At 41.1% G+C, this 59,706-nt stretch overlaps 4 protein-coding genes across 7 annotated transcripts; 2 read left to right on the top strand and 2 right to left on the bottom strand.

Annotated features, from left to right (window-relative positions):
• The first annotated feature begins 1,921 nt into the window (after window positions 1–1,921).
• On the top strand, window positions 1,922–6,314 carry tomm20b (translocase of outer mitochondrial membrane 20b). The gene is made up of 5 exons (XM_067259460.1): window positions 1,922–2,175; window positions 3,114–3,160; window positions 4,469–4,550; window positions 5,046–5,188; window positions 5,707–6,314. Exons 1-5 carry the CDS (start codon window positions 2,052–2,054, stop codon window positions 5,749–5,751), a joined length of 441 nt encoding a protein of 146 aa, XP_067115561.1. The 5' UTR covers window positions 1,922–2,051; the 3' UTR covers window positions 5,752–6,314.
• Window positions 6,315–6,332: 18 nt separating this feature from the next.
• On the bottom strand, window positions 6,333–9,772 carry rbm34 (RNA binding motif protein 34). The gene is made up of 11 exons (XM_067259458.1): window positions 9,536–9,772; window positions 9,093–9,252; window positions 8,883–9,001; window positions 8,492–8,702; window positions 8,039–8,098; window positions 7,900–7,943; window positions 7,631–7,714; window positions 7,439–7,502; window positions 7,260–7,302; window positions 7,060–7,178; window positions 6,333–6,948 (listed from the first exon to the last, which is right to left on the bottom strand). The coding sequence occupies exons 1-11, from the start codon at window positions 9,580–9,582 to the stop codon at window positions 6,538–6,540; spliced, it is 1,362 nt and encodes a 453-aa protein (XP_067115559.1). The 5' UTR covers window positions 9,583–9,772; the 3' UTR covers window positions 6,333–6,537.
• Window positions 9,773–10,529: 757 nt separating this feature from the next.
• On the bottom strand, window positions 10,530–14,933 carry npl (N-acetylneuraminate pyruvate lyase (dihydrodipicolinate synthase)). The gene is made up of 12 exons (XM_067259323.1): window positions 14,818–14,933; window positions 14,578–14,647; window positions 14,076–14,149; window positions 13,728–13,815; window positions 13,538–13,595; window positions 12,816–12,891; window positions 12,624–12,716; window positions 12,276–12,421; window positions 11,787–11,833; window positions 11,346–11,430; window positions 11,148–11,187; window positions 10,530–11,046 (listed from the first exon to the last, which is right to left on the bottom strand). Exons 2-12 carry the CDS (start codon window positions 14,643–14,645, stop codon window positions 10,877–10,879), a joined length of 945 nt encoding a protein of 314 aa, XP_067115424.1. The 5' UTR covers window positions 14,646–14,647; window positions 14,818–14,933; the 3' UTR covers window positions 10,530–10,876.
• A 4,801-nt stretch (window positions 14,934–19,734) lies between these two features.
• Window positions 19,735–56,975, top strand: tbce (tubulin folding cofactor E). 4 transcript variants are annotated; one of them, XM_067259660.1, is made up of 18 exons: window positions 19,735–19,815; window positions 20,141–20,287; window positions 20,439–20,523; window positions 20,806–20,979; window positions 21,138–21,223; window positions 21,688–21,787; window positions 22,162–22,264; window positions 22,573–22,649; window positions 22,743–22,838; window positions 22,941–23,005; window positions 23,087–23,151; window positions 23,374–23,526; window positions 23,782–23,935; window positions 24,189–24,257; window positions 24,521–24,580; window positions 24,831–24,922; window positions 36,663–36,749; window positions 56,443–56,975. In XM_067259660.1, the coding sequence occupies exons 2-18, from the start codon at window positions 20,188–20,190 to the stop codon at window positions 56,536–56,538; spliced, it is 1,662 nt and encodes a 553-aa protein (XP_067115761.1). In that variant the 5' UTR covers window positions 19,735–19,815; window positions 20,141–20,187; the 3' UTR covers window positions 56,539–56,975. The 4 variants fall into 4 exon arrangements, with proteins under 4 accessions (XP_067115761.1, XP_067115758.1, XP_067115762.1 ...); XM_067259657.1 differs by having other exon boundaries at window positions 19,751–19,815; window positions 20,085–20,287; XM_067259659.1 differs by having other exon boundaries at window positions 19,805–19,820; window positions 20,085–20,287.
• The last annotated feature ends 2,731 nt before the right edge of the window (window positions 56,976–59,706 follow it).

Here is a 59,706-nt window from a genome sequence, read left to right on the forward strand (position 1 = left end):
AGGAGAGCCTAACCTGTCAGCTGTGTTGTTGATGCCTCGAGAGAAAAAAGGAAGTGACCAGAGCTTGCCGTAATGCAGCATCTCTTGCTGTACTATGTGTATGACGTCATCAACATTTTAAAAGGCTTTTTAGAACAGAAGGCAAATTTAAAAAAATCTAAAACCCAGCAGTGTGTATTTTTTTGCCTCCCCTTTCGAATTCAGCATTCAAATTACTATACAAAAAATGATATCCTGAGAAAAGTGGATTTTGAGGGGTATAGCTCCATAGACCTCCATTCATTCTGCACTCGACCGTTAGCGCCCTAATAACGAACTAGAGTGGAACTGCAACCAGTTATGAACCTGGCAGTTTCCCGAAAGTTCTCCCCATATTAGACATTCTCTGGCTATACTTTTTTTGACACAATTGTTTTAAATAGCTCGTTGCATATAAATCCATATTCGCGACTGGTTGTCGCAAAGTATGACGTGTACAGCTAGTTGCAAGCGTGCACGAGTCGCAGAGCTAGGAAAAAAGCGTAGACATATATTAATAGACACAGCTACTTCTGTCTTCCAACATGGCATCCCCATTCATGTCTATGAAAAGTGCTCAGTGGCGCAGTGAGGCAAGCGAGAGCGCGAAATGGACCGCGCCATCTTTCCAGTTCCGGCTCTTCCGGTCTTGCGTTAAACAGTGGCTCGCTTTTTTCCTAGCTCCGAGACTTGTGCATGCTTGCAACTAGCTGTACACGTCATACTTTGCGACAACCAGTCACGAGCATAGATTTATATGGTCGCGAGCGTGTGAGCTAAGGCATTGCAGTGGCAGGAGAAGTGTGTCTAAAATATATTTTATAGAACATTTGCCTTTGAAAGTGGCATATTAACAGACCTATATAGAAGACGTTTCCATCAGATATAAGTGGGGGTGAAACATAGTCACTGAGAATGGACCTTCATTGTCCCACAAAAGCAGTCTGGCTTGATGACACGATAAAAAAAAAAGAATAATGGGTGTGTTTAACAAAGGCTTCTGAGGGCAAGATTAATATTATTTAAATATATATAATTTCCTATTGTGGTTATCAGTTAAAGTATTAATCTTCGTCTTTGCTCCAGATAGACATGTCAACAACCTATGCTCACGCCTTAACATAATACAATATTTGCCATCATGTCATGAACGTAAAAACGTTAATGACAGAAAAATCAAATCTGTTTTAAAATAACGGGAATAAACTATATTAACAACATTTCATGTATGTGTGACAACCATTTGCTAAACCTGCTACAAAAGGGCAGGCAACTCAAGCCATTTCTCCCTGAGTTCATTCAATACAAGTCTATGGCTCATTCAGCTTCAGGTAAATCGGCAATTGGTCAATGTGCACTTTTGTTCTCGTGCCCTGTTCGTATCCGCAAGCACATCTGCAGGCAACTTTTATTGACTTAAGCAAATAAATGGGGTGCTACTTTACCCATTTCGGATTGGTTTCAAACTTAGCAAAAATCTGGAAAAGTTCTGCTGTGAAAAAGCTTGTAGTATGAGCCAGGTTCGAGAATCGAACAAAAAATATTGGGGGAGATAGTTTTGTAAATGTTGACTGGAGTTAATAGAATAAAAACGACCGGAAGAGCCGGATGTCTAGCAAGAAATGCAATACCACCTACATCCACCGGGGCATTTGCTTTCAAGCCGAGGGGCGAGGGGTGGGGGTCTGGCCTCACTGCGCCACTGAGCACTTTTCATAGACATTAATGGGGACGCCATCTTGAAAGAGCAGGCTTGCTCTTTCAACTATTATCAACGATAATAGTTTATTCCAGGCTTTAAATGATAAAAATGAGGTGCAATTACTCAAACCTGCCGACAAAATTAAAATCACGAGTTTAATCATTTGCAATCAGGCGTTCAGTAGTGACACCCCATTGGTCAAGCTATTGAGGGGTCCTGTACTGTAGGTTTTTTCGCACAAGGCTGCGCCAGTGGGGTCATGAGAGATCTCTGAAACTTAGCCCTCTATTCACATTCAAATATCGAAAAACAATTAGTCGTTATTTAAGTTATGATGGGCGGTAGATCGAGCACGATAGCCGCCGGTGTTTGCGGTGCTCTTTTTGTTGGCTATTGCATTTACTTCGACAGGAAAAGACGGAGTGACCCCAACTTCAAGAACAGGCTCCGAGAACGTGAGTGTTGACCTACCGACCGTGTACACCCGGTTTAGGAAACAAATTCAGGTGATGTTCTGAATCCAATGCCAAAGCAATACTGTTAACGTTAAACTATTTCGTATTCCGAGGTATGGTTTAGACGGGTAGCTCGACTGTAGTTGTTTTTTTTCTGAATAATTGATTGAACACTGCACTTGCACTTAATTGTGGGGTAGCTGGCTGTTGGCTAGATCTAGCTCTAGCGATCCAACATCTTCTCACATGGTTTAGTTGCTAATTAGACTGATAATAGCAAGCGAATTGGCTAGCTAACCCGAGACTAGTTTACTTAACAAAACATTTTAGTGTCTCCCAGTACGAAGAAATCAAATCACTGTTCTAACTGGACTACAGTGTGATAGCCATCAAACTAGCTTGCCAGCTAGCCGACCATGATTCATTGATATAATACGCGGCTAACGTTAGCTAACTAGTTAAAGCTTGCTTACACAGAACCTGTCATGCAACATACTGCAAATCATCTTCCTATCAACCCTAACCCTAGTTTGACAAATATGATGAGCAGCTCTTTAGGTAATCAGCCCACGACGAGTCTAATGAAAGGAACAAACCTGCTTGCTCTGTTTTGCTGCTGATAAAGGCTCTACAATCTTACTTTTATGCTTGACAACGCATGTCAATAATGCCATTTGTATTAGTTTGTATTTACATCAATGTCATGTCAGCCTCTGGCTAGTGTGATGCCATTATTTACGATGTATCTTGGTTGGTAAATTCCCCAAACGAAGTGGGTAGAGCTTGTGGATAATCTTAGAGCAGAGGTTCAAACGTGATAAAATCGGATTCCGATAAGTCAATCATGAATGTCTGTCTAACTTTTAAATCCTTTTGTAAAAAATATGCAGAAAAATGCAATGCAACATATTTAAAATGTGTTTATAATTCACCTCTAGGGAGGAGAAAGCAGAAGGTGGCACAGGACAGGTCCGGACTGTCAAAGGTAAGGGTTGCTCTACATTTACATTTGCAGGGACATTCCCCCGAGGCAAGTAGGGTGAAGTGCCTTTCCCAAGGACACAACGTCATTTTCAAGGCCGGGAATCGAACCGGCAACCTTCTAAATAATAGCTTGATTCCCTAACCGCACGGCCATCTGACTCCTTAAAATTTACGCTTTAAAATGATTATTGATTTGATTACAACAGACCAGGAGAGTTTAATAGGGAGTCAGGTGGCTGAGCGGTGAGGGAATCGGGCTAGTAATCCGAAGGTTGCCAGTTCGATTCCCGGTCATGCCAACTGACGTTGTTTCCTTGGGCAAGGCACTTCACCCTACTTGCCTCGGGGGAATGTCCCTGTACTTACTGTAAGTCGCTCTGGATAAGAGCGTCTGCTAAATGACTAAAAATGACTAAATGTAATAGACCTGATACTGGGGCTAAAAACATTTTCACAACAGGAACATACGGACAATAGATATATTACATTTAGCAGACGCTCTTATCCAGAGTGACTGACAGTAAGTACAGGAAATTGTCCCTGAGGCAAGTAGGGTGAAGTGGCTTGCCCAAGGACAAAACATCATTTGCATGGCTTGGAATCGAACCGGCAACCTTCTGATTAATAGCCCGATTCTGTAACCGCTCAGCCATCTGACTCCCTGTATATAGCAATCCAATATTGTAACATAATGGAAACTCAATATTATTTCATGACAGAATCACTTTATAGATTTTGTAGTTAAACTGCACTGTATATATTGGGGTAAGTAAAGCCCTAAGCGTCTGAATACTAATCAAGAGGTGGGGGGTTAAATTCCCCTCCTTTACAGCACAAATCCACAACATATAGTTGTGTAAATATCGTAGTCCTTAGCATGCCCATGCAGCCAGTCAGGGAATGCATTGGAGAGAATGGCCGCTGTCAACTGACCAGAAGTGGTCAGTTGACAGCATCAATGCAAAATCCCAATGAAAAAAGTGGAACTGATTACTTGTGAATTTATGTCATGATCAATAATGTAGATCCACACTACAGCTAACATGATGCTGACGTGATTGGAGCAGAACTATTAAGTGTCTCCAGTTATTAATGTTGTTCACTCCGAAAAGGGATTTACAGAAAATATTTTAAGTTGGGTTTATATCTATGAGAAGTTTAGCTATTACATTGTCACATGCTCAATTCATAAAGTTGCATGACAAATGCCCCCATGTCCACTAAAGAATATCTTAGGTTCAGACAGGTGGTTCAGTCTTGTATCTGCTTTGGATTATGAACTATGTCATCGGGTGCCTTGGTCTTTCAGCTCCCCGACTTGAAGGATGCAGAGGCTGTCCAGAAGTTCTTCTTGGAGGAGATCCAGTTGGGAGAAGAGCTGTTGGCCCAGGGTAAAAAAAAAGGATGATATTCTATAGCGGTGGAAGTCCTGTTCTTTAAATTGCATTGGTTCCAACTGAATTTACCAGAAAAAGCTTCAGTCTTAGTTCCCATTCTTAGTTAGGTCACAACAGCGCTCCTCCATCACATCCTCCTTGGTGTGTTACTAATCACTGACCTGGATTGATTTAAGCAATATGACATATATCTTCTATATCGGCCATCCAGCAGATTTAAATCAGTGATACGTTAAAGCTACAGAGTGGGAACATATTCCTAAGTAGCGAACTTTGATGATGGCTAATAACAGTAACCTGTTCTCCCTGATTCAAGCAGTGATTAGGCTATGCTACATAGTCAGCCCCATAGGAGTTGGACAACAGTTGACTGGTCTGAGATTTCCCTGCTTAAATAAAATGAATGACTTTTGAGCAATTGTTAATTTGTGTAGGAAGTCACCATCCATTCAGATACCTCTCTCTTTATGGGCCTGGTGGTCGCTACAGGAGATTATGAAAATGGTGTGGACCACCTGACTAACGCCATTGCCGTGTGTGGCCAGCCCCAGCAGCTGCTGCAGGTCCTACAACAGACCCTGCCGCCGCCCGTGTTCCAGATGCTGCTCACCAAATTACCCACCATCAGCCAGGTACCAGGCCTGCTTACCCAGTATCATTGCCCATTTAGTACTGCCAGTCCGCCTTGGTGGAGCTGTATGAAGACTATCTTTGGCAGCTTGCGTAATCGTGCACAAGTCAGAATTTAAGGCACCCAGTGAAGGCTTAAGATTAGTTTGTTTTTAACCCTTGTGCTGCCTTCGGGTCACATGACCCAAAGGTTCATAACAAACCATCGTTGTGTTTACCCAATACAAAAACAAATAAAAATAATTTTATTTTAACCTTCGCAATGTGGGGGGGTCTGAGACAGCCCAAGAGTTAAAAGAAAATGCTTCACTTTGTTTTTGTATGCGGTTAAGTTGTCGCAATACGATGGTGGGTCACAATGACTGATGGGTCAGAATGACCCGAAGATAACACAAGGGTTAAACTGATAAAAGTTTTGGATACAAGTGAGTGACTTGCTGGTAAAACATCTTGTTTCCTGAGCTTTTGTAAATAGTTGAGGTAGAAGATGAGGTAACGGTTTTCCCTCTCATCTCAACAGCGTATTGTGAGCGCACAGAGCTTGAGCGAAGACGACATAGAATAAGAAGAGGGCCTTGGACTAAATTCCTCTGCTTGAAAATACTCCTATCCTGTGGCGACCAACTTCAACATCAAAAAAACAGTTCTATGAAAGAATGTTGTGTTACCTGGTTCACATCATCATTCTCATTTAAAACAATGCCTCGAGGGTTGAATCTGTCCTTGCAGCGTCCTGTATGTCTAAATGAAAATAGCAACATTTGCCTGTACAGTTCCCTCCCATTGTTTTCATTGATCACATTGTCATGCTGTTCACTTCTTCAGAAATGAAGTTGATTGTATCAGGTGTCAAGTTGGCAAAACTCTCCCTAACCCTTAACAGTGTAGCTAAGACAAAATATACTGTATGCAGAGGGAAAGTTACCCCATCATTCACAGTCCACTAAACTGGTTTATTGTTTGTGTTAAATGTCTTTGTACGAAACGGTGTTAGGTTATAAAATATTGGGGGGTCTTGAGAAAACAAAATGGTCTGACAAAATACTTTTACTGTGATGTAATGTTAAGCTTTTTCTTTTGAAGAGGCCATCCCTCTTTGTAAGAAATGAAAATAAAAGGTGGATGAAACACTGAAATCAAGTTATTGAATGTTTCCCCATCGTCTAACCCATTTTAATAGGCAAAAAAAGAAGTACATTCTCTAAAATATTGGTAAGGAAGTTGAAAGCCCACATGTATAACACACACATCCAGCCTTACAATACAACCTCAGTGGTATTTCTGGCCAAAACTCCGAACCACATCTGAATGGGCAGGATATCAGATACATTTACAGTTAAATACAGATTATTCAAATGTGGACAGTCTTCTGGCTCCTCCTGGGTCTGAGCTTCTTTTTCAGCCCTTTCTTTTTAGGTTTCTTGGTAGGGTCGCTCATCTCACCTTTGAAGGACTCGGAGGATGTGTTTTGGTATTTGTTTGGACTCTTAATGAACGTCTTTCCCATGGATTTGTTTTGAGGTCCCTGCCGTGGTCTTCTCTTGAACTCTTGAACCTTATCGGTACCTTTGTCCTTCACCCTGACCATTGTTTCTCTTCCTTCTGTCTCTTTGTTAGGACCCATGTCTCTCCTCCCTCTAGGTCCTTTCTTAGAAGCCATTCTGATGGCCTTGTCCTTTGGGACAGACCTCTTCACACGAATGCTCCTGTCCTGGAGTTTGGAACCATTGAGCTTCAGAGCCAGCTGGACAGAATCTGCACTCTGTTAACAGGAGCAGAAATTATATTAGCAGATTATATTAACAAGTGATTACAATAATTTATCAATAAAGATTAACAGTAGTGATTAACAGTGTGTATTTTTGTGTCCCACCTCAAACAAAACGTAGCCAAATCCCTTGCCCATCCCGGAGTTCACGTCCCGCACCAAACGCACCCCCTCCACTGTACCACACTCCTCGAAGTGCTGCCGTAAAGGCAACTCATTTATTTCTGAAAGGAAACATGCATTAAAGAAGAAAACAGTGCACTGTTTTTACAAACATCTAATGCAGTACTAGAAAAGATACTCACCAAATGGGAGATTTCCAACAAAAATTGATCTCTTGTGGTCATGCTAAAAATCAAGATTGTTTTAGGCATTAGCATTTATTTTATTTTTTTACTGAGGAAACTCAGGAAATTTGTCACATGATGTGCAGGTTTTGCTTCAATATTTTAAAGTCAGTACAATTCAATAAAAGGATACTTACAAGGGAATTTTGGGAAACCTTGTCAACTCTTATATGAAAGTCTTTTTCAATCTCCATGCCATTCCTGCAATCATAGGGGCCATGGATACCTTGATGAGCCAAGTCTTTCATAATGCACAAGATTTTCATCCCAATATCTAAATGACTTGTTTTCAGGTAGCACATAATGTAACTCACTGAAGTTTACCCTACCTTTCCAGTGCCTGTACAGCTCCCTCCTCATCTTTGAATACCACATATGCATTGATACTTGTTCTTTGAGAATGAACTTTGCGTCTATAGGAGGAAAACACATAACTATAACTTAACCTTTCCCTTTTCTTTTTCCTTCACCTTCCAAATAAACCCTACATCATCAGATTGGAAATTATTTATTAAAAAAAAATATTATTAAAATTAAGAAAATGTGTCAAATTGTTTATTATACTAGATACTGTTAAAATTCCACAATAGTTACTTACTGAATGGTAGCACACTTCCGTGACATGCCAGGATCCTCCCTCACCTGTGGAGAAAAAGTGTTTTACCAGTCACAGATCATTGTGTCTAACTTGGTAGATAGACAATTCACATCTGTAAAAAGTTGAGTTGAGCCTTTACCAGTGATCGGAAACGAATAGATTCAATAAGCCCTTTGTCCTTGAAGATTATTTTCAGGGTCTGTAAAAGTTAAATTAGCAAATGATTTCCTTGTTATATAAAATGTTAAAACATTGTGTGAAACTGTATACACACCATTTGACAAGTGTATTTTCTTCACAATTGTATGACTCAACCTAAATTTTCAGTACGATGACCGTATACTTAAAGTGGGCCTAAAATATGGCACCAACACTGCTAGCTTCCGAAATGGGTGTTTTTGTAAGAGTAATTTCTATGAAAATACTCCAATACTTTTAGGATGTATTAATTTACATGACAAACCAAAGTTTGAAATAAATATTAAATTCCCTGACTATAAATATTCCATCCCATGACAGTGGAATCCCTGTGTACCAAGCATCATTGCACGGCCAATGCTGGTAAAAATGAAAAAATAGTTTTTAGGTTTACTTTTTTTGTACAACTGACAGGCAAGTTGCCAACAAACACTGTCCTCTTCAGCTTTATCCTCTCCTCCACTCTTTCAGTCTTCTGTCTTTTTGTTGGCCTCTTCTCCTCCTCCATAGCGCCCTCCTGTTTCACATCTAAAACTTTCCTCTTCACCTTCTTGGGTGTCTTTGTGACATTCTCATCTGCATCGGCATTCTGGAGCGCACTCTCTCTGAATAAGAGTGTGTGTGAGAGACATTTGCATTACGTATCTAGCTGCATTGTAACAAAAGTATATCTAGCAAAAAGATAAAGCAACACCCATGTAATACAGAATGCAAACAATTATGTATTTCATAAGAAATGTAAATAGTCTTTAATTGTATTCTGTTTCCTTTCATTTTAGACACACCTGTTTTCCACCTTCTGGTCAGCAGCAGATTTTCTCTTTGTAGCCTTCTTTTGTTGCTGGTTGCTTGGGCCTTTTACTACTGCATCTCCCTTATCCTCCTGCTTGCTCTTCGGAGCAGGCTATGTACGTAAGGCATAAAAAAAAGAGGACTGACTTTTTTGTGTCATTACTAACACACAAAAAGGTAACACTACTCCAAACACTGCTTACCTTCGGTGCAGGGACATAAATGAGGGCCTTGGCTGGAGGTGCAGATGAGAATAAAGCTGCCAGCGATCTAGAGCTGGATGAAGCTTCCTTTAGAAACAAGCTGCCTGATACTGATCCAACCATATAGTCAGATTGGCTGTTGGTAGCTTGCGCCCCCCTACTGAAAAAAAACGTGATGCTCGACAATTAGTTTGAACACATGCATTTCCCTGGGAAGTTATGGTTCCCATACAGCTGTTCAAAGTAGTTACGGTTCATGTTTTTATGAACGTTGGCTGCATTCTCAATGATTAAGAATTTTTGTCCCATCTGAATTTGACAAAAGTAAATTTTATTTTAAAGTAAATGTATGCCAGATATACTTTTACCATAGGTGGGGCATTCCAGTCGTTGAAGTTATTCGTACTAGTACTAGTAAAGAACATTTAAAAATAATTACAAACCTCTCCCCGTGAAGTGTTTTCTTCATGGTCACTTCATGGTTCTTCATGGTTCACTTCACCAGCTCCGTTACAGATTTTTGCTCCAACTTTACTATTGACAGTTTTATAATTCAATTCACTTACAGCTAATAGTGTTGGAAATTTGCCGTTAAATAACAAGTTCTAGGTTGAACTTTAAACTGTATTACATCAAATTATCTACTCGTTTCGAAGCCCTTCCCCTCACGTTTTCCATCCAGTGGAAAAAAGTCCGTCACCTCAATATTTCCTACCGCCACTACAGATTTAGTACCAAAGGTTCCTACGTAAGCGAGAGTCACCGCGGTAACACAAAACATAATGTTCATATCTTTGAAGTAGTTGATCAAATAATGTAGCCTACATGGTATATCATCTCCGTATATCATCCGATCATTCAATGATTCCATTCAATCTGGTAGAAGTGATAACTGATACTGTATATCACTTTTGGCCTTGTTCGAACACACTCTGGAGCCCCAAACATGACAACAAATGTATAGGCCTACATTTAATAATGATCAAAAATAACCGTATAAAAAGGTATCAATTTATTAAGACATTGGCAAGTGTGTTTACAAAGTTGAGAATGTACATAATTCCCTTTTTAGTCTGGACTAATATATATTTTAAAGGTACAGTTTCCCAGACATGGATTAAGCTTAGTCCTAAAGTAAGATAAAAAATTCAATGAAGATCTCCATCATCCAAAATGTTTTTTGGCTAGGACTAGGCTTAATCCATGTCTGGGGAAACTGGGCCAAAAAGTATGTTGGACTAGTCTTAATACAGTTTGTTGTTGTAGTGATGTAGGCCTAGTTAATGTAGTGCAATGTCCTCCATTGCAATAAAGTACAGTAATATTCAAATAATGAGGCTGTCAATGGACATTGACAGCACATCAACTAAGAGGTGGCAAATTAACTGAAAGTCTGGAGTGTTTCTCTGGCTGCTGAAAACATGACAGTAAACACCATTTTGTCTCTGTGTTATTATTGCTTGACAGGAATAAGGAAGTCAGAACCCGTTTCCATAGCGATCTGGAGTCGACACATGGACAAGTAAACTGACGGAGTGTGGAGCACATTTCTATATTAACCCCAACATCAGGACTGGCCCACAGGAATGTACTGTACTGCATTCATTTCATTCTTACAGCTGATCTCACCACTCTAGTGAAACCTAAAGGCACCATATTGAAAATAATAATGCAATGCATTCATTTAGCAGATGCTTTTATCCAAATCGACACATGGGGATCTCTTGATCAAGTGTTTGACTGCAGATCACTGGGCTGACACCCCCCCATCCAAGAACGGTGACCTATGACTTCTGCCCCGATGAGCTGTCCAGGGTGTGGTGGAGCCGCTGCAGGGAGACAGCGCTGGTGGCGATGGGGAGGGGGTCGCAGGGTTGGAGGGGCAGGCGGGGGGGGCCCAAGTTAATACCTGACACCTCACTCATCAGCTGCTTGTTCATGGGCAGGTCAAAACCTGCACAGATACACACACGCACACCAAGACACAGGTCAAACCCAGACAACTAAGGCAAAGCCAAAGCATCACGGACAAGTAAGCAGCGGGCATCCACTCACCTAGCTTGAAGAGGTCAGACATGACAGCCTGGATCTTGAACTGTAGGGAGAAACCAGCATCATAAAACACCACTCCTGTTTTAATCATGTCAGCAAGCTCCTTAAGGAGCATTTGAATTGACTTATAATTGGGACCCGATGGGACTGATTGTGGTATAAATCAAATGTGTGACAGCCAGACAGGTCTGACTGGCCTACCTCTATCTCCCTGGCTGTGGTAAGGTCACCTCCTTCAAACAAAGCCAGCATCTTGTTGTTAATCAAGCCTATGTAATTGTACGTGCTGGAGGGAGGAAGGGGAGGGTGAGGAGAAGAGAGTGAGGAGGAGGAAGGCAGAAGGTCAGTCAGATGTTGGGTTTACAGACACACAAATGTACATCCAAAATCAAAATCAATCCCATCCACTTAGAGGAAGGTTGTCATGGGAGCATCAACAATTTGGAAAAGTCAGATTAGAATATGATGAAGAGGGAGGAGGATGAAGAGAAGGGAGAGAAAGAGGTGGTGGGGGAGGTGGAAGAAGGACGAGGGAGGGACGGGAGGAAAAGGGAGAGACAGGTGGAGGGGGGAGGGAGAGACAGGGGGAGGAGGGGGGGTCATAAGAAAGAGGGACAGGAGAAAGAGGAGACGGAGACCCACCTGCCCACGGCTCCACAGGCACCCATGGCCAGACCTCCCAGCAGTTGCTGATGAAACACAAGAAGACCACACAGCACTTCTTCACACAATGTAAACAGTCAAACAAAAAAGTTTGTTTTAGAGAGAGCTAAAGAAGAATAGAGTGAGTGAGACAGAGAGAGGGAATTGGAAAGGGATAGGGAGTGAAAGAGAATTACATGTTAAATGGACTGCATTTATATAGCACTTTTCTACCTTAGCGGCAGTCAGACATTTTTGGCCTCTCGTTCACCCATTCACTTGCAAGGCGCTACTTTGCCCATCGGGAGGAACTTGAGGTTCAATGTCTTACTCAAGGACACTTCAGCACACAGCGTGGAGGAGTCGGGGACGAACTACCAACCTTGCGATTAACACCACCCCCCCCCCAGCTGTACCCCCTGACCCACAGCCACCCCGAGGACTAGATAGTGAGAGGGAGGGAGAGAGACAGGGAGGTATATTTCTGACCTCATCCACCCCGTACAGCACTGACCAGTGGGCAGGACAGTAGCTCACACACAACCCCAGGTCCAGCAAGTCAGTACCACTGAACTTCACCCCCCTGAAGGAGGGAATCTGCTTCTCTATCCCCTCCAGCACATCTCTGGCCGCCACTGGAGTAGTAGGAGGGAACAATAGAGGGGAGGAAGGAGAGAAGTGTGTTGCTCAATGTGTCAATTATCAAGAAATACCCTAGAAGTGTCACTTATATGGAGCTGTCTATACTAGAGTGTGGGAGCATGTGTAAGTATGTGCACGTGGGTGAGCGTGTGTTTGTGGGAGAGTGAGCATGTCTGAGTGACTGTGTGTACTCACGGTTGACTCCGGTCACAGCAGGGAGGTGGTAGTAATAGAACGGCAAAGAGGGGGCCGCCATCGCTACTTCCTTTAGGTACAGCTTCAGAGAATCTACACACACACACACACACACACACACACACACGATGAGCTGACTGCTGAACAAGCAGGCAGAGCAGTTCCAACAGGGAGCCAGGTGTTGGTACTGACCTACACTGGAGGGTTTGAGGAAGGATGGAGAGATGACAGCTATCCCATGTGCCCCAGTGGTAACAGCATGGCGAGCCTGGAGAAATAGAGGGCCTCAAACACTCTGGAACCACGCATGACTCGAGGATGTCTACGCGTGGATATTTCTCTATATTAGTAATAAGTATACTTTCTAAATGTTTGATATGTTACTCTGGAATGTATTTGCCCTGTCAATATTGTTGCAATTTCCTGTGAGTGTTGACATTTGTTATTTGCTAACAAGATGCCAACACTTTGCTGACCATCATCACTACTGATATGATTATCTGATGATATGAAGGAGTCCACTGTTATCCATGATATGGTTAACTAGTGACCAAGGGGCCGTGGGATAAAAATAGAAAAACGATAAGCATTAGTGTCTCAAGTAATGTAACTTTTGGCATGCAACTATTTGAGATGACACGAGTAAGAAAGCTATAGTCCGCTACTGAAGAATCGTTATAAGAGGGTGTATAAAAAGCATGCTGGAAATCATTGTTACTTTGAAAGACAACTAGAGCTTGGTAGCAAGCTCTTTCATGCTTCCATGTTTGCAAACATTAAAGTTCTTGACTAAATTGCATTTGCTGTTTAATGCCTTAGCACTCACCTGGTGTATCGGTGAATAGATATAGCATGCTGTGGTTAAATTTCACAACAGTGTATGTGCATGCATGTCTGTGTGTGCACTTACTCACCAGTTCCTGCGAATCTTTTAGACTCATACAACCCACGTGTACTATCACCTGCTCCAACCTACACACACACACACACACACACACACACACACACAGTAAGCATTGCGAGACAGGCATGTACATATTACTTCCTGTTGCTGAGTCACACAGGTGAATGGACCCCCCCCCCCCCATCTCCCCTCAGGCTTACCTGTTGTTGCCCTGGTGACACCACTCCTCTGCCAGAGCCTTTCTCTCTTTCACACTGAGAGACATCCCCTCCCCTGTAGTACCATTTACTGAGGGGGGAGGAGGAGGGGAGGGGATGAGGGTGGAAGAAGGAATAGGATAAGAAGGGGTAGACAGGAGGAAAGAGGGGGGAGGCAAGGATGGGAGGGAGAGGAGGTAAGGGATAGTCAATGAGAAGCAGCATATCTACAGGTCACAGAACATTCTGGTCTCACAGGTTCTTTATGAAGGATGAAGGAGCAGCAAGAGTAAGGATGGAAGCATGGAGAGAGCAGGGGTGGAGGGAAAGAGAGAAGGATAAAGCTCTTACCAAAGACACGTTTAACACTTTGTTTCTCGATCAGATACGCAACATAGGGCTTGATCTGGGACAAGTTTATCTCACTGAGGCAAAGAGAGACGGGGAGGAAGAGAGAGATGGAGATAAAGATGGTGAGAGATATATGGTGGAGATAGAGGAGGAACAGAGAGATGGTGAAAGAGACAAGGAACAGAGAGAAATAGTGTGAGAGAGAGATGGGGAGAGAGGACATTAGATCATTAAAACACAACCAGTTATAGGATTGAAGTCACCCTAAGTGAACAAGAAAGCTCCAGAGCACCTACAACAGATATGATACAATTGATCACTAGGCTTTGTCATAGTTTAATCACATAGATTATTGCTCTTTTTTTCTAGGTTGTACATGTCCTTGATGACCCTCTTTTCCAGGTTATACATTTATTGGATCCTTGTTTCCATTCTGTTCTAGGTTAGACACCTTGCTGCCCCTCTATTCTAGGTCATACTGGTATAGACCCAGAGCTCGTACCCCTGTTCAGAGAGAGGAGTGAAGGTGGCAGCAACCAGCCCAGTGGGTTTTCCTGCTTTAACGTTCATGGCTGTGGGAGGAAACAGACACACACAATGTGCTGACACTCACATAACATACATACACAGGGAACAGCTTGTTCTGGCTTGAAATTAAACTCTGACATTGAGATAACAACTGAGATTTAGCCCTTAAACTGATCCCTTCATAAATCATAATGCATTCAAGAAGCCCACTTACTGTCAGTGGCTATGGTGTCTTGTCTTGAGCCTTAACAATCTGCAACAGCAAGGGACACTAGAGTCAGGTGACTGCAGATAGGAGAATCCAGTTGTTCAACAAGTAAATACCCGAGTTTGTCACGGCTGTCACATGACTGATGCTTTTATCTCCGCTGATGCCCGCCGCGAAGCACGGACACTTCCGGTTTTTGCTGTTTCGCAAACTCGCCTTCAGAATAAAAGCGTGGTCTTACGTAGAAACGACTGAATTTGGAGGCACAATCTACTCCATGTTCAGATTTAAGAGGTCAGAGTTATGATAACAAGTAGAACCTAGTTAATGGGATTAAATTATAATAGTTAGAAAAAAAAAGATTAAAGATTTATCAGTCTGGTTATTTGTACTGGCAAGATCAAAAATATACAACTGAGCATGTCCAAATTGTTGCCTACATAACGTTTAGTAGGAATTACAAATATTAAAAACAAACAAAACAATATATATTTCAAGCATTAGCATTCGTCAAACAGGTCGGAATACTGTACTTTTTTTGGACAATTTCTAAAAGGGTTTATGAAGCTGACCCTTTCTGTTGACAAGTCTTAGGGTTCAGTGGTTTTATAACAGCTACTCCTGACTTTGTTTCCTAAGCACGCCAACTGACTGGTACAGGTCATGGCACTGAAACCATGCCACCCCAGTCTTGTCAATCCTGCCCCTAAGGCTTCCATCTCAAGGTACAATAGACCCATTTTGGGCCATGGTTGAACGTGTAATTTATGTACCATGAGCTGTATGTGAGAGAAAGAAGAGAGAGAGAGTGTGAATGATTCCTATTACTTTGCTGCACATCTGAATTTAGGCAACAGCCACTGGAGGAATCTGTCGAGAAAGTAGGAGTAAACTGTTTATGATCTTGCTGACAAATCAGAAGAAAAGGAAGGACACAAAGGCTTAAAGAGGGGATAGTAGGGGAGTCAGGTGGCTGAGCGGTGAGGGAGTCGGGCTAGTAATCTGAAGGTTGCCAGTTCGATTCCCGGCCGAGTCAAATGACGTTGTGTCCTTGGGCAAGGCACTTCACCCTACTTGCCTCGGGGGGAATGTCCCTGTACTTACTGTAAGTCGCTCTGGATAAGAGCGTCTGCTAAATGACTAAATGTAAAATGTAAGTACAATATGAGTCAGGTGGCTGAGCGGTTAGGGAATAGGGCTAGTAATCTGAAGGTTGCCAGTTCGATTCCTGGCCGTGTCAAAGGACGTTGTGTCCTTGGGCAAGGCACGTCACACTACTTGCCTCGGGGGGACTTCCCTGTACTTACTGTAAGTCGCTCTGGATAAGAGCGTCTGCTAAATGACTAAATGTAAATGTAAAAAAAGAAGATCAAAGGAAGTTCTGAGGAAACAGATATGCACACAATATGCTGACTGGGCACAACTGTAATGTCTTATGTGAGTAAACATAAGGGATCTGATGCTAGTGTAACATAACTGATGATAACATCCATTGAGTGATGGCCTTTCCCTCTTTACCAACATTGTACTGTCCTCTCATGAAGCCTTTCTGTCCTGCCTTTTCCTCTTGTACAGTTTACTCCTACTTTCTCTCACTGACTTCTTCCAGATTCACTGGTTCTGTGTCTACCTTAGCATACATACCAAGCGTGTACTGTCTCCAGAGAGAGTCTTGGGCCTGAGAAAGAGGCTTTGACAAATGTCAGCATTTGTCACTATTGAGAGGAGTTGGTGATTTTGAGGCTTCATAAATGAAGAAGGGGACCACATGAGTGGTCTCTCTCATCCCTTATCCACAATGGGTGTAGGAGTAGATTGCAATTATGTCAGTCCGTGGACTCTTTATTGTTCATGTCACTCTCCCATCAACAGGATCAGACTGTGGAAAATCTTCAAACATAGTTGGTGGGATATCCTGCCTAAGCCAACATTCCAAACATTCCATATGCTGTTGAAATATGATATTCATATTCAAATTTTATGAATTTTCATATTAAATTATACACCTTAACTGTTGATACCATATTGAAGAAGAGAACTAGGGGATTTTTATGATGTGAATAAATATATGATTACTTAAGGCAAATCATATTTTATCAAGGTGATTTCAGGCAGCCATTTTTTACAAAAACTTCTCCATCCACCATACCTCATCGAACAACTTCATTTTTAACCACTTTAATTACAAGATGGAGGACAACTTTGAGCAGGTGGAATATCCACAAATCTGTGGGCAATGTAGAACGGTAGACAGATTAGAAATATCATATTTTGATTAAAAGTTATGACCATTCTAGTGACTAGTGGAAACATGGGGGAAACATGGGGGAAACCGAAATTTCTCTGCCCCAAAAGTAGCTAGCGCTATGGCTGGATACTCCTCTCGATAACTAAAAAACGTTGGAGTTTCTTCCACAATCGACCGAATTGGCCAAACAAGGCATGTACATTTAGCTTACAGTGTATATAATCTAGCTAGTTAATGTTGTTTTTTAGAAATCTGCTCAAATCGAGGCTAAACAGTGCTACTACCGTCATAACTGTCCAGGCAGTTCTTTCCTGAAAAAACTCGCGTCACTCACACAAACAAATTCTTCGTAAGTAAAAAGTTTAGAATTTTAATTGACAATATTGACAACACATATTAAGAAATTTGTCTTTACTCATAATATCGTCTCCGATTTAAATTCGAAGCTGTAAATCTAACACTGTAGGCAATCTCCCATGGTATCCGCTCGGACTCCGCTTCGGAAAACAATGGCTGCCGTTGCTGACGATACATTTATTTTTGACTGGCAGTAACCCCTTAACCAATGATATGTGCTTTGAGCTTAAATTGTCATGAGTATCTGTCAGTTTTCAGAAATAAAATCGGTGATTGGACGGCAAAGATATTAAGGCGGGTCTTATGGGTCTTTTTGGGTTAGGGTTACTAATTTATATAGGGAAAGTTATTGGAGGGAGCTTACAGGGGGGTATTCGTCGTAGCTCGCTAAGCGGTTTAGCTCGCTAATTTTCAGGATAAGATAAAAAACGCCCCTCTTTTTGGTTCGTGGAAGCAACTTTCGATAAATCACTATAGTAACATATCAATTAGCACTAACCTGCTCCAGAGCAGGCTAACGTAAGTGTAGCTGGATAAGCTTGCCACACCCCCAGAAAATAACATGGCAGCTCCCTTTTTGAGAGACCCAGTTGACCAAGGAGCTATAATTTAGTTCGATTAGCTTTCCATACCAATAGAGTTCTTCGCGATTGCCAAGATCCTTTATTTCACACGGATGAGTTCTTGTTTGAGCGATATCGATTCAGCCGACATGGACTCATTTATTTGCAAGACCTTCTCGGGCCGTACATTGCAAATATCACACGCCGCAGCAAGCTTTATGCTTTATTATGAGCTTATGCTGCTGTATGTGAATATGTAACGCTATGTTTTACGAAATGTCTTGTCTTATCTGTTGTACCTGTGCTTTTTATATGTTTCACTGTGGGAGAGTGGGAAACGTCATATCGATTCCTTTTTATGTCCTGACATGTGAAGAAATTGACAATAAAGCTACTTGAAACTTTAACTGTGCTTCAGACTGCATAGCCTTAAGGTTTTTTGCGTCAGGTAGGCTATAGGCTACATTTTTATACAGTATAGGCGATGCAGAAAACATTGGCAAAGCCGCAGCATGCGTTGCTGTAAGAAAAGTGTACTTGGCGCTTAACCAGCTGATGAATCAATTCATCATATTCCCTGGCCATGTCCCAGTCAATGAAATCAAAGAGGGATTTACACATATGCCTACATGCATATACACATATATAGTACATGATATAAGCGCAGTAGCTTACATATATCCTCATAATTGTCTATGAATTCGTATCAATTAGATACTCTTTGGCCTTGTTTTTATTTAGCCTACTTATTCTGAAAGAGTTGAGATCATTATTTTCGCTAGCAAGATCTCATTCGATTATTAATTTCCATTAAGCCTATACCAGCAGGCACAATTAAAGAAATGTGATCTGATTGATTGGGGTAATGAGGCACTTAAGATGAGCCTATACATTTCCCCCAAAACTTTCGCATTTAGCTTATCGGCAATTGTTTCCCAAGCTGCTTGTTTTGCTCTGGCAGCGGTGGCGGTGTTTGACTTAGCCATGATTATATGCTTATTGTCTAGAGAGTCATTATAATAGTTTGCTCGGATGGCGAGAATAGCAGATCACCGCTCTCTCTTTCGTCTTTTCCGCATCATACCGTTAGAAAATCACGGTTTTGGTGATCGACCTTTCCTGCCTTATGAAGCAGGACGTGCACGTGCAATTTCCCTGATAAGTTTAGCCTGATTGAAATTAACCACATGATTTGGATACGGATCAGCCGTTGACGAACCGATATTTTCTGTTCTCACTCATCTCGCTAATGTTAACGGGCTAAAGGGACAATTGATTAATTTAGCTTCAACCCTTACGACGAACGGGGCCCGGCGGACTAGGAGTGTCTGGATTGGCAATGTTTTTGTTTGTCCCCAGATGTAGGCCTACAACCTTTTTCAATCTTGCTGACAATGATTGGCTGTAAACAACACCTCTTGTAATATATTTTAAACCCTCTCATCATTTTCTTCCATTGTAGGATGTGATTGTGAATTACATGAACAAGGACTTACAAATTATTGAGAAAAAAAAGTCTCATCTAAAATACAATTTGGAAGCAAATAAAGTATAAAATATAAACCAATATAATATAACTATATAAAGGGCCATGTCGATATACCTAATATTTATACCCAAGCATATAGGCTACCTCAATAAATACAACGTAGGCCTAAAAATATGTTAAAAACAAAGTACGGAAGTTTATTAGTTTGTATTCTTCCAAGTTTGTTCATTGGATGTGTGAAACCTTTATTTTGAAATCCATAAGCCACACTGCAAGTTTGTACCACCAGTTATCCGGTCGTTCCCTACTGTCTCAGGAACCAAAGCGGGTCTAAATGTATGACTAAGGTAATGTAGGTTAAGTTAAAACTCACATTCTACAAAATGTATATGTACGGTTTATTCATAATAAATAATTACGTAAAAGGAAAAATGCGCTGCTAGATGCAAAGCTAAGCAGTTGTTGACAACTTAGCCACGTAGCTAGCTATTCAATCTCGCAGGAGTTCACTTAATGATGACATGACATGCTGTTGGTAGAACTAGTTTTAATTTATCACCCTCGATGTCATTCAGTAATTTCGCTGTTCTCTTTAACACTGGGGTCTGTCCCCTAGTTGACAGACTGCCTAGCTACTTGCAAACAAACCAGCTAACTTGTTTGGTGAATTAGCAAGCAACATTCAGCCAGTCACCGACCAGCCATACGCCAGCACCACCATGGACGAAGGCTTGCCATCAGACGCTGTAGGGAATCGTGTATCGTGCGATGGAGAGCGGGGCACGGTGCGGTTTGTTGGCACCGTACCACCAACTGCTGGTACACCCCACCCACCCCCTTACCTCCACATCGAGTCTTGAAGTGTAGCATTTATCCAGTGCTAACCACACATTACTTGCTTGGTTTTCGCATAATTTTAATTACAGATGGGTTATCCAGAATGCATTCACCCATGCTAAAATTCCCCCAGGGCTGTGGCTTGGTGTGGAGTGGGACAACCCTGAGCGAGGTAAACATGATGGCACCCATGAAGGAGTCCACTACTTTACATGCAGGTAAGCTGTCCCTGCTAAATTCTATCAAACGGTATACTCATTAAATACTTGTAAAGAACTAGCCCCTTTCATTCACATTTCACTCACTGAAATCTGATGCTGAGATTTTATTTAATAAAATAAACACAGTGAATGTGAAATCCAGCAATTGTGTGTCTCTGTCATATACATTTGTGGCTTCAGTGCCTCCGTGTTCTCTCTTAGTTTTATATGAAAGAAATGGAGGCATTTTGAGGGCATAAACACACTTCAGCCGTCTCATGTTCTCATGTCGGGCTATAGGCACCCAAAGGGGGGTTCCTTTGTTCGTCCCAAGAAGGCCAGTTTTGGGGTGGACTATCTAACAGCCATCCGAGGACGCTACAAGAAAGTACAGCAGATTCTGAAGGAAGAGATAACCATCTCCTCCAAAACAGTGGAGATGGTTGGCTTTGAGGCTGTCTCTGAGAAACAGAAGTAAGACTGGATGAATTTTGAAAGCTACAAGCTATGATAACAAATTACCTTGGGAACAAACATATTCCCTGTTTGGTGCTCTTTTGGTGTACTAATGTACTCAGTGTCAATCCACTGTAAAGTCACTGTTTTGTTGTGCTATTTCAACTGTTCCTCAGGGAAGAGTTCCTTACCACTGTAGCACTCAGGATGTGTGAGGTGTCCAAACCTGGTGTGGAAAACGAAATCCGGAAAATCACTCCTCGTATCCTTTTCTTCCATTTTTTCATTGGGTGTGCTTGCCTTTGGCAAATACTGAAATAGTAAAGGGTCTAAATGAAATATTAACAATAGTGACTGTATTATATACATATTAATTAAACTATTATCAAATGTTAATAGTTCATTACTTATAACTGATGTCTGCGCGCGCGTGTGTGTGTATATATACACACACACACATAAGTTTATATATAAACTTATGTGTGTGTGTGAATGTGTGAATGTAAGTACACTTATGAAAACTCGTCTTTCTCAAAAAAAAAATCAAAACTATTAACATTTGATAATAGTTTAATTAATATGTTTGGAGGTGATGCTCCAGCTGCAGCGGCCCCAAGCACACCTCACAATTTCCCCCAAAAAGGTACCTCCTCTAGTATTTTTTATTTCTTAACTGTAATTTGTATATTTTGCAATTGTACATATTTTTTTAACAGTCACCAATAGATGTGGTCTCTCTGGACCTGAGTGCAAACCTGCTATCCCAATGGGAGGATGTGGCAGCCATTACAGAGCAGATGGAGCCACTGAGAGAGCTAGTACTCAGGTCAGCTTCATGATACTGGGATTTTGTTGAACACCCACACACTTTTACTGTAAGGGTTGTCAGCAATTACTGTGACCTTGTGGCAGACCTGCTCTGGGGTAGGATGTCTGCAAAGTGACATGGATGTAAATACCCATGATATATTTCAGTCCACCACTGCCTCACGCCAACTCTTCCTGCCGTTTAGTGTCAGTATTCACATAAAATCCTATTTATTAGTATTTCTGGGGGAGATTGTGGACCCATGATGAACAGGGTAGTACAGTATGTGACTGATAACTATCGTACTGCAGAGTCCACTTTAGTGTGTTTCCATTGTCTCATTTAGATTTGTGTCATTTGTATTATTTAATCGTTCTCTTGTCCTCCATTAGCCATAACAGACTGTGTGTGCCTACCAAACCTGTGGCACTAAATCAGGCCTTCTCCTGCCTGAAGGTGCTCTCCCTCAAAAAGTGTACCCTCACATGGCCTCAGGTAACAGGCAACATTATACCTTTCTTTACCATCGCCAAGAATAGCTATGTTCTGATATCCATTTTAGACATTGATACGTACTGTTTCCAAAAGAGTACGATGAGCTAATGTTTAACGTACCCATTCTTACATATTCTATCAAAGGCAATGCTAAGGTCATGAACTGTTTCTATCCATAACATTGATTTTAGGTGGTGCTGATTAAGGCGTCAACACCTGAAGTAGCAGCAGGAACCTTACAATCCAGCTCAGTGGACCGCGGAGTTTCGGGTTTTTATTTTGAGTTTTTGCTTCTCCTTCCCTTGTAGCTGTTGGAGTGCGCCCCCATGTGGCCCCAGCTGGAAGAGTTATACGTCTCTGAGAACGACATCACAAAACTCGAGAGGTAAGCAGAGTTGAGCTCTCCCTACTCAGCATACAGTCTGAAACGGTTTGATTTCAAAAGCACTGGGGCACTAACACGTGCAGTCTCATGCAGTCCATCACAGCAGGTCCTACAGTCTCTAACCATTCTGGATCTTTCGGACAACCCCTTGGTTGAAGATAGCCTGCTCAGTATCAGCCAGCTACCACGGTCAGTGTTGACGTAGCTAGATTCACACAATTTTGTAACCGCTCTTTAATTCTTCTATCAGCTGATCCCATGACCCAACATCCATTGCTTATTACATTTCAGACTGGAAAACCTTAACTTGTCCAAGACAGGGCTATCGACCATTTGGTTCAATGATGCTCAACCTGGTAAGTAGCATATAAAGTTGCTTCATAGTTTCAATGTTTCAAATTAAAGGTCACAAATGCCATTGTCTTTACACGCTACAGGTTTCAAGACGGCCATGTTCCCAGCACTGAAGATGTTGGCTCTTAATAATAACAATATATCAGATGTGAGTGCTCCCTTTTTGCTCTGTCTTTAACTTTTAATTTCTTTGATAATTTAACAGATATTCAGAGTTATATGATGCCTCATAAATATTAGAGCTGAGGTGGGTTTAAGGTGTAATTTTTTTTTGGTGCTACTGAATAAGTGCTCTCTCTCCCTCTCTCTCTGTGTCTCTTCTTCCTCTCTTTCAACCTTGTTACAAACTCTGGTTCTATGGCAAACACAGTGGCTGGTGGTGAGCGAGCTGGAGAAGCTGAGCAGCTTGGTGAAGCTGTCGTGCCGGAACAACCCTTTTCTGAGCAGAGAGAATAATCCAGAAACTGCCACTCAGCTTCTCATAGCCAGAGTGGGCAAGCTGGAGGTCTTGAACAGGAGCCAGGTAGTCATACCTCAAACGTTTGAAAGCCCAGCAGTTTTTTCTTAAAGAAGACTTGAATGAGCTGGAATTGCCCCCCAAAAATCCCCATGGGTGGATTTTTTGTGTGTGTAGAATTCTTTATGGATGCAGTCAGTTTTCTTTTTTTTCTTTATCGCATTAGTGCTCTTGGCCAAAATTACCCATGTTACTATCCCATAGTTGCACTTATTAATATAAATGTTTTCAATACATCCCTATTTCCATGGTCTCCTCTAGATCACTCTAGAGGAGAGAAGAGGGGCAGAGCTGGACTACTGCAAGATGTTTGGGCTGGAGTGGCTGGCATCAGGAGGACACAGAGATCCTCAACAGAACCACCCCAGCACAGAGTTCACCACCCAGCACCCCCGCTATCTTATGTTGATACAGAGTAGGGACTAGTCCATTCCTAGAGGCACATCTTACGAGTTAACCATGTCAGAGTTATTGTTAGAACTGTCAGTCATTTTCCACTGTGATTCAAACTCTGGTGGTACACAAGAACGTTTTATTTAATGTTCAGTCTCCAGATCCATCAGATTTGAGATCTTCATGTTCCTTGTCAAGTCCTGCTCTGATTGAGAAATTACTCAGATGACCTTGCTACGTAAAAAAAAAATTGATGTTAACGGTTTGATTTTCAGAATATGGAGCTCCGGAGGAAGGAGAGCTCAAAAAGCCGGAGCCTTTTGCGCTGAAAAACCAACTCTTGTGTGAGTTCTCCTTCCTTATTTTTTCTTTCTTGTTCACATCACTCCTCTCCTTTCTTTCTTTGTCGAACAGTTACACTGTAATTATATGTTGTCCTCATATGTTCTCAAGCCGTGTCTGTTGAAACTGAACAAAATGGCTACACTGTAACCACTGTAATAAAAAAAACCATACAGTACATGCGTAGTAAATACAAAAGACCCTCTGCAGAAAAAAAGCCTGCAGTTTTGTATATGGACTGAATAATTTATTTTTCCTTTACCAGCCATTACATTCCTTTGTCCAGAAGATTCAGACAGGAAGCCCATTGTGAAAAAACTACCAGGTATATTAATGACCACCCCACATTCAGTGTTTGGATATTTACATATAGAAAATGTACATCTAATTGTTTAGGTAAGTTGTTTAGGGAAGCTGTCTCCCCAAGCTGTCTTTTATTGAAAACAAGACAGAAATTCAGCAGCAGAGAGAATAATGCTTTTATAGTATTTTGCAGTTTATAGAATAATAAATTACCCTAACATGTTAAACAATGGAACATATTTTGGGTATCCTGTACCTCTCATCACTTTTAGATTCTATGATCATCCAGAAGGTGAAAGGCCTGCTGTACAGGCTTCTGAAGATACCAGGTGTCCAGTTGAAGCTCTCCTACGCTAGCTCAAAGGTTTGAAAACGAACACATGATTACATTAGTTGCACCCCTTTAACAAGGTTGACTCAATGACCAAGACATACTCAAAAGAGCAATGCAGCCACAGCTGTCATGTTCCGGCACTTGCAGAAAGGTGAAAAAATATGGAAGCAGTGGAAGACGCACTCTTCAGTTTGGGTATAGCACAACGTTGTTGTTTTAGCCACTAATAACATCTCCATTGCAGTGTTTCCCTAAGATTGTTTTCAGGGGGGCGGTAGACCAAAATTTTGCCTCCCATTCATTTTCAATGTAAGCCACGTGACAGGCCCCGCAAGGCAGTGCGAGAAGGCTGCCTAGCAAGAAAAACTCAGTCAATTTTTGCACTACATACACAATGTTGGTGCCAAACATGTAGCTAGGTATGTTTCCAGGCTGTGATATCAACACCCTGTATTTTTGTACGCCCTTTGACTGGTTAGCTCCTGCGATTCACACACAGCAGTAGTTTAGTAGTTAGCTAGCTCAACGTTGCTTGTTTCAAAGGGGGTTCTTTATTAATGAGTCGGCTAAATGAATGAAAATATCACTAGAAGGGAAATACTAAGGTGACGTTTAAGTCATAGAGGTTAGGACCATTTTTACACCGGATCGCCCAATATCTTCGTTTTGATGCAACTATGAGGCTGCTATTGCCATTCACTATTCTCTCTTGCAGGGCAAATGAGAAGACAACCATTTCATTTTACACTTAACTCTGAGCATTTTCAATTGTAAATGAGCAGCAACAAATGAATGTTTTAAATCTATGCAATTTTCATAAATAATAAGTGCATTTTTATATAAAATATACCGAAATATCAGTTGTAAAATCGAAGTAAAAAAACCCTTAGTTATTGTGCCCTCTCTTACTTACAGTATCCAAATTTTCCAATTTGTCCTCCAAATTAAGAGTTTCAAACCTATGCTCCAGTAATAGAACATCGACTTAATTATTTTTTTTAGGTTAGCCGGCGTCAGCATTGCTAAGACAAAATCCCGCTCTCCTTGACAACAAGTGTTGCCGGCAACAGGCAGACAGATTGTCTAGCCTAGCCAATCAACTCAAAAATATGAAATTTCGCTGTAGTGGGGCTATCTGCTGTCAGCCCCACTTGGCATAAAATTTGTGTCATAGCGTTGAACACACAAACAATCTGAGCATGCCTATTAATATTTTACCGCGTCCAATTGACTTTGCATTGTGAAAGAGGGGCTAGCTCCACATTTGCGCTACAGTAGCCGTAGGTGTAACTGCGAATTGGCAGAACGCAGTCTGAAATTGAGCAATTAAGAAAGATGCTATATTCATAGATAATACATTTTTGCAGTTAATAATCTATCCTAATTCGTTTGCACAGTTTTTTATGTTGTAGGCTGTGCCCCACCTGACCCTAATGACCAGTCGCCACTGTTTGTATTGGTTCCCCAGGCTACATTCACCCCCCTTAATATAAATCAGTGTCCTACTGATGAGCCTAGAAAATAACTCGTAAACCATTAGCCAGACCAAAAAACATTTCCTTCAGCGCTATAGTGCAAGCCTGTCTAATGTGGCCAGCATCTACTAAAGCAGCCCCAACATCCCCAGAACTGACAGCTGATCTTGGCAGGTTGAAAGGGTTTGAATTAATGCGGCTTATAGTCCGGTTTTAGAACAAAATAGTGGCTTCATCTCAAGATCTCTACAGACCGTGCAGCTAATTTAATGCTCAACACTTGAACGGGGACTTATTACTTGAAAGAGGAATTACTCGTAATTAAAGTGAAAGTGCGACTTATATTCCAGTGCGGCTTATACTCCGATTTACAAACTCAAAGTTCTCATTCTGGGGGGCTGCAGCTTATACACGATGCGGCTTATTTTCCGTAAAATACGGGACTTCCCATGAATGTCTCAACTTTGGGCTGTTGAGCTTTGGACAATACATCTCTCACAAAATTTGGAATAATTCTCCACATCAGCATACATTCCAGGCCAGAAGCAACTGTAGCGAGGTCAGCCAGACCAAACGGAGCCAACATCCTGTCACACTTGTAAGAGTCTAATCCGACCACATCAGACAAACCTAATCAGCCCTCTTGGCACCCTCAGTATGCTGATTACCCACCAAACGCCGATGGAAAGGGACCATAGAGTTGCATGTGATGCCCTCCTGCTGGCTTGCAAGCTTCAAAGGGCCTGCTTGAGATGACACGTCTCCACCAACGATTTGTGCTCTCCGTTTGTGGGGGCAATTTAAACAAAGAACATACCGTATTTCTTCGATTAAACGCCGCAGAGTTTATTACACAATGTTAATTTTTGGTGCTACGTTTATTCGAGGGCGACATTTAATTAGGAAGCGAGATTTAGTGAATTATAGCTGCAGTGCGGCCATAGACAAACAAAGAATATAAGGAGGTCAAACACAAATTGATTTATTGATTCTAGTAACTACTCCCTCGTCCTGAAAGATAACCAAGTCATTCAACTATATTTTGTAACTGTACAAAGTTGTCCAGAACAATACTTGAACAATCCTATGAACCAGCCAGACACCAGTTGACACCTTTGGTAGGTGTGAAATAAAGAGGGGGAGTTTAGAACCCAGCTTCCCCCAATCAACTTCAGACAGGTCCTCCTAACTCTGAACTGTATAAAACTCTTTGAGAAGACAACCGATCTCTGACTCCAGCGAAACCAACTATGGCATGACCGCCATCAGGATTGGCGTTCCGAAGGATGTTTGCCAAGCTCCTCTTGGGATTCAACAAGATTAGTGCCTGTGCAACACCCTGAACGATTCTACAGAAGAACAAAACCAAAACGCAATTCTAATTGCAACCTGACAGATCACGCAGACTCAGTCTCGTGATCCCTGCAGCACAGCTGCGCTTTGACTTTAGATTCTTCAAATGGGCCTTGGACGCAAACCTTCCTCAACCCTGATAAAACGTAACTATGGCTAACACTCTTTCCTCCCCGACATGGCATTGGCATGACCTATGTTTCCGATTTGTAAGGACGTAATCATTGACTGTACAATTTCTGTCTTTAAGTTGGACTATTTCATTCTATTCATTGAAACCAATCTCATATCAAATTCATAATCTAACTTGTTCATACTATCCATATTTACCTTACTTTAATACATTCAATATAAAATACATTTTGACGTATGCGTGTTTACTAATGTTACAATTCGCTCTACACTTAGATCAAATCCATTCCTTCAAATTACTGATTATTATATATTAAACTTAGGTTTCCTTGATGTCTTAAAACCCAATATCGAGGTGGTGTCCCGCTTACTAAATACTTTATTATAAATTAAGTATTTCTATTCTTAAATGAGAAAACCCCGCTACACAACAAATGCGCACCAGCTTAATGGTCCTTTCAGTGGCCTGGTCCCCTTGCTCATCATGCATTTTAACTAATACCTCTCTCTGTAATGAGGATGGTAAGACTATCTGCTTCATCTACCCCTCTTTCTGATCCTGCTTCTCCTGGTATAAGACTCCATCCCTCTCCACCAGCCTTTCCCATTGTCTTACCAACTCCACAGTTCTAGGGGATTCTTCCACCCTTACCTATCGTGTAGGCCTCTGGTCCCTGGCCCAATATTTTAAGAAAGAAGACATCAACTGATCAGTTCTCTGTAGGGTTGACAGGGCTTCCTTACTGTAAATAGGAGAACTGGGGGTGGATGCTTGCTCGGCGTAAGATGCCATTGCAGTTTCTTCACGAGGCAAATTGATGAGGAAGGGCACCACGGGTTTCCTGTCTGGACCTTCCTTTCTGAAAGTCTGGACCACATGATCCTTTGGAGAACAGACATTTTTGTATTGTCTAGATCAGGGGTCACCAACACGGTCACAACTCACCAGTGAGCTGCGTCTAAAATGACATTTTATTCTGTTGCTATTCTTTTTTAATCACACTTGCATTTATATAGATTTGAAAATGACAATATCTTAAAATAAATAAATGCTTTTATTGATAAAAGTAAAAACCAGTATTGTGTGCATGACAAAACTTCAGCGTTCGTGGAGAGTGTAAGCTGGCGGGCGCAGTGAAGATGGGGAGCTGAATGCCGTTACTTACCCCAAAAACATGGCAGAAAAAAGAAAAAATATATATAATTCTCACAGTGAATGGGAGGAAGAGTTATTTTTTACTACTGTGAAAGAAAGATGCGTGTGTCTCATTTGCGGGGCGAATGTGGCGACGGCAAAGCGGCACAATGTGGAGAGACACTTCACTACCTGTCACAAAAGCTACCATGCTAACTACCCATCGGGTAGCGCGCTACGGGCAGTAAAATACCTGATTGAAGTTGGCCCTTCACCCAACCATAGACTTATACACCCAACGCAAAACATCATCAAAATTGTCTCAATCGTTTGTGCTGCTTTGCAGAATGTAGAAGTGATCATCTGAAAATTTAAACAATTGCTTATTATCTGTTTCCCACCTTGTTAACTCATTGTTGATAGTTATTGTGAGAAATTATTAACATGATCAGTGTCTTCACATAGATGAGTATCATTAATCATTAATAATAATATATAACTAAAGGTAAACTGAGCAAATTTGTTATTTTAGAAGTGTATCAAACTGGTAGCCCTTCATATGACTCAGTATGAAGAAGGAATGGATCCGCGACCCATTTCGGAACAAACCAGGTGAATCGAGCTTGTTCGTGCGAGAGGAAGATCAGCTGCTGGAGATCACAAATGACGGTGGACTTAAGTACGTTTCAGACAACAACTCTGCCAGTGTTTTGGATGAAAAATCAAGGCTGAAAATCCTGAGATCGCCACAAAAGCACTGAAAACCTTGCTACCATTTCCAACATCCTATCTCTGTGAAGCGGGATTTTCTGCTGTGACAGCCATCAAAACCAAAACACTAAACAAACTGGACATAAGGAACGCACTTCGGGTGTCACTGTCTCCCATTAGCCCCAGATGGGACCGTTTGGTTGCAGAGAAACAAGCGCAGGGCTCCCACTAATACAGTAAATTGTGTTTTTCATGCATTTTACATTTGTTTTCATATTATATACTGTATATTATTAGATTCTTGTTTTCTTGCTGGTCGTATCATCATTTTATTTTGTCGTGTTTATCTGCCACACCTTGAAGACCGGTCCGTGACAATGTCTTACATGAAACCGGTCCGTGGCGCAAAAAAGGTTGGGGACCGCTGCTCTACAGCACCTAGCTTTGCTGTTTTATGTTAACTCGGGATTGTTGACGGTAAAACGGTGAACCTGTTTCCTGTTAGGTACTCCCTAAATGTATCAGTGGTGTCCATGTTCTGTTCTGACAATCGAAGGCCCCTGCTGGCATATGCCACAGGTCTCCTCTGGCCATTGGACACCTGGCAGAAAACTGCCCCTAATCCTTGATGACTGGCATCAATCTCCAGAAAGAATGGCTGAGGGAAATTGTCGTACCCCAATACCGGTGCAGTGGTCAGTCTCCACTGTAAGGTTTCAAAAGCTTCTTCACAGGCAGAATCCCAGCTCTGGCCGAACAGTCTGCCGGGAAGTATTTCTTATGGCTCTTTGATGGACCCAACGCAGAGAGTGCATGCAGGGGAGCAGCCACGCTGGAAAAGTTCCTCATGAACCTCCCATAAAAACTTGCAAAGCCCAGAAAGGATTTCAGTCCTGATCAATTCTGAGGCCTGCACCATTCTGCCACAGCACAGATTTCCTCAGGATCAGTGGAGATCATGAGATGACATGGCCAAAGATAGATTATTTTTTTATGAACACTTAGTCAACTTGACATTAATATTAAAGTGTTCAAAGCATGACAGAACCAGTTCAAGAAGTCCAAGATGCTTTTCAAATGTGGAAGAAAAAAACACTACATCATCCAAATAAAGCAACAGGGACTGGAACCTCTAATCGCCGAAAATCCTTTCCATCAATCTTTGAAATGTTCCTGGTGCGTTACAAAGACCAAAGGCCACTCTTGTAAATTCATAGAGCCCGAACTAAAAGTGTGAACACGACAGTCATAAACTCAACCAGCAATGAGCAGTAGCCTAATTAGAAACTAGCATAGAGTTTTTGCACCATTTCGTGTTGATGTAAACACACAAGCCACAGTCTAATTTATTGTTCAGGGAGCAAACATTTGAGAGCAGGATAAATGAGAGCAAGCAGATATCGTAGCTTCAAAGTTCCCAACACACTCAGGGCTCGACAATAACGATGGCCCGGGGCCAGTAAAAAGTAACGTTGGGACAGTTAAACTAGCAACTCACTGGCCCAATCGGGCCACTGCAAATTATTGATTGAAAAAAAAATTGCATTGTAAAAGTTAACACCCTTCATATGTTTTGCTATCTGCTAAATGCATAAATAACTTTACAGCTCGTGGGGCGCACAGTTGGCAAATCAAGAGTTGAGTAGTGAGTGGTTGTCAAATTGTAATTCTCTAATCTCGATACATTTTTCAACAACTGGCGCAAGACAATAAAGTGAAGATGGCAGCAAAGTAGGGCTACGAGCTCAAATGGAAGCAACTTTTTTTATGGAACGAAGATGCACTGTGTCGTCTGTCGTATGTTCCCGTCTAAAGCAGACAAAAGTGGAACTTTTTACACAGGCACCGACAATTTTCGAAAACAATCCCTGACCAGCCATGCTCGCAGACAGCACCTGGTTTGCGTGACAGCTAGCGTTAAGCGGATGGTTGACAATCCATCTTCCAGGCTGTTGACCATGCTGGTCAGGAATTTAAATGTAGATCCCCATAGTATTATTGCACGACTTATAATAACGGCATATCACGTAATTAAGACGGGCCAGCCGTTCGCCTCGTTCCCCCAGGCTATTGAACAGCAGCAGAAGAATGGTGTCGACTTGGGTACTTAGTATCATACTGATGAAATGCTATGGAAGCTTTTATATGTTAGCATTGAGGGACCAGAGGTTTCAGTTTCAGCCAGACAGAGTTGTGCAGAGATGGCTGTCAGCAGGGAAGAGAGCACGTCATGTTTGAGGTTAAAAGTCAATTGTTTTGCTGACTATTACCTTTTATTTTTTATCACTAGAAATGTGATTTCATTTTTGTTCTTTTTATATCCAGGATGTGTTTAATAAATGGTTAAACATGTTAACAGAATAACACAACTTTTAAGTCTTTGGTTTTGTTGTAACAATGATAAATTACAACTTTTGGAGGGGGGGCCAGTACAAATTGTCTTAGGGCCAGTAAGTTTCAAACCCACTGGCCTGGTTGGGCCATTGCCAAACATTTTTAATGTTGAGCCCTGACACTTCTCTTATTTATGCAATACTTGGACCTTGCCCTGTCAATAAATAAAAAACAATAACTGTTTTGCCAGGATAACTGGATTTATCAGTCCCTTGAATGTTTGAGAACATTTCAATAGCTCCTTCTATAGACCTACTGATCGCAAACTATAGTTTGAGTATCCACTAATAATGCCTTACATACATACATACATACATAGTCAATTTTCATTGGTGATTTTATCGGCTAATGATTAGTTAGGGTTCCTCTGTTAGGAGGGAACCTATTGTTTTTGTTAGTATTTCTATTATTAGGGTTCCTCCGGTAGGAGGGAATCTAATGTTTAGCCTATTAGCCTAGTTCTATTCATTAGCCTCTGTTGGACGACACATACGACAGCAGTCTGTGATACATCCGTTTTCAATCGTTAAAATGCTAAACATGCCTCACAAACGAATGTTCATTTTAGGATTTATTATGACATTAGATTACAAGTACAGGGTTTCTGCAGGTTTCAGTAAGTCAAATTTAAAGGGGTGATTGATTGCAAAACCGATTTTACCTTGTCATAGTTGAATAACAACAGTTCGGTGGGTAAAATGAAAATACAGTGAACCTCAAAGTCCATTGACACCTCTTTCCTATGCAAATCTCAAAATGAAAAAAATAGCCAGAAAACAAATAGCAGTCTGGCCTATTGCTAACGCCTGTCTAGATTATGTATTTGAAAGGCAGGTGCTAGATACAGGATACGTTAGCATTGCTAATAACTTTTACCAACAAAATCATACTACAGCTTGCGGTTGTGATGAACGTAAGGTCGGAACGCACCTCTTTTTAGCAACAGCTTCATAGCAAATCCTGCTTTACGCTACGGTATAGACAAACATCAGCCATGCCCGTCTACTCAATGTTAACTAGACTCTAGCTCATCTGCTTTTTATTAACGCTGATTTGCAAGGAATGCAAGAACAGCTAGATAGCGAAAACACCTAGACTGTAGGCATGTAACTAGTTTAGCTTGCTAACGCAAGAGCATAGGTAGAATGTGTGATGATTTAGCCTAGTTTATTGGCAATGGGGCTAACGTTGTTTCATGTTCCTGACTGTTTCATTCAAATAAATAACCCGTGTTATGTAAATCTACAATTCACGGTGCATGTTTGTCCAGATCTTTGTCAGGTTATTTTTCAGCAAGATGTATAGAGCTAGCTAACTGAAGCTGAATTGAATCACTATATAGTTTGGTTGCTAAGCTGTAACGTTCTACCCACCTAAATCAATCCAGTTTGCTTCGACAACAGAAGTGGAAACAACTAACGTTATCATTTCAAATGATATCTAGTCAATCTGTTGAAAACAGTGTTGTGTAGACACAATAGATTTATTTGCGCGTTTTTATTTGCGCGTTTGCATTTCAAGTCTCCACCATCGGTGTTTCAGTGAGTGCTGTTGGCCTTGTTGCGTTTTTGCTCCCCAGCTTCACTCGTTGAAAACCAACCAATCAGCGCGCAGCTCATCTAAATATTAATGAGCATACCATAAAAGGAGAAAAGCTAGTGTTTTTTCCCGGGAAAATTTCAGAGGATCTATCAGGGGGCATAGAACAGCACCCGGGCCATTTTCAACCCAACCAATGTTACATACCCTATTCGGAGACCTTAAGGAACAGTGTGAAATACCCCAAAAACCTAGTCAATCACACCTTTTAAGACCTTTTTAAGACTTAAGACCATAAAGATCGAAATTTAAGACCTTCATGACGCATTACCAAAAATCAAATCAAAGAAATTCAGAAAAAATCATTTTATTTAAATGAATTCAGTCATTGAAAAAGCATTACTTTTACACAGGTTAATCACATTAGTAACCTTCCACACCCAACAACGTGCCAAATCCCCAAAACGAAAATAGGGTAAAACAAGCTTGCCCTCAAATAGAGAGAGAAAGTGTGTGAGTGAGTGTGTGACTCCAGCGCCTTCACAACCAATTGAATATTTTTTGGGCAGTTTGCAGCGAGCCTCGTACCTGGAGCTGGGTACCGTAACCAACAACGGAAATCGCTGTGATCTAGCCATGTCTCGTTGAAAGTACACTCCCATTTTCCACACGTAGCCGAACTTAAACTGTGAGGAGACGCAGACGTATTTCGCGGGCAGGTATTGCATTTATCACAGGATTTGTAGTTGTATCACCGCATACGTACCAACTCCAGACCCACAGAAAGAACTACAACACACCGAACCAACGTTCTGAGGGCAGCGTTCTGCTAGTTTTGTAGCAACGACTCTAGAGCTCTGCTCTGTAGGCTACGACTCAATTATTTTTTTGCTACTTTATAATATTTTTCGGCGGCCAGCGTTTCTGGAAATGAATGAGGGTAAAACTTTTTTTGACCTGACTAGATTAAATTTAAGACCTCGGATATAAATCTAGCCGTTTTTAAAACTTTTTAAGACCCCACGGAAACCCTGACGTAAACGATTCATTGGTGAAATTATCAGTATATACCTGTAGTTTTAATGTAGTGTAGCTAACTGTAACGCTGTATGCGAGACACTGGAAAGAAAAACAATTAAACCGCTATTTAGGAAGCCAAACGTCTTATTTTACCTTGTGTGACGAGTGCCACTGTTTTAGAGCTTCATTTAGTGTTGACAAACTGCCCTTTGCTCTATCTCGCTTGAGACAAACATTTCTCTCCTGTATGCAGGGGCGACGCCAGAGATTTTTTTTATGCAGGTGCTGAGGGGGTGCTAGATCATTGACAGGGGGATCTGCACAATTATATATATATAGGCTATATATTATATATCAATACTATCAGGGCCGGAGTGGGACCCATTTTCAGCCCGGGAATTTTATGGTCAAAACCAGCCCATTCCCACCAAGGGCCGAGCCATACGTTGAACATTCGGTTTTAACCCGAACCTAGGACCTACAGGTTTTGATGTGAGGTGAAATCAGAACTTCACGTTAATGTGAGCGCGCATAGAGATGTTTTCCATTAATTTCAGTGCGAAATGGTTTCTTGAGATTTATGTAATATAAACATTACGTTGGACTCATATCGTCAGAGCTATATTTTCTGGAAATTACAAACCAAATTTTTACCTGAAAGATTCTGTGCTTTTGAGAAAACATATTTTTCCCACACTTGCAGGAACATAGTTTTATGAAGTGACAGATCTTTCATTTTTTACCTGGCCTTTTCAGTTCCTCCTGGCATCTTTTCCCCATCCATTTTATTCTTTTCGCATCAGCTTAATCTTGCTAATTCCCTCCACAACAATAAGAAAGACGGCATGCGCGACAACTGAAAATTGCACTTTTTAATGCACGGTCTGATCATGCGCTTATTTAGATTAAAACCTAGTGTAGCCTATTAGCTTACTTATCAGTCACACACTAACTTAACAAACTCGTTTAATTCTGTGTGCGAAAAAACAAAGAGAACGCAGGCAATCTGCTGGCCCAATTTATGAGCGGGCAGAGCGGCCCACCGGGAATTCTCCCCTTTTCTCCCGATGGAAATATGGACAGATGAGGAAAAATTGCAGGTGCACAAAGTGCACACTTAGTAGTGGTATTTTGTATCCAGCTTTGGTTTTGACAACCCATCATTAGGAGCAGATAAACATCTAAAAGCATGCAAGGCTACAGTTGGCCCAAGGACCAGGATCAATGACCAGGATTGAGAAAGGCTGATATAGAGGGAATATAAGAGAAGCTAACAAAGTTGAATGCGCTTTCCCTACTTTCAACGGGGATAGCCGGTCACATGAGCCCCGAGTTTAAAGACAGGGACGTTACTGACAATGATCGCTTCTAGTAATCACTCTATATTAGCCAGTTTCCCCCAAACAAATGTCAAGCTTATTTGTTTTTTGGCCATATTTTCAGTTTGCAGATGCAGGGCTCTCAAGTGTCACGCATTGAGCGTGACAGTCACTCATTTCGGTCTTTTGTCACGCCCTCCCGCCACACATTGTATTTGTCACGCAGAATTTTTTTTTTAATAATATATTTAATATGCCGCAGCACCCTACCTAAATTCCTCTGGCCGCGCCGCTCTCACTATGGAACCAGCAGGAATCAAGCGTGTCTCCCCTGGAGTTCTTAGTCGAGCCTGCCACTTATCAGCCAATCAAAAAAAAGAAAGGGTCTATACAATAGCCAATCGTAAAATAGCACCATTGTATCTGGGTAAGATTTAATGCAACAACCAATGGAAAAAAAAAGCATATCCTGTAATTTTTCGTGATTCTGCTACAACGTCTTCTGAAAGTTTTGTTCACCTACAAAGCAAACCACTGGAGATCGAGCATCACTTTGAGCACAGTCATGATCTCCTGTTTTACTGTTACAACATATTCACAACTTGTTTGACACAAACAATGACAACTTGACTGCTGTTAGAAAATGTTTACCAGATAATTAGCATCAGTTTTTCATGTGTCTTAACCAACAGATTTACAGCCTGTTCACTGACAACACCTGCTCAGAACAAGTCGTTCATAGATGTAGCCAGTGTGTATCGGTGAAACTCACTCCTCAGGTATGTAACAGGCCACCCGCATCAACGGATTGCTAGCTTTTCGTTGGCGTAGTTGGTAGTGGTGGCGCTTGGGATGTCAGAGGTGGCAAGTTCGAACCCAGTGCGGGACGAACATAGGCCCGATACCTCTGACGGAGCTTGCAATACTTAGTCTGTTATATATAATTGGCCTAGTATTATTTTCGTTATCACACAATGACTGACATATTGTCACATTATAAACATCTCTTTCCAAATAGGCGTAATAATTTTATTAGCACTAAATACATTTAAGTGTTTTGCATAGTCGATGTTATAGGTCACTTTTAAAATAATGTCATATTTTATAATTATATCCTGGCCATGGATGCATTAATCATTGCTGCCTTTCAAAGATGTCAGGTAAAAAGCAATTAATTAATTGATTAATTTTGACCCCCTGACGGGGGGGGGGGGGGGGGGCGGGGGGAGAATGTCACTCTTGCCTGTCTTCAAAACTTGAGAGCCCTGCAGATGGTAATGTTTGAATAGCGATTCCAGTTGATTTACTGCCTGTGACAACGTTGTTGGATATAGGTTAGGACCATTTTTACACAGGAATGCACAATTTCTTCGTTTTGATGCAGCTTTTTCAACCATGTTAGGCTGTAACATAGCCTATCACCATTCCCTCTTGCACTAAGGTAAATTACAAGAGAAGCCTGTTTCATTCTACACTTCAATCTTAGTATTTTGAAGTGTAAATGAGCAGCAACAAATGTATGCTTTTTAATCCATGCCATCTTCATACATTATCAGAAATATCAGTTTTAAAGTTTCAGTAACAAAACGGACCCTGTTTTAGTTGTATGTTATAGTGTTTCCTTTCCCACACAGACTAATTTGTGGCGGTGTGCCACAGAATCAACACCGGCCGCCACATATTGCGTTTCGTTGTTATTATTATTGGGTGTGCTCAAGCCTTCGGCGAGAGCACAACCTTTGTTCTCTGACATATATATTATTAGTGTGTTTGCTGCAAGCAAAAACACTTATGTGTGTTATTCTGCATACTTATTATTTTCATCCATCCATCATCTTCTGCTTGTCCGGGGGTCGGGTCGCGGGGGCAGCAACCTAAGCAGGGAGGCCCAGACTTTCCTCTCCCTGGCCACTTCCACCAGCTCTTCCTGGGGGACCCCGAGGCGTTCCCAGGCCAGCCGAGAGACATAGTCCCTCCAGCGTGTCCTGGGTCTTCCCCGGGGCCTCTTCCCAGTGGGACGTGCCCAGAACACCTCACCAGGGAGGCGTCCAGGAGGCATCCTTATCAGATGCCCGAGCCACCTCAACTGGCCCCTCTCGACGCGGAGGAGCAGCGGTTCTACTCTGAGCCCCTCCCGGATGACCGAGCTTCTCACCCTATCTCTAAGGGAGAGCCCGGACACCCTGCGGAGAAAACTCATTTCGGCCGCTTGTATTCGCGATCTCGTTCTTTCGGTCACTACCCACAGTTCGTGACCATAGGTGAGGGTAGGAACGTAGATCGACTGGTAAATAGAGAGCTTCGCCTTTCGACTCAGCTCCTTCTTCACCACGACGGTGAATTATTTTTTTATTAGTGTGTTTGCTGCAAGCAAAAACACTATTATTCTGCATACTTATTATTAGTGTGTTTGCTGCAAGCAAAAACACTATTGTTATTCTGCATACTTATTATTATAATTTTTTTTATTTATTTTTTTCCTCCCACTTTTTTCCGTCGCTTACTCCTTTCACACCGTTTAAGCTAGAAACACCGTTCAAACTTCATTTGATAAAGTCTGAACTGCGCTAGTGTGCTATTACTTTTCTCATTGATAACGTTTCAAGTTTTTAAGGTATTAAAGTTTAAAGTGCTAAAAAAAATGAATGGGTTTCAATGGTTCAGAATGTTCAAGTCAAATTCAATTGTGACGTCATGCACTGACAGAACTGTTTCTCACCGCGTCAATTTTTGACACTGTTTAACACTTTCCTGCCTGAATATGCAGACTTTTTCAAATAATATACCTGAACTGTTTATACCATTTTGAAGACAAGATTTAGGGCTTTCTAATGATGTAAATATTTATATGATCATGTTAGGCAAATCATCCTTTATCAAGACGATTTCACGGAGCCATTCTGACAAAAATCTTCTCCGTCTGCATTACTTTTTTTGAAAACCTCATTTTTAACCACTTTCACTACAAGATAGAGGATAAGTTAGAGCGTATGAAATGTGCGCACTTTTGTCGTGAATTCAGAACAGCAGACAGATTTAAGATAAACTATTTTGTTTAAAAGTTATGACCACTGAAGTGATGAGTGGGATAACGCAATTCCAAACTAGCGCGATGGCTCTCCATAACTAAAAACGGTTCAACTTTTTTCCACAATCGACCAAACAAGGTATGTACATTGAACTTAAAGTGTACATAATCTAGCTAGATTATTTTTCTTTAAGAAAGTTTCACAGAAATCTGCAAAAATCGAGGCTCACGAACAGCCAAACCGGGGTCACGAAAGGTTTACTGCAGCTGGCGTTACTACGAACAAAAGCTTCGTAACTGAAAAGTTTTTACTTTTAGTTGACGATATTGAACACAGACGTTAAGAAACTTGTCTTTACTCTAAATATCTTCTCCGTTTTCAATTTGAAGCAGTAAATCGAACAGTAGAAATTTTCCCACGACATCCGCTCGCTCTGCTTTGACATGTTCTCAGTCCACCATACATTAGACAAGCTAATTTTCGAGCACTTTCAATACAAGATACAGGCCATGTTAGAGTTGATATATATACATAATTGTGTGGGCAATGTAGAACAGCAGACAGATTTGAAATACGATCTTTTGTTTTAAAGTTATGGCCATTCTAGTGACGAGTGCTTACAACGCTAGCTACGACTGTCATCATACAGTACTGTAGCTGCCATAGAACGGCGAAACTGGCTACGTCTATCGTTCGTTACCTACAAACAAATGCTTCGTAACAGTATTTACTTTTTATCGGCGATATTGACAGAGGTTAAGGAACTTGTCTTTAATCAAAAGATTGTCTCCGTTTTCAATTTGAAGCAGTATCTAGCTTACTGTAGGAAATCTCCTATTGCATCCTCTCTCTAGCTTCTTTGGCTAAAGATGGACGACAATGACGATGCATGCATTATTCATGCCTACGGTGTTAATACAGTCTGTAAAAATACCACTTTGACACACTTGCAAGAAATGATCCGCTGGATAGATGTAGCATGATCTTATTTACCACCCACAATAGTTCTGCTTTTTTTGCAGCGGCATTCTGAGTTAGAGTAGCTAGCTTTTCCAGTTGCACAACAAAGTCACATAATGTGACGAGATTGAATTTAAAAAACTCACCAGGGACAACGACAACATCGGCAACCCTGCACTATGGATTATTATTTTGATGTCATCTTTAAATTAAGTGTCTGAACAGGACTGGTTGTGCAGGCACACATGATTAGTTTCTCCTTCATCTTGAACCTAAAACCTAGATTCTAGGTTAGAAATGTTGACAATGACCAACAGTTGCTACGTTACAAGAAACAAGGAACCAATCCGATTGGCCAACGCTCTTCACTGTTCCACTGTTCAAACTTTTTTCTGTTTCTACATCTTTCAATTATTAATACTTTCAGAATGGGTTTTATTCGCCAAGAAACATCACACAGACAAGGAATTTACTGTGGCAGGAAGGTGCACACATTAAACATATAAGAATCTTAAATAAGAAGTGTACAAGTCTAACTAATACTAAGGGTTTAAAAATGTAAAAGGATTAGAATGAAATAAAATATAAAATGGCATTGGCTCTAACATAACGCTTTAACATGTATGAAATTAAATAAGATACCCTTTTCATCACTCTTTTTTCTCCTTTTTCAACCGTGAGAAAATATTGCAATGCATAACAATGACAGATATACTTTTAACACTGTCTCACCATTTTGGTTTCAAAGCAACACTTTTTTTCACCTTCATACTGCTGACATACTTTTGTCTGCTATGATATTGATAACTGTTATGCAATATACTCTTCACTATATTTGCTCATTTTTCTAACTTCAAACTTTTTTTCTGTTTCTCAGTCTTTCATTCTTTAATACTTTTAATGCTTAAAAATGTATGAAAGTCAATAAGATACTCTTTTCATCACTGTTTTTTCTCCATTTTCAACAGTAAGAAAATATCGCAATGCATAACAGTGACAGATATACTTTTAACACTTGCTCACCATTTAGTTTTTAAAGCACATACCTCTTTTAAAAATGTTGTAAAACCTTCTTCACTATTCAAGCCATCAAAACAATCGTTTCAACTGCTTTCAGCAAACACACACATTTTCTTCAGGAAATTTACTTTCTAGTTTTTTTGTGAGAATGCTTAACAGCATTCTCACTATTGTTTTCCTGTTTCTCTTTATTATTGTTGGAATGCTGCTTCAGTATTCCAAGTATTGTTCTTTGAATCTTTATTGTTGGAATGCTGCTTCAGCATTCCAAGTAGTGTTCTTTGAATCTTTATTCAACTTCTTCTATTTCTTCCAAGACACCTGTCAGCGCCTTCAAATCTTCAGCTATTAAAACCGTTCAGCTATCAAAAAATTCAGCAGTTTCAGGCCATGGGTGCTATGACTTTTCAGCTTTGTACCTCTTATGCTTGAATTAATATAAATCAATATTCATAGTATTTTTAACATGGGTTTCCAATGGAGTTTTCTTTCAAATCCTCTCAAACTTCTTTAAACTTCAACTTCCAAATCCTTCTTCTTCCTCAATCTTTCAGCTAGAGACACCATTTAAACTTAAAAATGTTGACAAAACCCTAAACTATTTTTAAATAATTCAGCTTTTTGATATCCATTCAACTTTTTTCAATATCACTGATTATGTTTCATGACTTTTTCAAGCCGTTTCTGAGATTTACATGGGTGTGTACGTGAAACCCTAGAGTGCAGACTGAAACGCTTAGAGTGGAGGGCAGCTTCGGATGTCGTTGAAAAAATATTTCTAGTTTGCCAGCATTGCCACAATTTTCGCTCTTCATGCTTCATTTTTGGATCAATAGATAGCTAATTTTGTGCTGGTCGTAGACAGTTGTCTGTTGAATCCAACAGACGTACACATTTGTTCAGAGCCCCACGAAAGCGAGACAAAGTCCAACTCTCGCCCAATAGAGACCAATGCAAATCTGGTGACAAAATCGTCAGAGAAAGCAAAAAAAACAAGATTTTGAAACTGCCGGTAGAGTCGTATTTCTGACCGCACAGAAATATAAAGGACATCTCTGGTTTCGGCAGAGTCTTGGGTCTCGGAAAATATCCTTATTTTTTGGATTGGACGTTTAGTTTTGCGTCTAGGTCAACTTGTTTGAGGTGTGGATGCCAGGTAAATGTTCGTTTTTCTCTCTGCCTAGCTCGTTAGCCATCACAGCTGCGCCATCACCGTGGCAACCAAACAAACACGCACCAGGAAAGCAAAAGGAACACGTTTTCGAAACTGCAGGTAGAGTCGTATTTCTGACTGCACAGACATATAAAGAATATCTCTGGTTTCGGCAGAGTCTTGGGTCTCGGAAAATATCCTTAGATTTTGGATTGGACGTACAGTTTTGCGTCTAGGTTATCTTGTTTGAGGTGTGGATTCTAGCTACATTTCTCTTATTCTCTGCCCTCAGCGCGTTAGCAATCATAGCTGCACCATCACCGTAACGACAGACACGCACCACTCAGTCTCTCACACAGGTGATTGGTACGTTTACTTGACCATGAGAAACCCGATTACTAGCAATAGGGGTTATGCGGAGCGCCCATCGTTCGAACCGGAAAACAGATGTAATCGTTTCCGCTTCTCACTTCCGTACACATCTGCAGCGCTTGGTGATGCACATTACATTTACATTTACATTTATTCATTTAGCAGACGCTTTTATCCAAAGCGACTTCCAAGAGAGAGCTTTACAAAGTGCATAGGTCACTGATCATAACAACAAGATAGCCAAAAAACATCGCGAGTAGCCAAAACATGAAGCACACATTGTGAACAACCAAAGTAAGTGCCAAAGGGAAGAACCATAAGAGCATGTAGTTAAACAAGTCACAACCAAACAACATGAACAGCTATAAGTGCAAGTGTACCTGTGGGAAAAAGCAAGCAACAGTAATAAAACAATATATCACAGCGAGAACCAAAAATTTTTTTAATCAGTTACCACTAACCACAAGAGCAACAAGTCTCTAAGCAAGAGTCATTGTGATCCTTGAGGAAACTAACATCGGGTCAAGCGAACCGTTCCTAAGTACCGTTGTACTCCCGGAACAAGTGCGTCTTGAGCCTTTTCTTGAAGGTGGAGAGACAGTCAGTGTCTCTGATGGAGGTGGGGAGTTGATTCCACCACTGGGGGGCCAGACAGGAGAAGAGCTTGTGTTGGGACCGGGCGGTCTTGAGCGGTGGGACCACCAGGCGGTTGTCTGAAGAAGACCGTAGGTGGCGGGTGGGGGTGTAAGGCTGCAGGAGAGACTTGATGTAGACGGGTGCAGTCCCGTTCACTGCTCGGAAGGTCAATACCAGGGTGCGAAGAACTTATATTGACAGAGAAGTTCAAGCATTTTATAAATTATATTACTCTCTACATTAGGCTAAGTGTGACAGTGATAAGTTCATATAACGTTATAATAGCCTAACGTTAGACCGACGTGAACGCTAGCTCTACAGTACACATTACAACGTTAGCCTACAGTATACACAAATAAGTTATCAATGAAATATATGAATTCAGCATTAATTTAAGAAGCTCATTTTAATTTACTGTCATATCCATATAAATCATTATTCTGGTTTCTATGGCTAGGACCTGCAGTTCCTAGAAGGAATTAAGTTCACTAGCCTACTGCTAGACAAAAAGACGTTAAAGTTATCAGGTGCATAAGATACGCTACAGACAAAATTTACCTGTCAGGGTCTTTAGGAAATCGATGAAAGGCATAAATACTGTCACATTGGTAGTTGTTGCAGTTGATTGCCGAACACTGCGTTCTTTGAGTCCACTTGGACTTCGTTGTCATATTGTCTCTTTCTGTGTAACTGTTATAACTAGCTAGTATGTAACTTTGTTACTATTAGTCCAGGCAAAGTAGCGTTTTACAACAGACTAATTGTAAAAAAATTTTTTTTTGCAACTTAGATCATTTCTATGAGGTGTCCAGAACAACATACTAAAAGGCCAGGCAACATTACACCCCAATGGGGCTATTTTTTTCCTTTACTCCTATCAAAATGAAACTTTACACAATGAAACTACCCATGACAAGTACAAAATTTTGTATGACAAGTTTCTTTAATGAATGTTAATATGCAAATGAGCTATACACTAATCGAATATGCCCAAAATACACCCAAATAGGCTTAATTTTTTCCTTTCCTCCTACCACAATAAAACTTAACATAATAAAAGTATAAATGAAAAGTAACTTTTTATTACAAGTTTCTTTTGAAAGTAATTTGAATATGCACATTAGCTCCACACTTATTGAATATGCTCTAATTTGAATAGGCAGAAACACCATTCATATGACAAATACATCGGCCCAATCTTCATCCAATCATCCTTCTGCTAATAACCTGATGGTCATTATTGGCATTAATCTCCCATCCAAAACATGCCACCCCCAGTCTTTTGGTCCATACGTTCACTTCCCCCTTTCCACTCCATCATTTGGCAAAAGACCCAAAGACTATGGAACTTTGCAGCTGTTGACGTTGGAGGGATAGTTACATTTATGCATTTAGCAGACGCTTTTATCCAAAGCGACTTCCAAGAGAGAGCTTTACAAAAGTGCATAGGTCACTGATCATAATAACGAGATAGCCCCAAACATTGCGGGTAGCCAAAACATGAAGCATACATTGTGAAAAACCAAATAAGTCCCAAAGGGAAGTACCATAAGAGCATGTTTAGACAAGTTACAATTAAACAACATGAACTTCAGAAGTGCAAGTGTGTACCTGTAGAAAAAGCAAGCAACAATAATATTATTCACAGCGAGTACAATAACTTTAAGTCAGTTACAACTAACCAACAAGAGCAACAAGTCTCTCAATAAGAGTCATTGTGATCCTGGAGGAAACTAACATCAGGTCCAGCCAATCATTCCTAAGTACCGGAACAAGTGCGTCTTGAGCCTTTTCTTGAAGGTGGAGAGACAGTCAGTGTCTCTGATGGAGGTGGGGAATTGATTCCACCATTGGGGGGCCAGACAGGAGAAGAGCTTGTGTTGGGACCGGGCGCTCTTGAGCGGTGGGACCACCAGACGGTTGTCAGAAGAAGACCGTAGTTGGCAGGTGGGGGTGTAAGGCTGGAGGAGAGACTTGATGTAGTCGGGTGCAGTCCCATTTACCGCTCGGATAAACTGAGTCTCCACTATATTACGCTGCACCTCAAAATGCTTCTGACCTTAGATCACAATACTTTCTTTTAGCAATTTACAATTTGTATTGCTGCATACATAGCCTAACTCTTACATACATATACAGTACATTTGCCTCAACCCTTACTGCAGTTCTGGGCTTGTGCTATTGTTGTTCAGTTTCTGTGCAGGCATGAACAGGGGGGACAACCTGGATATTGAGCTCTGAGTAATGAGCTGTCTGAAAGAGCAGTGCAGCAGTGTCATTACACACTGATGTGCCAGATTTGCACGAACACTGACTGGAGGTCATGACGACAGGTTCTGAATCACGTAACACTATCTGTGTAAAATACACAAAGAGACAATTAGACAAACATTGATACTGATGTATCCTTTGAATGGTTTTTGAAGTGAATTTTGCTACTATTCAGATACCGCTGAATTAAGAATTGGCCTAGTAAAGTTGCTGGGGTAAGTTTGTTGACAAGGGGTTTCCTACAAGTCTATTACAATACGAGGTGAGGTATACCATACCAAATATGTTGCAATAGAAAGATTTACTGTCAATCAACTTTGCCCCAATTACCTTACTTCTCCACTAACAAGTAGACTATAGCCATTTATCAAGTGTCTCAGAAGAATGTTTACATAGTCGAGAACATGTTCATGGTCAAATGAAAGCAGTTGTAATGTAAATATTTTCGTTCTGAGAGGCTTGATGAACGCATGCTATGCTGCAGTCATTGAACTGGAACAGACTGCAAAATTGAACAGAATACCCAAACCCATCCCTAAACATTAGCCTACTCTCAACTGTGTGGTTTTTCATTCTTCTGCATGGACCTGTGACAAGCTGCTCTGACACTGATAGTACCGGTCAACCTGTCTTTGTTTGAAACTGGTTGACAAGAAGATACAGCATTCATCCATTCAGTACTTTTATCATTATTCTAACAATATTTTAGAAATCTGAAACACCTGCCAAAACAGCAGTCTACATTAGACCTACAGTCGACACATTAGACCTACAGTCAGATGGATTACATAACGGTTGACCAGCATAAACACACAGGACATCGTAGTAATTATACTGTTGGTACTATAACCCCATCGCTACAATGCAGTCTTCGTTTGACTGTTTTAATCGTCTGCGAGCAAAAATAAAAGACTAAACTACTGATAGCATACAAGTCTAAGTTAGCTAACACTATCGCTATATCCGAAGCCATTAGCAAAAGCTACACATATTACATACCTTCATAATTATGAATAAATGACGAGGCGTAAAACTTAAATACCTTGTCTAACAGAGTACTCGGGGCTCTGGACGTCCGTTTGGCAATACGGTGTACATCGGAAATTGTAATTAAGGGTAACGGTAGCTCCTGTAAACACCGAAGGTGGCTATTACTACGCTGTGTTTACATCAGTAGCGGACGGCCGGAAGTAGTTACATCTGTTATGTAGAACCCGGAAGAATGTTGCGCATAACCCCTATTGTCGGTTTATGCCAATAATACGATTACTCCGTTTACATGTGTAATTAGTTATGCGATTACTCAATAAACGCGTCTACATGATTATTTTTTATTAATCGTTGTATGCTCCACGGACAAAACTTTCACCATCATCCTTCTGCAACAAAGTGTCGCCGTGTCTTCCTGTATCGGCCCTACTGCTGTATGTTTCATTCCATCAACACATTGAATCCTACTAAGAAAGCCGAGTAAACACACTCAATGCACACATCTGCTACTGCTATTACTATCCCAACTATAATTTCAGCTGATAAGACTATAATATTCTTTTTATGACTAGCTAGCCTAGGCCTACTTCTTCTTCTGTTTAACAGTTCAGCTTTAAGCTTCTCCCGCATTGTATTTCAGCTCTTAGCGTTGTTAGATGATGCAGTTCAGTTTCCACACTGCCTCTTTTGTGTGACTCACACATTTCTTGACATTCATTTCAGCTTGCGGGTATTTTCTCATTTCTGTATTTTCTGCAATTTAAGAAAAATAATTTCATCTTTCAGCATTCCAACGCATTTTCAGCAGGAAATGCCTTTCTAGTTCAACTTATTATTTATCTTCTATTTCTTCCGTGGCACCTTTCAGCGCCTTCAAATCTTCAGCTATTAAAACCGTTCAGCTATCAAAAAATTCTGCAGGTTCAGGCCATGGCTGCAATGACTTTTCAGCTTTGTACCTCTTATAGTTGAATTAATATAAATCAATATTCATAATATTTTTAACATGGGTTTCCAATGGAGTTTTCTTTCAAATCCTCTCAAACTTCTTTAAACTTCTTCAACTTCCAAATCCTTCTTCTTCCTCAATCTTTCAGCTAGAGCCACCATTTAAACTTTAACATGTTGACAAAACCCTAAACTATTTTTAAATAATTCAGCTTTTTGATATCTATTCAACTTTTTTCAATATCACTGATTATGTTTCATGACTTTTTCAAGCCGTTTCTGAGATTTACATGGGTGTTTACGTGAAACCCTAGAGTGCAGACTGAAACGCTTAGAGTGGAGGGCAGCTTCGGATGTCGTTGAAAAAATATTTCTAGTTTGCCAGCATTGCCACAATTTTCGCTCTTCATGCTTCGTTTTTGGATCAATACATAGCTAATTTTGTGCTGGTCGTAGACAGTTGTCTGTTGAATCCAACAGAGGTACACATTTGTTCAGAGCCCCACGAAAGCGAGACAAAGTCCAACTCTCGCCCCATAGAGACCAATGCAAATCTGGTGACAAAATTGTCAGAGAAAGCAAAAAGAACAAGATTTTGAAACTGCCGGTAGAGTCGTATTTCTGACCGCACAGAAATATAAAGGACATCTCTGGTTTCGGCAGAGTCCTGGGTCTCGGAAAATATCCTTATTTTTTGGATTGGACGTATAGTTAGGAGTTATTTTACAGTGGAGCTCCTGGTAATACATGTGTAATTAGTTATGCGATTACTCAATAAGCGCGTCTACGTGATTCTTTTTATTAATCGTTGTATGCTCCACGGACAAAACTTGCACCATCATCCTTCTGCAACAAAGTGTCGCCGTGTCTTACTGTGTCGGCCCTACTGCTGTATGTTTCATTCAGTCAACACATTGAATCCTACTAAGAAAGCCGAGTAAACGCACTGAATGATATGCTACATAGTGATAACTATTTACTTATTTTACTTTGTGATGTGAAACACAATTGTGAAATGTAATGTACAATATTAGCTGATATTATTAAGGAAGTAGGCCCACATCTACTTTCGGGAACGGTAGTCTACTATTTCACTGAAGCATTAGCATCGTGACATTAGCCTCTGTTGCCCGGGCAACACACCACAGTGGTCTATGATGCATCTGTTTTCAATCGTTAAAATAAACATTCCTCACAAATACATTTTCGTTGTAGGATTTATTATGACATTACATTACATTACAAGTAAACGATTTGTGGGTGAAATTATCATTACCTGTGGCAGTGCCGCTGCTAGCCATTTTGGTGCCCTAAGCATAATTCCTTTATGATGCCCCCCCCTAAAAAACCCTGATTGTTTTTGCCAGTTTAACTTTTTATTACCAAACATATAACTCAATACCAATAGCCTAACACAACAGCAGCATCACAATGTAACACCTATTCAGAGGTGGTGGTTCTCTGCTGTGTATCTGTCCCTAAACAGCTGGTTGAGGGTGGTTGATCAGGGCTTGGCAGGGACGGACTGGGAGTAAAAATAGGCCCTGGACTTTGATCCAGACCGGCCCACCAGAACCGGCCCCCGTATACACCACCACAGCTGCCCTGCCAATGCATCCACATTCTGTGTTTGATGTGATGCTAGTTACGGAGTTCCCAACGTAATGCGAGCACGCAACACTATATTATATATTATTATATATACAAAATATTTTGGCCTTCATTTGAGCGCAAAATAGTTTTTGAGCTTCATGTAAAATAAACAGCCGTTTTTCAATTGGTAAAACCTTGTCTAGTGAAGGTGATGTATTTTTGTCTCTTAATGCTTCAGCCCCACCCTTACGTTTCTTAATCTGCTTTTCCAAATTATAAACATTTAAAAATGAAAGCATGCAGCCAAGGAGCTCTCCACCTTTATTACTCATTTAAAAACTATTTGACAAATCGAATATAAAAGCATCATAGAATGTAAAGTAACAGCTCGCTGGAGTCAGTTACTTGTAAAATGCATAGATAATGTTTAACAGTAAAATCTCAATTTAGCTTGCACCTAGCGTCACTGTGTCCAATCCCAACCGGTTTTTAGCTAACATTCTGAGAAAATGCCACTTCAAATATTGATAAAAGTAATCGTATCACGTTTTCAGCTGATTTACTGATTTCACGTTAAGCTTTAACTTCTTACCTTTCGAGCTAAATATTGTTTAAAAATTTAGAGTTAGCTTAGCCTTTACTAGAGCCGGTCAAAAGACGCTGGTGCCGGTAAATTAGCCGTGCACTACCCTTGTCCAAACCCGACCGCACTTCTAAACACTGGCCGCTGCTGTTTTTCTGGGGATATTAACTTGATCCAGGGTTACCAAACTGACCATCAATGCTGTCAACATATCCGGGGACGTAGTTATGTCCTCCACAATAAGATATCACGCTTCAACATCTCCAAACAATGCGATAAAATCTAAATTTGACTGTATACCACCACCTGCTGGATGTTTTGTTGAACTCTTCTCAAAGTTTGCTAGCCCCCATCCCTTCCTCCCCTCGACTACACATCACGTCACACATGATCGTGTATTTTCATTGGCAAGACAAAGTAGTGTTAAGCTAGCATTGAAATACACTCATATGCTAACCCATAGTAGCAGTACGATGACAACAAAGACACACTTGTCAGAGTAAAGATCGTCGCCCGAGTGTCGCCGAGTGGTCTTTCGGCCAAAGTAACTGTCCTATATTATTTAGACATGTAAACGTCCATATATGTTCATGAAATTTTACACGTAGATTGTTTGGTATGTCTAAAATAATACTACTTACACTTTGCTGGCGATAGCAAAATAAAATGCTGGCAAAAAGACCGGAAACTGAGTGTCCAAACCCCGTTCGGGTTTGGACAATAGTAGTTTACAGCGGTCGGGATTGGACACAGTGACGTTAACATATTTGAGTGTGCTAACACTAGCAATAACGTCAGCTAGTTCAAGGTGTATGCATAGGCTAACCATTAAATTAGCAGCGCGTAGTGCGCGTTATGGAAGCGGCGGTACTGACCTGTGGTTTCAAACCAGTGTTGCTCACTGCAATGCTGTAGCCTACGCGAGACAATACAAAAACATCTACACAGCTGTCAAACGGCGACAGAACATGTTCGGCACTCCCCTTACTTAAATCAAAAGTCTATGTAACTACTAACCTTAACTTCATCGCCACAGCCTAAACTTTGTCAATCTGTTCATGAAAATAATTAATTTCAGCCTAAACCGTACAACGGAACGTTACATCCAATTCAACCAACGCAATCGCTACCAAGACGAACACAGCAGTCTACTGTACCGTAGTAGCTAGTGCAATTTACCGGGGCAGCTTCTCCACACAGGGCTATATCGCACTTTGCGTTGTTACTGACAATGATCGCTACCAGTGAGCTTTTTATGAAAGCAATTTTCCACCAAATAAATGTCAAGCTTATTTAAGTTTTTGGAGGCATATTTTCAGTTAGCAGATGGTACTGTTTGAATCGCGATTACATCTTCTACTGCCGGTAACGTCGTAGAATAATCTTCTATAAAGGGGGTTCTTTATTCATGAATGAATGCAATATGAGAAGGCTAAATGCCTGAAAATATCACGAGAAGGGAAAAACTTAAAAGGACGTTTAAGTCATAGAGATTAGGTAAATTTTTACACCGGTCTGCCAAATTTATTTGTTTTGATTCAATTATGAGGCTGCCTCTTGCAGGGGAAATGAGGAGACATTTCATTCTACACTTCACTCGTATTTTGAGTTGTAAATGAGCAGCAAAAAAAAAATGCTTTTAAATCTATGTAATCTTTATAAATAATAAGTATGCATTTTTATATAAAATATACAGAAATATCAGTTGTAAAAATGTCATTAAAAAACGGACCCCCCTGTGCAACCGACGCAAGCAAGCACACCCTACAATTTTCCCAGAAATTGTACCCTCTCTAGTTTTTTAATGCTATTTAAATCACGCAGCGTATTCGTTCAGCTGCATTTCCTTTCCCTGCTCTCCCTCCGTCTCTCTGTCACTCACGCGTCTCTCTCACATACACACACACACAGTCAGCACACGTTAGCAACGACGCTATGCGATATCAGCGAGCCTTCAGCATTAGTACCGTAGCTAAAAGTCTAGAAAAGTTGAGGCTACTTTTCGCGAGGTACCTGCAAACATCTGCTAGACAAGTGGGTTCCCCTTTGTTCTTTTGGTGAGCTGTCTCACGAGCCCTACTTACCCAGAGTCATGGAGCCGACCAGCTAAATAGTTATTTAGCACTAGCGTTGCTACCTGCATATATGCAGAAATTGTTTAGCCTGCAATATTTTCAGGCTTCAACCAGTGCTGCTCAAGCAGAAAGACAGGGTCAGGGAGAGAAAGAGATAGATTTTTTAGGCATTGAAGAAAGAGTAGGACAACATCCAACATAATACATAAAAAAAAAAAAAAAAAATTAAGTTCTGTGTAACGACTTAAGGTATGCTCATTAATATTTAGATGAGCTGCGCGCTGATTGGTTGGTTTTCTAAGAGTGAAGCTGGGGAGCAAAAACGCAACACGGCCAACAGCACTCACTGAAACACCGAAGGTGGAGACTTGAAATAAAAACACGCAAATAAATCTATCGTGTCTACACAACACTTTTCAACAGATTGACTAGATATCATTTGAAATAATAACGTTAGTTGTTTCCACTTCTGTTGTCGAAGCAAACTGGATTGACTTAGGTGGGTAGAACGTTACAGCTGATAGCAACCAAACTATATCGTGATTCAACTCAGCTTCAGTTAGCTAACTCTAGACATCTTGCTGAAAAATAACCTGACAAAGATCTGGACAAACATGCATCGTGAATTGTAGATTTACATAACAACACGGGTTATTTATTTGAATGAAACAGTCAGGAACATGAAACAACGTTAGCCCCATTGCCAATAAACTAGGCTAAATCATCACACATTCTACCTATGCTCTTGCGTTAGCAAGCTAAACTAGTTTAAATGCCTGCAGTATAGGTGTTTTCGCTATCTAGCTGTTCTTGCATTCCTTGCAAATCTGTGTTAATTAAAAGCAGATGAGCTAGAGTCTAGGGCGTGACAAAGATACAGACCAGAGCCAAAAAAGGCTTTGTTGAAAAGCTAGCGTTTTACAGCCAAATTTTTTCATTTTGAGATTTGCATAGGAAAGAGTTGTCAATGGACGTTGAGGTTCACTGTATGTTCATTTTACCCACGAACTGTCGTTATTCAACTATGACAAGGTAAAATCGGTTTTGCAATCAATCACCCCTTTTATGAAGGAATTATCTCTTCCCATCCATCAGACACGGGGCGAACCCACACACGCAAATTGCTTTTTGCCTGCTTTTTGAAAATTGCCCGGATCAGTCGTTTCCCCCGACTGATCCCTGACGGATCTCAACTAGGATTGAGGCCTGCCTCGCAGACATCTCCGACTGGATGACCAAGCACCACCTCCAGCTGAACCTCGCCAAAACAGAACTTCTCATCATCTCGGCCAAGCCCTCCATCTCCCACGATCTCTCAATCACCCTGGGATCTGCGACGGTGACCCCTTCATCCTCCAGGAACCTCTGGGTGACCATGGATGACGAGCTCTCCCTCACAGCCCACATTGCTGCGGTCTCCCGGTTGTGTAGATTCACCCTCTACAACATCCGGAAGATCAGGAGATACCTGTCTGAGCATTCCACCCAGCTGCTAGTCCAAGCACTTGTCCTCTCAAAGTTGTACTACTGCTGCTCGCCGGTCTCTTAGCATGCGCAACCCACCCTCTCCAGAGGATTCAGAACGCGGCGGCCTGCCTGGTCTTCAATCTACCCAGAAGCTCCCATGTTACCCCGCTCCTCATCTCCCTCCACTGGCTTCCCATCACGGCCCGTATCAGATTCAAGACTCTGGTACTGACTTTCCAAGCGGTGAACGGGACTGCACCCGACTACATCAAGTCTCTCCTCCAGCCTTACACCCCCACCTGCCACCTACAGTCTTCTTCTGACAACAGTCTGGTGGTCCCACCGCTCAAGAGTGCCTGGTCCCATTGGAAGACTCAGGGGGTGACTGCCTGGTGCCCCCATGGTTGAAAGCGTTTCTAAAATGCCCAGAGTGGCAAAAATTAGACCAAGTGCCCTACTGTCTGCCATTCACATTGTGAAATATGCTTGAGTGCACAGGATGCCCCATGCAATAAATTACAGTGTGCCCTCTATAAATGTAAAAAGAGTTCCTTTATAGTATAGAAAATGTGATGCAGTACCCTATAAGGTGCCCTTACAATGGCCTAAATTGGACTGTTCCCATGCCCTTACTTCCAATGGAAAAAGGTGCTGTTATGAAGTGCCCTTTATGCTGCCCCTACATGACAGTGTCCCAAATGTTGCCCTTTCCAAAGAAGACAATTAAATTGTGTGCCCAACAGTCTCCCCTAATGTTCCCAGTAGGGCATGCTTTCCCGAAGTGAGGCTGTGACAACACTTGGCACAGCCACAGTCTGTCACTGTCCAAGCCCCCTCTGGATCTGTGGAGGCAGACTATGTTAATTGGAAATACTCGTAATATAATAATGATAGTCATGCTGAGCAATTTTAAATGACTGTTCTGCCAAACAAAGTGTGCAGTTTGGGTCACCTTCTGATCTAAAATGTCAGTGCTGGATCTGTGCAATACTAGTCATTTCAGTGAATCCCCATTTAAGTCATGGTTATCTTTCCCCTTTATCTTAAAGCTCAGCATTTAGCCTATCAGTTAATAAATGTGTGTGGCAAAGTTATTTTGAAGTAATTTTTGATTTTGTTCAAGATGTGAAGACAAAAACATTATTAGCCCACATCAAGTGCAATTAACCAGGGCCTTCTTCAGTGTTTTGAATTGTATCCTACAATTTTCAATTGCTGCCACGTTCTTTTTTGGGCTATTATTCTCAATCTCCTGTTGAGAATATCGACCATAGGCTAGCCTGCCAGAACGGTTTCAGACAGCTCATCAAATTACGCTAATTATCAGTAGGCCTAAATGCATATATATATATATATGTTAAGTAGATTTGGTAGGTCTACAATTTACGCATTTTAACGGTCGTAATGGTTTGACAAGTTGTCTCCCTTGCCATGTTAATTGCGGTAACATTGCCCTTTTAGGGAACAAAAAAACTCCAAAAATCAATTTACGCTGCTGAAACAACACACCTCTGCTGCTTTACGCTATACTTTTTGCGACATAACTCCTCTTTTCGACGATCGCCTGATCTGGGCTGCACAGTCTAAGCTTATTGAGGTCTAGCTTGAATTAGCGTTGCCTGTTAGTGGAACGGGACGTTAGTGGAACGGCTTGAGGCTTAAGTCTAAGTTGACGTTTACCCAAGTGAGACTTATTCGTGTTAGCGCGACTTGCGTTAGCGACATTGATGGAACACCCCCCCAGGTCTCTCTCCGCTCCGAAAGCCGAAGGACCCTCTTTAACCCTTGTGTTATCTTCGGGTCATTCTGACCCATCAGTCATTGTGACCCACCGTCGTATTGCGACAGATTTACCGCATACAAAGACAAAGTGAAGCATTTTCTTTTAACAGCTAGGCTGTCTCAGACCCCCCACATTGCAAAGGTTAAAAGAAAATTATTTTAATTTGTTTTTGTATTGGGTAAAATTGGGTAAACACAACGATGGTTCGTTATGAACCTTTGGGTCATGTGACCCGAAGGCAGCACAAGGGTTAATAGGGCACAAGAATGTAAACATAGATTGTGACAGTCAGGCAGGAATGACGTTACAACAGTCTCAGAGAAAAAGATTCACTGCTCCCAACACATGACAACTCTCCTTGTAGTCATGACAAGGACCGTTTAGCCAGTACTTTCTCCTGACCCCGAACATCTATTAACCTGACACATAGACACAATATACTGTTATTAATAGCAAGCTTACATGATAAACGTATTAACTAGTATCCAATGACTAGTTCTATTGATTAGTGATTAATGTAAGCTCACAGGAAATCCCAATTTCTTCCACAATACCCTATCCAGAGACCTTAACCCCTGTGCTGCCTTCGGGTCAAATGACCCAAAGGTTCATAACGAACCATCGTTGTTAACCCAATTTTACCCAATACAAAAACAAATAAAAATAATTTTCTTTTAACCTTCGCAATGTGGGGGGTCTGAGACAGCCCAATGGTTAAAAGAAAATGCTTCACTTTGTGTTTGTATGCGGTAAAGTTGTCGCAATACGACAGTGGGTCACAATGACTGATGGGTCAGAATGACCCGAAGATAACACAAGGGTTAAGGAACAGTGTGAAATACCCTATAAAATCAGTCAATGACCCCTTTAATATTTTGTTAATAAGAAGAAATATTAGGTTAATATTTGTTTAACTTTGTGTGCAATTTATAGGATAATCAGCGCAACTGTGAAAGCCTAATAAAACCCTCATGTTAATGCATATTTTTTATAAAATATGAAAACTGATATAAGAAAAAGATTTGTCGCTCTGCGCTTTTTTGAATGAAAGTCGCTAAGTTGGCAACACTGATCCCAACTTCACTGTAATTGTTTCTCTGGTCATCCTTCGCACCATATGCTTCACTAGCATGTGGACTAGGAAGCTGTATCAAATTTTGTTTCATTAATGAACTAATTCGATTAACAAAGGCATTTGCAATTAAATGAAACTAAGCGCTTACCGCTAGGAGTTTATAGTAAGGAAAATAGGGAAATTCTGTTAAATTATTTAAAAGTGAATTCGCTTTTACAACTGATAATCAGCTGCTTTCAAAGAGGTTTGTGGCTAGCTAACAGAACAACAATATAAAATGGATATACTTTCAGAATAGATTAGTGAGTTTTGTTACATAAATTAATCTGTCAAATGATGGCACCCCTCCAAAACAATGGTAGGGGAAACACTGCATTGCTGAAGGGACTGTAAGTAATAGTTCTTATATCTGGGTAACCTAATGACTAAAAATAATAGATGGTCTTGTCTTGCTATACCATTCTTCCTTCTATCCATATTCGATGCACTCCTTAAAATCACCAACCCTATCTTCTAGATGGAGGGCACAGAGATTGACATCGACAACGACCTGAAGCCACTGCAGTTCTACTCCATAGAGGACGGAGACAAGGTACTGGTGCGCTGGTCCTGAGCTTCTCACAGGCGGGGATGCAAGTCAAAGATGGACGGAAGATGTGCTGGACTGGGAAGGCATGGATTTGCTGGTGAAGGCTGTTAGAAGATGGCGTTGACCTGCTTTGTCAGCACACATGGCTGACATTATGCCACATTGGTTAGAAGTGGGATTAGGAGGGGTTTGGTTCAAGGCCTGTATGGAACTAATTTAAGGGAGTGCAGCTTCTGCATGGAACTGATAGGGGATATGAAGTTATGCCACTAAATTATGTAGTAAGGAAGCCGTAAATTAAAACTACGTTGGAGGTCCATTTATTTATGTTATATTTCTAACATGAAATACACCAATGTAGCATGGATCAATACAGTACAGAACTTGCAATGTGACAAACTAATGGTGCAATTACATCATTACTGGGCAGGTGGCTGAATTATAAAATGTGGTTCAATGTGTTTTTCGTCTTTTCTATGTAAAACATATTCCATGCACATGTTTTCTTATGTAGAGGAAAATTTGGATACAGTTCATTTCTGGACAAAATGGAGGTAAAACCAGTGTCAAAGCTACGTTCTTTTATTAATGTGACATACATTCAGTTACCTCAATGGTTGTCAACATTCAACTGAACCCATTATTTGTCACCAGTAGGGGGTAGTTGATGCTTAGAAATGTTTTCTACATTCCAAGACAACTGAGCTATTAGTCTAAATCAGTGGTTCCCAACCCTGGTAGTCAGGGCACCCCTGTACTGCATGTTTTAGATGTTTCCTTGCTCCAACACACCTGATTCAAATGAATGGATCCAGCTCTGCAGAAGCCTGCTTATGACCATTCATTTGAATCAGGTGGGTCAGGGGGGTATTCGTCATAGCTCGCTAAGCGGTTTACCGAGCTAATTTTCAGGCTAAGATAAAAATGCACCTCTTTTTGGTTCGTGGAAGCAACTTTCGATAAATCACCATAGTAACATATCAATTAGCACTAACCTGCTCCAGAGCAGGCTAACGCCTGGGACACACTGGCTGCGAAGCGCCTGGACGCACCGCGCAGCGCCACGATCGGCTACGACTGAGCAAAAGCTGTTCATACCCGATGCGCATTTCTCCGCGCCGGTCACCAAGCCTTTCAGCTACTCTGAGCTTTCCTTTACGCTGACATGGTACATAAACATGGCATTGGCTATATCCCAGCATTGATCCTTCTCTACGTTGTCCTTGTAAAATTGTTGCTGACATACAACAACTCCCTGTGCTTTTCAACTTCGAGAATTCATTTGATGCTGATTTTAGAAATCGACTTGGGGGTTCTCTCTCGGTAGGCTATGTCTGCGTGTGTGTTGTGTGCAACGCGTGACAACTCGGTTCTCTCAAACAAACAAAACAACTACGGGCATGCTAGCTCAACGGATCAATCCGTTTATTTTCATTCGTTTTCATCAGGGTAACCACATGTAAAGGACGTTCGTTACCAACATTGTGTAATTATAAAGTCTACAACTTTACAAATGTTCACCCTAGTCTACAATTAACGGAGTAAAATCCTAACATGTTTTTTTATTCAAATATATCAACTAATATGGTGTATTTCATCATCCTGCAGCCGATTTTGCAAGCGTCTCGCGAAAAAATTCGACCAGCTGCCGAAACGATTGCAGCCAGTGTGGTCGGTCCCATTTGATAACATGGGCGCCGAAAGAAAAAAGGAGGCGCTTCCAGGCGCGTCGCAGCAGATCGCAGCCGATTGCAGGCAGTGTGTCCCAGGAGTTACGTAAGTGTAGCTGGATAAGCTTGCCACACCCCCGGAAAATAACATGGCAGCTCCCTTTTTAAGAGACCCAGTTGACCAAGGAGCTATATTTTAGTTCGATTAGCTTTCCATACCAATAGAGTTCTTCGCGATTGCCAAGATCCTTTATTTCACACGGATGAGTTCTTGTTTGAGCGATATCGATTCAGCCGACAAGGACTCATTTATTTGCAAGACCTTCTCGGGCCGTACATTGCAAATATCACACGCCGCAGCAAGCTTTATTATTAGCTTATGCTGCTGTATGTGAATATGTAATGCTATGTTTTACGAAATGTCTTGTGTTATCTGTTGTGCCTGTGCTTTTTATATGTTTCACTGTGGGAGAGTGGGAAACGTCATATCGATTCCTTTTTATGTCTTGACGTGAAGAAAGTGACAATAAAGCTAGCCTACTTTAACTGTGCTTCAGACTGCATAGCCTTGAGGTTTTTTGCGTCAGGTAGGCTATAGGCTACATTTTTACACAGTATAGGCGATGCAGAAAACATTGGCAAAGCCACAGCATGCGTTGCTGTAAGAAAAGTGTACTTGACGCTTAACCAGCTGATAAATCAATTCATCATATTCCCTGGCCATGTCCCAGTCAATGACATCAAAGAGGGATTTACACATAGGCCTACATGCATATACACATATATAGTACATGATAAGCGCAGTAGCCTACATATATCCTCATAATTGTCTATGAATTCGTATCAATTAGATACTCTTTGGCCTTGTTTTTATCTAGCCTACTTATTCTGAAAGAGTTGAGATCATTATTTTCGCTAGCAAGATCTCATTCGATTATTAATTTCCATTAAGCCTATACCAGCAGGCACATTTAAAGAAATGTGATCTGATTGATTGGGGTAATGAGGCACTTAAGATGAGCCTATACATTTCCCCAAAACTTTCGCATTTAGCTTATCGGCAATTCTTTTGCCAAGCTGCTTGTCTTGCTCTGGCAGCGGTGGCGGTGTTTGACTTAGCCATGATAATATGCTTATTGTCTTCTTAGAGACTCATTATAATAGTTTGCTCGGATGGCGAGAATAGCCTATCACCGCTCTCTCTCGTCTTTTCCGCCATCATACCGTTAGAAAATCACGGTTTTGGTGATCGACCTTTCCTGCCTTTGAAGTAGGACGTGCACGTGCAATTTCCCTGATAAGTTTAGCCTGATTGAAATTAACCACATGATTTGGATGCGGATCAGCCATTGACGAACCGATATTTGCTGTTCTCACTCATCTCGCTAATGTTAACGGGCTAAAGGGACAATTGATTAACTTAGCTTCATCCCTTACGACGAACGGGGCCCAGGTGTGTTGGAGCAGGGAAACATCAAAACATGCAGTACAGGTGTGCCCTGAGGACCAGGGTTTGGAACCA

Source organism: Osmerus mordax, chromosome 21, assembly GCF_038355195.1.
Source record: "Osmerus mordax isolate fOsmMor3 chromosome 21, fOsmMor3.pri, whole genome shotgun sequence".
Classification (NCBI taxonomy): domain Eukaryota; kingdom Metazoa; phylum Chordata; class Actinopteri; order Osmeriformes; family Osmeridae; genus Osmerus; species Osmerus mordax.

What these genes read in the sequence shown, in the direction of transcription:
- tomm20b (XM_067259460.1), top strand. Translation starts at nt 2,052, where the DNA reads ATGATGGGCGGTAGATCGAGCACGATAGCCGCCGGTGTTTGCGGTGCT. An exon ending in CAAGAACAGGCTCCGAGAAC is followed by an intron (nt 2,176 to 3,113) that starts GTGAGTGTTGAC and finishes ATTCACCTCTAG; the next exon opens with GGAGGAGAAAGCAGAAGGTG. An exon ending in AATTACCCACCATCAGCCAG is followed by an intron (nt 5,189 to 5,706) that starts GTACCAGGCCTG and finishes TCATCTCAACAG; the next exon opens with CGTATTGTGAGCGCACAGAG.
- rbm34 (XM_067259458.1), bottom strand. Translation starts at nt 9,582, where the DNA reads ATGAAGAACCATGAAGTGACCATGAAGAAAACACTTCACGGGGAGAG. An exon ending in TTTATGTCCCTGCACCGAAG is followed by an intron (nt 9,002 to 9,092) that starts GTAAGCAGTGTT and finishes TTACGTACATAG; the next exon opens with CCTGCTCCGAAGAGCAAGCA. An exon ending in GCTGTACAGGCACTGGAAAG is followed by an intron (nt 7,503 to 7,630) that starts GTAGGGTAAACT and finishes CTATGATTGCAG; the next exon opens with GAATGGCATGGAGATTGAAA.
- npl (XM_067259323.1), bottom strand. Translation starts at nt 14,645, where the DNA reads ATGAACGTTAAAGCAGGAAAACCCACTGGGCTGGTTGCTGCCACCTTC. An exon ending in CCTCAAACCCTCCAGTGTAG is followed by an intron (nt 12,717 to 12,815) that starts GTCAGTACCAAC and finishes GTGTGTGTGTAG; the next exon opens with ATTCTCTGAAGCTGTACCTA. An exon ending in GCCTGTGGAGCCGTGGGCAG is followed by an intron (nt 11,431 to 11,786) that starts GTGGGTCTCCGT and finishes TCCTCCCTCCAG; the next exon opens with CACGTACAATTACATAGGCT.
- tbce (XM_067259660.1), top strand. Translation starts at nt 20,188, where the DNA reads ATGGACGAAGGCTTGCCATCAGACGCTGTAGGGAATCGTGTATCGTGC. An exon ending in CTGAGAGAGCTAGTACTCAG is followed by an intron (nt 21,788 to 22,161) that starts GTCAGCTTCATG and finishes GTCCTCCATTAG; the next exon opens with CCATAACAGACTGTGTGTGC. An exon ending in GTTCAATGATGCTCAACCTG is followed by an intron (nt 23,006 to 23,086) that starts GTAAGTAGCATA and finishes TACACGCTACAG; the next exon opens with GTTTCAAGACGGCCATGTTC.